Source organism: Styela clava, chromosome 15 (genome assembly GCF_964204865.1).
Source record: "Styela clava chromosome 15, kaStyClav1.hap1.2, whole genome shotgun sequence".
Classification (NCBI taxonomy): domain Eukaryota; kingdom Metazoa; phylum Chordata; class Ascidiacea; order Stolidobranchia; family Styelidae; genus Styela; species Styela clava.
Window position 1 is genome coordinate 3989895 of NC_135264.1, and position 60600 is coordinate 4050494.

Sequence of the window (60600 nt, forward strand, 5' to 3'; positions counted from 1 at the left end):
ACACACTCGCGATAGGCACAATCTTTAACCACTGAAAAAACAACTGGTCCAGTGGGTAAAGAGAAAAGTACAACAACAAAATGATAACGAAACAATCCATAGGTCCATTTCGTGTCCAATAACTGTGTTATTTTCATAATAGATATTGCTAACGAAATTCCAAGTTTTAATAAATGAAGGTTAAGTATTTGGAAGTTTCAACGCTGCTTCTCAAATATATTTGCCAGTTGTTATTGTTTTCAAGCAATGCGGTTAAGCCTCCGAGATCGTGAACTGGTTCACAATATGAGGTATTAAATAACGCGGAAATTCAGGAAATACCAACTGATGACTAGAAAATTGTTTCTGTTCTACAAAACTGTAACTCAATGGAAAGGCTTGCTGATCTTGCAGTTCAGAGTTGCGACATGAACATGATGAACAAATGTCAGATAGTTTTTATATTTACATATATATGTGTTTTACGGTTGCCATCGGGTTATGTGTAAGATTACAAACTTCTAGAACAATACTATACTATGAGATTCCATGAGAAATAAGTGGAACCACTTTAAACAGCCACTGATCTATCAGCACGGTGATGGCAAATATTAATAATTATGCAAGTAATCTTAAGCCTTTAAACTCGCATAATTTATGCGAAGACTGGTTATAGCGCAATAGCAGAAAATCCTGATTAGGTATGCCTGATGTTTTGTGAAGAGACGCAATTCAGATTAGTTGTATCTAAACGTTAAATAAACTGTTATGAGATGAAATGGGTTGTGAGAATTTCCCCCAAACTCTATATTGTCTGTTCCTCTTATAGAATTGAGCAATTCATGACACTGACGAAAAGCAGGACTTTACCTAAACGTTTGTTTCGGTTTGGTATATGCAGACTTGAAATCTTCCCTGTTGTTAGCTGTTTGCTGGTCTCTTGTAAAAACCTACAACCAGATGTTCATACGGACGCCGAAATATTCGGAATCGTATATATATACTGGTAATATAATATAAGTCCACTGCATGCACAGGACTGGGATTTCAGTCAGTAATATATAAATATGTGTTAATTCCTATCTCTATCAGTTTGGCAGACCAGTACCACATCGACTCGAGATGGAAAAAACAAACAAATTCAAATTTAAGGCTACAAATAGTATAAACAAAAGTTTTTTCAACTCTAGCGCTGAACAAAACGTCAAATACTAATACTACTAATAGGGGAAGGTGGGGTACGTTGGGACATGGGGCACAGGGAAAAACAGCTCTCACACTGATACTATATACGCAATCCTGTCCGCTGTTTGATACAATAAGTGCTTAGAGACCTAGAGATGCGTTATATTTTGTGCAATATTATGGTTTCTTTCGACCCATGGCCCAATATGGAATATATTCGAAAATCAATAATATTTCCAGATTTAGATTCGAGGAAGGAAATACTCAAATTTGTTTGTGAAATTTTCTGTCAAAATATATGACCTATTTCAGTTGAACATTGGTTTTGAAAATATTAAATCTTCAAATTTGAAGTCTTCCTGTTCTTTAGACGAGTATGCTGATTGATTGCTCATGTTTAGGGGCATACTTCGTTGAATTTTTGACACACTGACCCATTGTGCTCCAGGGTCTGTCCGAATGTGCCCCACAAGTGGGGTACAGTGGGACACTTGACAGAGGTTTTTCAAAGCATTTTGGTAGTAAGATGTGAGTCGCACGGGAATTTCTTAGTCGCTGAATAAAAACTACATTCACCCCTCTATGCATTAGTCCCGCAAACTTGAGTGAATATGCAGAATTAACGGCTCAAAATATGCAAAAGAAAAAAAGTGTCCCAACCTTCCCCTACTACTACTAGAATTATCTAAGACGGGCAGTAAGTAGCTAAAAATAGCTATGGTCTTAATGTGCTATTTGGTCTTTAATGCGATTTGCGGAACATCGGTTGAAGATTAATGCATTAAACATTCGCTGTGTACTTTTTTGCATTATTCAACTCTTTTCCCAACTAAAAACAACCAAATCAACAAATGACAGACGAATACAAATAACATTATGTGAAGTAGAAAACCCCATTAATTATAAGTTAATTAGGGTAATCAAAGTGCTATTAAAGACAGAATGCAATAGACATGATTGGATTTAGTTGGACAAACCAAAACATACTGCATGAGGTCTCGAGTCCCTACATTTGAAGACTGATGGATCTCTCTTCCGTGGCTTAGTCTACTATACTAGGAATCGACGTCTCATTCGTAGACAGAAATTTACATAGCACCGATATTTTTGTGAACCTATACCAATTCCCAAGCATCACCGGATAACTTTCAATCTTACAACATTAACTTGACCGCACTCCCAGAATGTCTGGTTTACTCGTTCACATTGAAAATAGCCTTTTGTGTGGTACCGTGTATTGCAGTGGTATCCAACCGTTCTTCTTTAGTGAATCATTTTGCTGCACAAAAATTATGTGGCGTATCAACTTTCTCGTGCACGGAAAAAAAAAATTACAAGAAAAACAAAAATCCTTTTTGCAAAAATAGACACTTTTACTTCAATAATTACGATGTAAATTACCATTCAATAGCAAAAAACAACATCACCATTCATTGCTACTACAATCAATATAAATAAATATTTCAAATAGTTTTGTAGCCCACCTGACAATGTTCTTGTTACCCAGAACTATGTATATATGCGCTGCGGCAATACAAAGGTGCATTTTTTTGAAAATTGAGTTTTGCATGTTCTTGTATGGAATTCTGCCGTGTTCATATATAGCAATTGAAATGGATGTTGTTACCTTGCTGGCCTCTCAAGGTCAATGCTAACTTTTCTACGTAGGTGAATTGCTTTGACCAGTTATCTAAAAGAATTGAGGTTTGAGCTCGACACAAATTTGAAAGTAATTTCGAATATGTTTTATACCATTTACAGAATATGGCCATTTTTACTCTAAATACGAATAAATTTATTGATCAAAATCACTGTTCAATGTTATTACATTCACATACTGGTGAAAATATATCTGGTAGTATGTAAACATTGCCGAACATAAGTTGTTTTGCATGAGAAAAACAGTCCAACCATGCTCTTCAACTGGATCTTGGAACGTAATGCCTCAGCTATTGCACAAAATGAAGGACTACATTCCACACAAAAACGCACGTCATATTCGATACAACCCTACCAAGTTAAAACAAGTAATTGTGACCGGAAGTCATTCACAGTAGGCTAGTATATAATGAGATACGGATCCGAATTTTAGATGAAGTATATGATAGCGACGCTTAACTTTGACTTGGTGTCCGGTGATTGGCCGCGTCGTCACGCTGGCTGGTTTCGCTTTGGTTTCAAAATTTTGATTACACACTTTTAGCTGCAGCAAGACACACATCTCAAACGCGAGATCGCGCCTCAAAAAAGAATTTTTCCTAATCTTTTCCTAGTTTGAGGTCAAGTTAATTTACCGTATTATTTCGATTCGTATATTTGTGTATACTGTATATTTAACTTAATGGTATAGTATATGAACAGAGCAATAATTTTACTAGTTATTAACAGAGACTGCGCGGTAGACTTCTGAAGAAACTCAGTGTCGACACAACTCGGACTCCTTGAGAAGCAACTTCACACTGTATAGCTTAATGTGCTATCAACGTCTATTTGAGTCATGTTCAGCGTCACGATCCTCTTCATTGTCGCAGACGACGGCTGTGGTATATATATGAAGGTGAGCACAACTGCGGACTGCCGGTCATTTTAAGTTTTTTAATGAAAGAGTCCAATCGTCGTTTGATAAATTAAAACACCATTCGTGATTAGTGGATAATAGTAAAGTAAATCATGTTCGTGAATAGTGTAGTAGTTGTCCAGCATACGGCGTTTATGACGCTTATCGTGCCTTAATACTGTCATTTACCATGAAACAACTTTGTGTTTCACGCGATTGTACTCACTCATGGAATGACATGATCTCTAGCTGTCGCTATTGAGATTATAATGTGTCCGTCATACCTTAGCCTTCCTGCGGATATTTGTATATTGGCTGGGCACGAATAATTCTGTGGTTTAATGTATGAAAATTACATGAATGATACTTGGAGACATGTGTGTGCAGGGAGTAAAAAATCAAATAGTTTGAAAGTCTATGTGCATGGAAGATGAAATGACTGGACGAATAGGGATGTGTCCTTGTGTATGAGAAGATAGCTCATATAAATCTAATGCTCAATACAACATGGTTAAATAATGACACATTACAATTCCATGCTATACGGGGAAGATCATTCTCACTGTTCAAGTATCAGAACTGTGTATGCTTTTAAAGTAACACTACATATATCTTCCAATCGATTGCCGGCCACTTTAAATTATTGAAGTGCTTTGAGGATAAGATTTTACTCGCTCAATGCCACTTATAAAAGTCAAAATCTCAAATTTTCATGCGAAATTACTGAACAATCTCCTCCATTGGGGGATTAAGTCAATTATCGGTTACAGCTGAATGACAACGAAACATTAACAGACTAGTTGTTTGGTTGTAATTGTAAATTTACGTGCACATTTTGTTCAGTAAATTTGTTTTCGTAAACCCTGTAACATGAAACGAGGAGAGAGTTACACACGTGATAAAATTTCACAAAATACAGTCAAGCTATCCAATGATTTGCCAATGAAAATTGACAAAGATTTGTTTAGGGTATTGCAGTTGGAGCAATTTCTAATCAATAACAAACAAAATAATTATGTTGTCACCATCCTAGTCAGGTTTTAAATAAATTTGCCCTCATAATGTAATTGTGAGATATAATGCCAAGTTTTAGGACACATTAAAAAAGGTTCTAAATTTTGAAACTTTTGTATTTTTAAAGGGTAGTTTGCTATCTATGTTTGCATATTATGATTCATAAATTATTACAAGATAACATACGTTTGACTAATGGCGCGATATTGTAGATTGATCCATCTTACTCAAGCACCTCACAAGAGAAGAATAGTTATATCATTAGTGCCTGAAATATATATTTTTTTGTTTCTAAATTAACTATATCTCTACACATAGTGACTACTTCTTCAGAGCTTTGTACATAGTGAAAATGAATATTGCCAGTTGATAATCGTTAAAAGAATTTCTCAGATTTATGATTTTTCCACTGTTGCGCGTCCTAATGTATCTATCTGCTGGCAGTGCGGCGCTTAGCTGCATCCCAATGAAAGTATATTTGAAAGTGAGCCAATTAAACCGGTGTTATCGACTTTTAGGATGAAGCCCATTAACACATGAATGACCTGAAATTACGTAACTTGCTTGAATTCCCACGTGAAGCATTCATTTTACAACTAATCTATCCGTCTTCTAACATGGCCAGCAAGCTATCCGCGGTGAAAAAAATAGTACGGGAATCCCTCAAAATAAAAAAATAATTTTTCCAAATTTATCTGATCGGATATGGCCTAAAGCAACAACACATTATGAGGACGCAGATTATATTTGACTCATTTTTGGATTGATATTCTAATATCGTATTTTTCAATTGAGCGTGATTGAACGGGGCAAAAATGTATATATATATATATATATACTGATGTGCCAGGAACAAGATGTGTATCAGTTGACAAAACAATATAAGTGATAGATATGGCGGTGTTACGATTCCCGTGGGAGACAATTCCTGCGAAATGAATTATCCCACCCCATTAAAATTGTCTTTATCATAAGCCAGAACAAATTGAATATAAACCATTGTGCAACGACGCAAGAGATATTTTATTATTTTACCTAAATTTAAAATTAGTTGCTTATTATCGCTTGGCGAGTAGTATAGAGTGAAATCCATTATGACCATCCATTATAAGATGAATTGACCTAATAAAATATTAAAGCAAAACTTATTACTTGAGATTTCTGACTGAATCAATTCTCAATTGTTACTTACGTTTACAGAAACGAATGTTTTGTGCTGTGATGTCACAAATAACCATCAAAGTTTCGTGAATTATATTAAAAAGATACTCATTATTCTACAAATTAGAGACATCTATCGCTAGGGAAGTGATTGTGATGAATTTTGACTGAAAACTAAGATGACTAATAGCTACAAAAAGTTCTATATATTAAAAGTAAAAAGCACTTTTCTAGTAATCGTCAAAGCAATACCGTTGTAATCAATAGTCATTTACTTTGTGATAAATATTTATATAAACAGATTACCACCATAAAAAAAGGAAACTACATTCATGGCGCTACGTTCATTAATTCGTAATGAGGCCTGCGCCAGCATGTTAATGCTTGAACATGTTGTTCTTGAACTTGTCGAAACATACGTTAAAATACACAAGAGGATGAAACGGTATTCACATTTGGGTTTGCATTTGTTCCTAGAGTTATTCGCATATCAGAAAAACCCTAAGAATTAAATTTAATCTCTTGGTCATTATTTTTGTTTAATAAACGCAAATTTCGGGCAATTTTGTGACTAATATCCGGATGTGACCCACAAATTCAATTTGAAAAGATAGATCATTTTCTTGCAAATGTACAATCTTCCGAAAATGTAATAACATATGTATGCATTCAAATTCATTTCACATCAACGTATTTTTTTTGACGATTATTAAATTTTTAGTTGCGACATTATTTAATCAGATGCGTCCCATATTATGCTTCCTTATTTTTATGAGAAATCCTGAAATTTCTGAAATTTTTCTGAAAAATCTATATAAATTTATTTTTTATATATCATATACTCAATTGCTATACTACGTATTAGCTTACGAATAAGTAATATTACTTTATTTGCATGCTCGTTAAATAGTACTTTATTGAAAAAAAAATCAAATATGTTTGTAGATAATAAATATACCGAATCAGAATGCATAAATTACAATAGAAACATATATGATAGAACAGACCGAAAACAACGAAAATATTGAAGGCTAAGGACTTTGAATTTTGAGTCACCAAATGGAATGGCCGAACTACTGATACTTCATATATATATCAAAGAATATCAAGTCTTAAAAATCATATTCTCCGTCATATTTTAAATTTCTTGCTTACAAGCAGTGTTTTTAAATCATAACAACATTTCAATCATGCAGTAACGTTTATATGTATAGGTAAAAGCCAAATAGGATTTTCGAATTTTATATCATTATTGATACATTGTTACGTATTTAAGTCTATATGTTTATGGTGTGCGATACATTTGATTTACTAACCTCAAATGAATAATAAAAAGTTAATTTTTTTACAAACAATATAGGCAAGTAATGAAATACAATCAAGAGAGAAAATTTCAATATACGTTTTCTTTGCTAAAAACATCATTTTATTTTGTTGGAAAAATAATGCAAGTTCTCGGGTTATATGATATATAAGGGGGCATCGTATTGAATTCCACCGTCTCTTGTTTGACGATTTAAGCCGGAAATTAGTTCTTGTAGTCGAACTGAATTTTCCGTTGTGTCATCCTTGTATTGATCTAACTTAGTGTTAGGGTTTTCTGGCATTGACGGCATCACACGACGAACGAAGGCGTGTGGAGTACGTGGTCCTAAAATGAAAAAGTGCGTGTTAATAATAAATGGTAACTTGTGAACGAGTAGTAAAACAATCGTAGTGAATTACGGTGATTACAATATATAAATTATTTACTCGTGATTGCAAGCGCAATAGTGTTTAAATTATCATGCAAAAAGATGCCCTTAGTGGTGTATAAAACAGAATGTTCTCATAACGGGTCAAAGCATTTGAACACCCAACGCGTAATATCATAGTCCTGGTGCACAAAACTAAGCCAGTTATAAGCACCATCAAAATAAAGAAAAAACATCTGCCCATACTCACCACAAACATGTTTCCACATAGCATACGATAGTCTTGAATACAACTCAACACATCTTCTTTGTGACGCCATATTTCTTTCACGTATATGGTTTTCATATTCTGGAAAGTAGAGAATAATTCATGAAATTAATTATTATTATCACCTTATTTAACTTTCATAAATTAAGAAATATATATTGTAGCAGAACATTTTCTCATTTTAGATACGTACCTGAAGATGTTAGTCTCGAAGGTGCAGAATAAGCCTTTGCAAAAATGATATACAAAACACATAAAGTCATTATGCTGTGTACGGCTCGATACATTTTAATTACTGTTATCTTCAAATAAAATTTTAATTTATACTGTCGTATTTTACCTGTAAATAAAATAACAATTTATTTGATTTGATTGATTATTTTTGAAATTCCCTGTACTGTATATTTACAATTGAAACATAAAACTCTCTAATCATATATACAATCACATGGCGAACCACGCCTCTCGTCCTGTTACCAGTCCATAACGGATAAGGGATTAGTTAGCGAGTTAATTTTAATTTCAAATGCATGGACTTGATGGTGGAGGAAGTCGTAACCGACCAGCGATTCACCTGCGTGAATCATCCTACGACGGCGAGAAGTCCAGCAATCCTCTCACACATAATTATCTCCCACGGGATTCGAACCTGCGAACCCACGCGGGTAATTAGCGGTGCTGTGGCGAGCGTTTATGACTCATTTTGGTGTTTCTTTGGTTAGGTCATTTAAATCGGGGGGTGTTTAATCATACAGATCCACACATGACGAGGCTTAAATCCCCTACTGTAAGCTTACATTGCACAGATTGCAAATTCAATCAGGCAATGCTTGAAAACTCAAGCATGAAATTATAATACGATCGGGTCGTCTTTCCTATGTGAAAAAGTTTTTGAAATAGTATACATAATATTATACAAAAACATCTATTGGGTAATTTTTTTAATTTAGATATGCTTATTCCTTAATACACTCATATGAAATATGGCTTATATATATCGTCAAAAATGAATATGACTATGAACGAAATATTACTAAACGTATAATCTCGAAGCTGCAATTTGATTTCTTCTGTTTGTGATTTGATCAGAATCTAAAGCTATTACAATATCGTATGAGATGTGTCATAAATTAATAATGAAGAAGTATTCAAAATAAGCGAAATTGATACTTGAAACGAATAGTCATAGTTCATTAAAACAAAACCATAATTTTGACACATGAAACAAATGTATTATCGTTACGTTGGACCTGATTATTTACCTATCTCAGTTTTTGGAGGTATTTATTCTTAACGTTAACAGACTAATCTTTCTACTCTAATAACGATTTTATATTTAGAATCAGGTATTTGTATATATAATTCAAATTTATCCGGAACAGTTTACACAAACACTGTTAGAAACCCCTCAACTATTGCCTGTCCAACTTTCTAATTGTATCGCTGACCAACTCAACAGAAAATAAGCAATGCGCTTTTTTTCGCAAGGCACATTTGTCAGTAAGTCAGGATTTTTTTTATCTTGACTAAGAGTGAATGTATAATGTCCTAAACTTTAAACTAATTTTCGCGTTTCATCAAAAATGTTGTAAATGTTTTAAATAACTCTTTGGTGACATGAACAGATGGCTTGAGTAAACAATTTTTTTTGTAATTAAAAAGTGAAAAAACTTAGTTTAAAGTTTAAACCATAATACAAATAACTGTTAGTTACTTAAATATATCCAGAAACGTATGCCTGATAGTGCGTTAGTATCTGCGCCGTGAATAATTATCGTCGTATGGTCATGGTATTTTTATTACAGAATACGTCTGCTTTAAATATTTCAACTCGGATGAAGTCAAATCCAGCAGGATCGTTGCAGCAGATTTTTTTGTTCCATAATTCGACATGTTCTCGAGGGATTGCATTACAGCTATTTTAATGCTACGAATGTCTCAACCGAACATGATATGCTATGCTCGCGTGATCAAAAAGTTTTAAGTAACGGCCTTTTACTATATATATTAAATACGTATGCGTTCGTTTCAAATATCACAATATTTCTTCCAATATACGGTTGTGAGTATAAAGTTTTTACGATTGTTTAAGAAAATCTAGAGATTATTATCATTTTTTATTTAAGATCGATAAATTAATCGATCTAAAAAACATCAATCGAAATCGAATAATTCTTAAATGCGTTTCACATCACCTTCAGCATGATCAGAATATCATACAGTGAAGACATAAATAACAACAAGGACACATGCTGTAAAACTCGTGTTCCGAATATGTTGAAACAACCATGGCAACCCGACCAGGGCAACCCGATCCGGATTACAGAGAACCCGAGCGCTCTTGTTCAAAAAATGTCTGCATACTTTATCGCAAAAGTTTTTATGAATCACAAAAGCAATTCTTACACATTTCATCCTACTTATACCATAATTCAACTCACTATATCTTGCTATCTATGCAGAAAATACCTTGAAATGTTCGTTACCGGAAAGCATTGTTGGAGCTTGTAGAAGTTTCGGTATCATGGCTAGAAAAATACAATAACAGTCTGGATTTCAAACTACTTTTTTTAACATTTTCTTATTTATTCTAATCATTTGTTCGAAACATTTAACGACTTGCCATCTTTTAAATATAGTACTGAATAATACTATTGAAGACATAGGAGCTATTCTTGTAACCGCTAAATCTTAAGACGAACTGATACAAGATCTTCTGGTACGTGTGAAAATCCGAGTTTCCGTTTTTTATATCTTTTATTTTCCCTGTAAATCCATATCATGCTTAGCATCACATCCGTTTTCACGGCATATTCATTCACAATACCGCAATCTAGATCAGTCTATGATTTTGATAAGATAGAAGTCGACAAGGAAATTTATGAATTATTTAGTTGACTTTATTGCTGCGATAATAAAACTTTTGACACATTTGGAGATACATAAATCATGAAACAGATTTAATCTATCGAGTCGATCTACAATTTGAAGATCCAAGTTTCCAGAAATAAATGTGTAGTTAAAGTATGCATATTTTATCAGTAATATATAATATATAAGAATCATTTTTTTCTATAACAATATTCCGTAAATTTTATAATTTTATTCCAATTTGAATTGGACAGAAATTGGACGTACAAGAAAGAAAACAAATTTGTGGACCTATTATTCTAGTGCTGATGAGTTTTAATTTATACAATGTTGAATTATTTCCCACTTTGACAAAACTGAAATTTTTCTTCGGGATTTTTTCAATATTATTTTATAACAGTACAAACTTTGTTTCTTTGATCAAAAAGGTGCCGTGAACAAATTTAGTAATGTAACGTCTAGCGTAAATGAGGTACAGTATCCTGCTATGCTCGCCTGCCTTCAGTGCTTCAAGGCACAATTCATCCACCGAATTACCTGTCTGCTATATATATTTCCATTTTTGGGTTAAGAAAAAATTACCAAGGAAATAAAACAAAAATAAAATATAACTTACAATATCAACATAACTAAATATGAAACTACATTCTATATTGAACCTACAAGAACGCTAATAATTTTGATTTCACAACTCCAAAATGTGTTTGTTCTATTCTGATAATGTAATAGAGACTCATTTGAATCTCCTAGCTGTTGACAGTCTTTTATATCCAAACCTGACCTGCAAAAAATACAAACTTTTTCGCATTTTGTCCACTGAATACAGATTTTAGATGACGTCAACAGCGACTTCGCCTTTGAGACTTTATGACGCCCTCTGCGGTGCCATGCATCCATTTCTTCCGTTCGAACATATAGGCACCAAACGATTATCGAATACTTAAAAGCACCGGCGGAGGAAACATCAATAAATAAACAGAGCGTTGTTAGCGATAAACTATAAAAATAACTTTCGTAACAAGATAGCAAAATAAAAATATCCATCTAATGTTTATAAATCAAAGATGATAAAAGTTTACTAATTATGCAACAATAAAACTTGGAATATTTATGATCAATTTTTGTTGCAACTTTACGTCAGTATGTGGTTTTTCTTGTGAAAAGCATTTATTGATTGCATGGGAATGAATATCGTTTACTGTATTCATATACGCTTTGGCATAAATGAGTTATCAACATAATAAAAACTTCGATATATAGATTTTTTAAATGGACTTTTGGAAAGGTTATATTGTACTCATTGTTTATGAAAGCACCTTCATTTCCCACTATGTTTAGGTCATGCAATTAGATGGTGTTATCCATATTACATTAAAAAGGAGTGTCATCTCATTTCAGAAAATATATTTATATTATTAAACCATTAGAATTGGTTTTGACTTGATGAAAATATTTTATTCATTTTTGGATAGTATAAGATCATATTATTATATTAACTATGTGGTGCGCTCTGATTTGAGATGTAATAAATTAATTTAGGTGCATTAAAATCGAAACATTGTTAAATTTACGTGCAACGCAGAGATCGTAAAATGAATTATTACCAAAGCATTTAATTTTTGGTCAAAATGGCAGAAGTCCATAGGGACAGTTGTCGATAGCACTTGGCAAAAATTAGTCGCCGACCATTCGAAATGATTTCCGTTTCTCCTAAATCCACTCTAAAATCATTAATCGCATCTATTCTTGGTTTCGGAGAATCAACCTTTCAAAATTTGTGAATCACGAATATTCGATTCTACGATCAATATTACTGTCGCGTTAACAAGTTTTTCCATGGTAAATTACAATGGGCGAACGATTACAATATAAGCATTTCAAAGTCTTTGTTGTCCCTGGTCTTCTAATTAAAGATTGTTGGAAATTTTTTATATTTTATAAATAGGAATATTTACATTTCATTCTATCTTATCACACGTCAGACTTTCATTTCATGTACATCTCTGTATTCATGAGATGAAAAGCGTTTTTTCGTGTCTTAGTTATTTTACTTATGGAAACACATATGACACTATAAAGTAAAACTATGACAATAAATTTTGGCTGTGGAACTATATGGCCAAATTGAATAATTATATCCAGTCCTGGAAAATCATTAATAAAAAAAATGTGAAAAAGATATACGTTTTTGTATGGAAGAAAACTATCGATACGCGAAACTGTTTATATATATAGGATGGCACATAAACCACTTATTGCATTTAATTAGATAAGATGTTATTTGGCGTTATAGGAGGAAGTTGGTAATTGATGCAAATTTACAAATCTACTTTTATGCAAATCTACAGATCGTATGGTAATTTTGAATTAATTTGTGTTTGTGACTCTGATCAGAGAATACCGTCATGGAAGTGTATTTTATTAATGAACAATTGCGTGTTTATAATATGTGTGGTCCCCGAGAATTGTCCCCTACCTGTTAGTTAGCTTCTGCAACATTTTAATACAATTTTGCCAGAACAGGAAGGTATTATTGAATATAATAAGATTTATTCACAGCGTCCTGCGTCCAAGGGCTGGTTATATAAAACATAAAACACAAATTTTCCTCAGGAATTCGAATTGTGGACCTTATTGTTGTGGTTTCTCGTGGAAACAAGATCGTGTAATTCAATTCATATTGCGTACATAATCACATTCGCGCGTCTTTTTTCAATATCAATGTGCAGTCTCCATTCGTAACAGAAATACATGAAAACTGCTTTGCATTTAGAAATAACTGCCATTAAAATAATGGACATTTATGTGGCTGTGGATCTTATGAGTAATAATGAAAAATCCCTTATGACTGATTTTCAAAGCAATGAAATCTAACTTTACAAACCTTTCATTGTCTGGCTGCTGTCCAGTGACGTTCGCCCTGCTAAAGGTTTCCAATGCCACAAAACAGAAGTCAATATCTCATTTGGGCCTCTGTGTAAGTTTTACTTTATGCAAATTATCATGATGAGAATAATAATTTTTTTTAGTGCTTGATCTTTTGTGTGGCCTACGTAAAAATGCTGTAGGACAAGATAAATTTACAGATAAACTATATATACTATAAACTATATCTTGAAGAAAGATTTTACAACTTTTAGAAGTAGATTCTTTAAGGTACGTTACAAATAACACACCGCGCCACCATAGATGTACTGTGTTTATTTTGAACCAGAACTGCTTTTACGGTAAATGTCAAGTTTACTGTAAATTTGTCTTAACATGTAAAATGTTCTTAATGTGACCAAAAAATTTTGAACCTTTCACAGTTATTAGGCAACAACTAGAATCGACCTTTCTGATGACGCAAATTGCATACTTACAAAGCGAAAATTGATCTATTTTCTGTTTCTCATTAAGAGCGGAATTCAGACTAAATTGTAACTCTCTGACTCATTAATTTGATTCATTAAATAGACTAATTGAGCGTGACAATTTTATTAGATTTGAAATTTGTAGTGTTTTTTCATACGGAACAACGTACTATGGAAGGCAATTCGTCAACATCCTTTGGTATTTGTTACTCAGTTATGTTAGGAGAATGACAGTATTTAAATCATAAATTGTAATGAATTTCTTATATACGTGTGATTCACAGCAAGTAAAATAAATATTTTCCCGTAACTTAACGTCAAATGAAACCTTTTTTGTTATTATGCATCGTTATTATTGAACTGTTACAGTGTTTTAGAATATACCATATGTTTTATATATACAATAATCAAACGACTGAAAATGTGAAAGGAAATAGTATAGCTTTGTAAGTCATTCATATCAAATATTAAAGAGTTTCTGTTGATGAACAAGTAGTACCGCCGTTGATTGATAAAGCAATCCCGTTGAAGTAAGTCTAATCGGTCATTCTGAATAAATTTGTTCCGGTACCTCCAGTCGATAATACAAAATGATGATTAGCGATCTCAAAACTAGAATATTCCTGTTAATGTCGGAAGTACTTAACGAATAATAAAATATTCGACCATGTCGGCCGAAAACTGGAAAATTTACTCCACTCAAGCTCAGAAAATATATTTCAAATTTATTCTGAAGTTGTAAGTTGGGGTTTCAACTTATTGATTAATGATTACAAAATTTTGAAGTATCAATCCATTTTGCATTGGTTAAAAAGAGGCGAAGAAATAAGAACCAAACAAAAATAATATTTTTGATGGCCTGTTTCTTCTCTCGTTCCAATATTAATACACATTTTCAGTTAGAGACTTCGTCATGTCAATCTGGATTCTGGATTTTTATTTAACCCTCTATTGTCAGATGTTAAAGTTTGGCAACAAGTGGACTTGTTCTTATGCTTGAAATCCCACACATCTGCGATTCACAATCAATTATTTTTTGTAGCATAATATATATTTCAAAATTTATCGTTATCTATCGTTTGCTTGTCACTTGGAGCTTTTAAACTTTCAAAAACTTTGGATATCGATTATATTTTGCCAGATATAAAAATTTTATGTACCTTTAAGGCGTCGGAAGTTTTGAAATACTGTGTGTTATCTATCCTCCTTATCTTTTGCTGATTTTGTATAGTGATTGAAATTATGTTAAAATATACAATCAAATTCATTTATTCCGTTCTGTACTTTTTCCTAAATATCTTTTTGTTATGCATGCCGTTGTTGCTCGACTGGTTGTTGTGAATATTACAAAAAATGTTATGTAGCCCGTGGATAGGTTAACTATTGTTTACGGATCCCCACAATGAATTTATAACAATAAAAACAAAAAAACACAAGCTTTACTTAAAATATTCAGAATCAAAATACTAAACTATTCTTGATAAGGTTAATTACAAGCTAAAAATACATCTAAATTTCACAGATAATGTTTAACGATGTAATTTTGGCACTTGACAAACATTTAATAAAGTAGTGACAAAATGTGCCAACAAGAGGGTAATTGAAATATGAAATCATCTATTGGATAACTTATAGATAATGTAGTATTTGAATTAACGCCTAGTTGGCCGATTTCGACGCTACCGTTGTGAAATTTCATTACTTCCGTTATTGCTTCTTTGGACAGTGACAAAATTAGCAAGTCTGTATTTTAAATAAATAAACGAATAGCTTGGGGAGCCTCTAGGTTTGGGGCTCCATATGGAGGACTTTGAGAACCTATGGTGTATATGGTGTTTCTAATTGATGCATTTTCTTTTTTGAAAATTTACTTCACAAATCAATGCAGCCTACAGATTCAACGTTTATCATGTCTTGGCTACATGGCATAACTAATCACGATCAAGATAGAAATTTGAGTTTTATACGCCCAATGCCAAAAGTCCCAGCAGCTTGATAGCTCCCCCAGACTCGGGACGAGGTCAATGGTTTTCTATTGAAAAATTCGTAATTGAAATAAGAACTGGGATTATATATTATGAGTACACAAATGGTATTTAGACGTATTTTTGGATTTATTTTTTCATCTGTCATTTGTAAGCATACAAAATTTGACATCCGCAAATAAGGCTTATTATAGTCTGGCAGGTAGGTAAATAGCAAAAGTACAAAACAAGACTCTATTGGAAGTTGTTTCCAAATTAGACGTGAGAATTTTAATTGATACAAGCCGATTTTGTTTGCATGTTCATAAATGATCAACCCACTATTTTACAATTTGTTCCAATCTCAGGAAACACTCATACAAAACCCGACTACAAAAAGATAATAACAGACCATATGGAGAGTTTGTAATCGTGGGAAACCGTCACACATATTCATTATGTTATTTTACGCTGAAACAGATTATGCTTTTATTTAAAAAACAATGAATTCACAGGCAGGTAGAATTGTTTTATCTACATTTGTTATGCACGTTAATCTTTAGTCATCGCAAAATATGCTTATCAATATTAATGCCAATGGGAAGACCTTTTCTTTACCAAAAACTTTTTATTCGCTTCTTAGGTGATTTATGGTATATTGTCGAATGTTAGCTAAGTGAATAACGCATCCATAAACATAACAATATTGCTCAACAATATGTATGTGTCGAGGCAAAGTTTTATTATGATAATTTAAGATATAATATTCCCACTAACATTTGACATTCATGAGTGATATAATAATACTGAGATTACCAAGGAATTGCATATCAAAACACTACTTTGGCCGAAACGTGAATAATCAGATATCATGCCAGATGGGATGACATGGAATTCGTATTACGAGACTTTTGCGAACATGAAAAATCATGTTTTTCTCAAAATACAATTATACCACGGCGTCATCGAAGAGAATACTATTTATGCTACGTCATTCATTATCTTGTTTATGCCACTTTTTGTCAATATATAGAAAGATTCTAGTTTGATAAAATAAGGTGTAAGACTTTCAGAACGCTGACATCGTAAACTTCAAGGATATTAGAGTCCTATATTAACACATAAATGGTGAGATCCTGTTTGATTTGTTTTCGTTTTTTATTGAGAAAAATTTTACTTTCAAAATTTCCAATACTGTAGTTTATCGAACCCATCCAACTTCAAACCTCTGCCATCCACGTTGTTCCCACGAGACAGAAACCGGAATTTATGAGGAATACGTGACTGTTTTTATCTACAGATTGAATTCCGTGTTGTGTTCATATTCGAGTTTAATTTTTTGACCAACAAATTATATAAAGGCTCAATATATATGAAAAAATGGTGCTCCCGAAGTATTCGTACCAAGATGGCGCACAACCTGAACATAGTATGTGTACCAGGTTAGGGTTGTTCAGGTTGTGCGTCATCTGGGTAAGAATACTTCCGGAGCGATAAAAAAATTAACTGCGGGACTATTTTGAGAGTTCAGTCATATGTTATGGCAGATTGTTGCTGTCATTCAAGCAAACGAAATCCGTCTTTATCCTGTATAACATCCGTCTTTATACCACTATAATATTATGTTTACGCAGTCCTATTTTGTATTGTAGGAGTACTTTTTTACAGTTTTTATTCATTCAACCTGCTGAAAATAAAATAGTAAGTATCTGAAACATAAGACTTTTACTGAATTGCATTCCGGTGCAAAAATGATAATTGGGTATTCTGGCAATTCTGACAAAAAAAAAACATACACTAATGTTTTATCACAAACATTAACTTGTTATTTCGTACTCATGCAAAACAAAAGCAACCATTTCGGATTGAAATTTTTGTTCTGTTTATTTAAAACAGAGCAATTTAATACAGTTCATTTCATCAATATGGCTTTAAATTCACTCAATAATCAAATTTGAATTTTGCAGTATCAATTTACATAATCGTATGACGTCAATGGGTATATGTGGAGAACTCATTTAAGTCATCGCTGTCATACGTTGACCGTCTTCTTCATCTAGTTTCTTGTCACTAACCATATAAATAATGATATCATGTTATAGCGGGTTTATGCAACCGAATTCATATGAAATTTCGTCATATGTTAATATGATATATACAACTTTTTTGAAGTTAGGCAAAAAATATCACTAACAAACATACCAACAGTAATCCTATAAAACATGTACATCAATATTGTTAGCTTCGTCGATATAACTAGGTGAGGCGGAAGAATTTTAGGGCACATGTTGGAAGATGCCTCTCTAGCACCAATTGAAGGTTATTTCAAAATTGGCCATAGTCTTTAGGGGCAAGATATCGATCATGCTATACATGAAATATGTTTGTTCAAAATGTTACGAATACAAATCTCAAATATATAGACAAATAGTATTCCCGAACACATTTTCTAACAGCGCTAAGATATATAGCATTTTGCATGTAACATGTCAATAAATATATATATATATATCCAATTGAGAGAACGATACCATTTTACAGCTAATTTGCATATACACATTACTAAAAGTAATTAACTTCAGAAAAAATTGGTATATAGTGATATAACAATGAATTCTATGATGTTCAAATTGTAACATCTATGTAGTTACCACCCATAAATAAATGTAATGATAACAATAACTTTACAATGAATATGTTGTACATAAGCTATTCTTGAAAAATCTCCTCAGGTGCGGTACAAAAAGTAAATTGCACCCAATATTGTCTGCCAGTAACAATATGAAATTCAATACTCCTTTCTGGTAAGAAATGAGCACCCTGCATAAATTAAAGTACCAAAATACGTGCTTAAAACGTCTCCCCAAATCGCTATTTTGTCTGGTATTAATTTTTAGGGTACATGTATATATTGTGATATTTCCCTCGTCATTTTCGTAGTGCGAGGTCGTCATACAGTAAGCTGCTGTTCATTTCTTAGTTTTTCTGAACCATGAACTCGATCGTTTGGAACTGGTACTTTTTGTGAGAGCTAATTCATCATCGATAGTTGCATAGATTGGTTCTTTTTTAATCCTTTGTTCTTCTAATTTTCCCCAAGTTTCGGTGCCGGTAGTACACATTTTTACATAACTTCCAGTATGATTCATACTGATATTGGAACTTGTAGTTTTTGAAATTGGATTCATGAAGTGTTCAATCATTAGATTATTACATTCAGTCGATTTTGTGATAATATCTTCCTTTCTGATTTCAGTTTTTATATAGTCGGTTGACAATCTATTTAAATCGATTGTTCTGAATAACAGAGGTAGTGCTTCCGATCTTGTAGCCTTGAAGTCATTGTAATTTACCCAGATTCGAATCGCCTCCCATTTTATTTCTTCTGATGGAAATACAGAATCATGTGTTTTAATGTAAATTAGTATGTCTTTTTCAGAAAAAATTTTGAAACCTTCAGTGTTGAAAAATCGAACGAAGTCTGCCATAGGATTAGTTATATCTTTATCTGTTCAATAATATTAAATGACTAAATAAAAATAAATCAAGTTATTGAATTTTTTTAATTGAAATTCAAAATTCAAGGTCAAGGGAACTTTCTTCGCAAATACATAGAACTTATTGTCCGTTCATGCAAACTTTCGCATAATTAATCAATTGTTGATTCTAACGATTTTACAATTTGTAATAAATATAAATCAGAATTTTAACAAATTCAAATTTGACAAATAAAATATTTTAAATTAATCATCGAGAACTGCTGAACAGATTCATATGCATTATTTAGCACGATTGTAAATTTTGTCGAATATTGGCAAATACTCCAGCGTAATTGTTAAATGCTTGATTATATACTATATATTGGAACATACACTGAGATGTTGCCCTAAAAAAATGGCGTAATCGATGTTGCAAAACCAAGTAAAATAACTCCGTTTATAATATATTCATTCAGATCAATCTTTATTATATACAATGAACGTTTTGGAGGAGACATTTTGTAACTGGAAAGAAATCTTTTTTCCATCAGAATTTGATATATTATTGAATAACAAGACAAATTATTAGGCAATTGTTTCATAAATCATTCTCTAACATTCGAATTATTACTTGATTAAATAAATTTATGTTTTTTTTATCGAGGTGTCCCAGCAATAAATATGTCATTAAAACATTTTTTGAAATTCGATCATTCAAACAAATGCAACCAATAGAGTTAAATTTTATAAAAATGTTTAATTCTTGTCCTTGTTGCGTAGGCTTGTACGCGCTTCAATTTTAGGGTGACCATTCACGCCGTCGATATCCTCATAAATCCGATCATTACTTTTGCCGTCTTTTGATTTCGCCATTGTATTAGATGGAGACATTGGCACATACTGTGAATCCATAACGTGATCAAGTAGCAAATTTGAACATTCAACTGATGTTTTAACCATTATGTCAGATCTGATAGTAATTAGGGATTCTCTTGATAATTGACTCAAGTCAATCATTTTGAATAGCGTTGGCAATGTTTCTGACTTATTACTTTTTTGACTTTCGTGGTTGATCCATATTTGAATGGCCTTCCATCTGATTTCTTCTGATGGAAATACAGCATCGTGTGTTTGAAAATATACCTGGATGTCTTTCTCTGATAAGTTTTTATAACCTTCAGTATCGAAAAAGTCATTCAAATTCGCCATGATCAAAAAGTTATGAAGCTTTATTTCTGAAGGGAGAAAACTAAACGCAAATTGAAAGACAAATTTTTTTTTTATAGCAGTTTAGTAGAAGTAGCAATCATGCATGACATTATCAATAAATAGTGTGTGTGGTCATGGGTTGAAATTAAACATGAATTAGCATCACAAATACTGAATTTATAAAGTGTTTACATTCAATCATGATTAGTTTACGTTATTTAAATTAGACGCAGTTTAAATCCATGATAGTTCAATTACATACAAAGCTTCCTTATTTGAAGAATTATGCTTCGTAATAAGCCCTGGCAAATCTTTGAGAGCACTTTTAAGAGCAATCTTAGAAACAATACGAACGAATTTTCAAACATAAATTGATTGACTTGGCAATATTTGTACATCACCTTAATGGCTGTACTTGTATATTGATTTGGATATATATACATATGACTTGGCAGTATATGTATATTTGGTTGACTGTATATGTACCGGTATATGAGTTGGCGGTATATGCATATTCTTGGCAGTATAAGTATGGCTAGGGTTACCATATTTATGCTCCATATATTACCACTTCAGAGTGCGACGTCTGTAAAGACAACGACCCTTTAGCTGTGATTTTGTAACTTTACATTTTCTGATTTTAATATATAGGCCTATATTCAAAGCTACCCCGGCTGTCTTCATTGACCATATTGTCATCGAGAATTCATGCGCATATACGCTGTCCAAATCTCGGGTTCAGTTCGAAAAATAGAAATGAATTGACGTTAACGATACAGGTACAAATAATTCGTATTTAGACTAGTTAGTATTGGTTTTACATGCAATACGTTTTCCAACAATGTTAGCGGGAAACAAGGAAACCAACGCCTTCACCTTCAGTAAGTAGGCTAGCGCTGCGCTACAAAGAAACAACAGTAACAAAAACATGTTCGTGTTCTGTATTATGCTGGATAGCTGAACGCCAAAGCGGGACGGCGGGACAAGACGCTGAAAAGCGGGACGGCGGGACAAGACGCTGAAAAGCGGGACTGTCCCGCCTAAAGCGGGACGTATGATAAACTTATGTATGGCACGTTACCAATCCTATCGCCTGTGCTTAGTTTGTGAAAACAAATGACGAAACATCAACCAATTTGCTAATTGACCAATAGGAAAGAATTCGCCTTTGCAATAATTTTATTGCGCATTCATTTTATGCACAATCTTCATTATTTATATTCTAGTATTACATGTTTCGGATAAATTTATACTTTCCACCGTTTCGTCTAAATGTACTTTTAACTACGACATCATATGCCATTCTTGGTATACTGTTGTTTACGTTTGGACATCTTTCTTCTAACTTGATGACAATACGCATTTAAATATTACAATACAAATATAGTTATCTAGAATTTGGAAACATTTTATTTCTTGCAAAATCTCACTTTGTTAACTTTGACTTTGTTATTCTTGAACATTATAAGACCTTTTCATCAAGCACAAGTTTCCGCAATGTTACTGGCTGCTCTTCAACTAAAATTGATTACAACTCTTCAGTAATTATACAGCTGATTGCTCAACTGGTTTATTTGTTAAGTCGCGAATATTTTCTTATCAATTGTTGACTTTTATCCGGATTTACTTTTGGGCAAATATCTATCGTATATGTATCGCGCTATCGATGAAGATGTTTGACAATATCAAACTGTTTCTTTTTTGTAATGAATATCATCCCCATGCGTTAATAATTACACTTAATGTCTAATTACACTACGCGTTGCAATATGCTATATGCCAGTGAAGGATTACAAAGTGTCTCCATTAATGTTGAGCTCTGAAACTCGACTACCAGCTGACTGTGTAAAAACACGATTTGCTTGTTATGTGCCTGAAAGATACATGCGTATCGAGACCCTCTATTAGAGAGCGGTATTAATGTTATAGATATATACTGGCAGTTATAAACAATACAAAATATGCAACTCGATGACTATCAAAACTTCAGCATCTAAAACAGCGCGGCATCATGTACGAGCACTGCGTAAAAAGGTCATATGTGATGTCATACAACATAGGTTGTAAGCACAATTAAACAATATGCTTCATATGGAAGTTTCCCTGAGCATCGACTTTCTTCTTTGCCTCAGTAACAATTGCTAATCAGCAAGATGCAAAAAGTGAGGGAACAATAAACGTTTCAGCAGCCAGAAACTTCTGTTACTTAGGCAGAATTTTAAATGTGGTTTTAAATATTACCTCGTTTTCGTGTTTTTGCGTTAGTTTTTTTAATCTTATGAATAGGGATGTAAGTTTCGAATATTTTTTTTTTCGAATCGAATACCGAATATTTTTTTTTCGAATCGAATATTTCCGAATCGATTCTGATTAATACAACATCACTTTTTCTTTGACTTTATTCAACACACACAAGGTTATTTTTCAGTAAACACGCATATTAATACATGCACGCATAATAATGTTCAATTGAGGTGAACAATAAACTAGCAATCATTCACTGCTGCATCAAACTTCGGTTGCAGTGCAAGAAGTTTAACTCATTTACGTGTGTACCACTGAGTCTGGTTCTTAATCTGGAAACTGTCAAACCAGCAGAAGAGAAGGCTCTCTCCGCTGGTGCTGACGTACACGGTATAGCCAAGTACCGATTGGCCATTTTGTGTAGGGATGGAGAATCAGTTTTTCGGGCATGCCACCACAATAATGGGTTTAACCGCTCTGTATTTCTGTCCAATTTCTCTTTCAAGTACTGTGAAATTTCCTCCGACACTTTAGATGCATATCCTTCCGATTCAGACGAGCTTGACTGTTCAATCCCTATCGAAAAGAGTCCTTGGAGAGAATTTTGTTCCACCTCTGGAGCAGTAACCGCAGAAGGTTCAACGTGTATTTCATCTTGTATTTCTGGCATTGAAGCTTCAGTGGCTTCCATTTCTAGAGAAACTCTGACCTTGAAACACAAAAAATATTATATGGGTTTGTACAAGTCTATAAATGATATGAAAGGGATAATGTTAGTTGAACCACTTGTATAACTCACACAATGAACAACAGAATCCAGAATACTACCAACACATGTAAAAGAAAAAATCACAGTTGCAAATTAGGAACATCACAGCCTATGCGTTTGAAAGAGTAATTTTGACCTGACTTCACAAATTTAAGAAATACAATGGTATACCAGATTTTAAGTGAATATTACCTGGACTCTGAAAGAACGATCAAAAAATTTCCCTTTATGACAAGGATGGAGCCATGTTGCTTTTTGGAACAAGTTGACCTCTTCTTGACTGGGTGTTTCCAGTATAGAACGAAATCGAAGTTTGAGAGAATTTATGAGAGTGTTGCAAAATTCATTCGTAATAGCTGATAGTGTCCCACCCTCATTTCTCTTTTCCTCACAATGGCCCAACAGCCCTTTTGTGAGAGGAATCAAAGAGGAAACTGTTACATAGTCACCTTCAAGATGGTCAGAGGCAGCCTGTCAAAATATGAAACAAATAATTTTATTGCATACATATATGTGCTAACAAATATCAAGAGATATGCAAAGTAATTTACACTACCTTGAAGGGTTCTAAAATCTCTGCTAGCACTGTAAGCATATTCCATGTTGTTTCACCTAATTCCAGGTGACTTGCTGCTGTTCTAGGAGTAATTGTTGGGTCACATAATACAGATCGAATAGTCCATTGATGAGAGATCAAATTTTTTATCATAACATAAGTGGAATTCCATCTTGTAGATACGTCGATTGGCATTTCTATTGAAGGAGATGTGCCATCCTGAGCATGTCGATGTCTTAAAGTTGTCATAGCTTTCGTTGATCGGCGAAAGTACTGCACCAAATGACGAGCTCCAGCTGCAAAAACGAAGAAATTATTGCACTTAACAATACAAATGCTTACAATGAAATAATAACCTATGCAGATTAAAAAATATGCATTTTTTCTCTCATAAATTAGGTTTTTACAAAGACAAGTAATTTTAGTTAATAAACCTTTTCAACATAAATTAAAATCACCTAATGCATGAGATATTTCTTCAATTTTTAAGCCATCTTTGATGCAGAGCTGAATCGTATGTGCAGCGCATCTAATATGGTACCAACCATATTCTTCGTAAAGTGAACGACAAGCTGACACCACATTTGCTCCATTATCTGTTGTCACTGAGAGCACCTTTGTCGGGCTGATATCAAACTCACTCAATGATTTTAAAATTTCTGATTTTATATTTTCTGCCGTTTGAGCCTCATCCATCTGTTCTGTTGTCAATACATACTTGAGTAATTGACCATCGCTCGGATCTACGAAATGGGCAGTGACAGTTATATATGCTTGCATTCTTGCACTGGTCCACATGTCTGTTGTAAGTGAGACAGATTTTTCTTTTATGGCCCCTAGTATGTTAATAAGCTTTTCTTTACATTCTTTATACCTCCTTTCAATATGTTTAGTTACAGTGTTACGCCCGGGTAATACATAGCCTGGCTGTAAGTGATGTATCAGTGAACGAAAATGCTGTCCCTCAACAAGGTTTATTGGCCGGAGGTCTCCAACAATAACTTCAGTTATCAATCTATCTATTGTCTCACACTGACCCTTAGTTATTGGCTTTAAATAGGCAGTCAAGCTGCTTTGCTGAACTGAAGAAGTTCTGGAATTAAAAGAACAACAGGTTAACCTCATCTCAAGACTGCAAGAGGACTTGTTGAATAAAGTCCACTATCCAGACTATCTGACTACAGGACTATGTTTCACCAAAAACTACAGACAGGCAGAACTACTGACAGACTGAACTAACAGAAATTCATAGCATGTAGCGGCTTAAGCGGACGAAAATTAGAAAACAAAAAGATAAATATACGGGTGTACAGGATAAATATGTTAATCCTATCCTAAGCTATTGACTTACCCAGCATGAACAATGTTTCGGGGAGCAAAGGTGTCCTCACATGTAGGCCTATCCTTCACGTCCTTAGGCCGGATATGGCTTGAAATGCCAGTTGAGGCGGTCACAAACGTATGCTTCCTCCGTAAATGGTTTAGCAAGTTTCCGGTAGTGTTTTGATACACAAATTTTTCCTTGCAAACAGAGCACAAGGTGTAAAATGTGCCATTTTCCTCCAGCGGCGTACAGAAATAATTCCACACAACAGACGTCGGCCGCCTACCCTGTTTTCTGATACCGGGTTTCGACTTCTTATTGATGTTTTGCATCTATCAGTTTATGAAATACACGTTTGAAACATACGATGGCATTACAAATGCACGAAGCGACTAAAATAAACGTGCGGAGCTCGCTCGCAGCCACAATAAACATGTCTAAACCAGTCACTTTGGTCTAAACTTGTCCCGGCGACATAGATAAATAGTCGATAAGGCGCAATTTTAACAATTAATCGATTTTATTCGCTGGCCAACGTGACGTTAGTCTTACGACGCGGAGAATGCATTGTTTCAATTGATTTTTTTTTAATCAGAATCACGGCTCTTTTTTGAAAATTGCTTCGAATCGATTCGAATCAGATTTGATTCGAATCGATTCGATTCGAAATTCTGAAACTTACATCCCTACTTATGAATCATAATGATGGTTTAAAACATAAAAATAGTTGATAGGCTCTAACTCGCGAAACCGCTCTTAATATAAACACCAAAAATTTTGAAATGATATATTATGGGAAGAATTTTCCTGGGGTCAAAGGTCGGAGAAACATCCATTGACGGATACGTTACGGCTACGCGGTTGTCCTAGCTCCATAGGTCTGTGACGATGGCGATTCTTTCATATACACCCAGTCTAAAGGTGAATCAAAATACCAGTACTGTTAAAGCTATTTGAATGTTGGAATCTTACAAATTATCCCCAATTTGATTAAAATCATGGATACAAGTTTATTTTCCAATTTTCTAAGAATGAGTTTCATAAGTAACACATTACACAATTCAAGTGTGCGGAAATATGTTATTGTTTCAGCGATTATCAACTCATTTGAGATATTCTACGTCGTTAAAAAACTCCCGAATTCGCAAAGCATAAAATCGCGAGTGCGATCGTAGAACAGCCACACGATGCACAGTTTTTAATTTTGATGACGTCAGCACACAAATCTTTAAAGTAAAAAACGAACCCACAGAAGTAATGGACTTATAGTGACAATAACACCCTTCAACTACCAAACAATTGAAAGCAATTGGCGATTTATTCGAGGTTCATTAATAAAGACTATCTGCGAGGCAGACTTCAATTTGTTGAAGTTGACACTAATCGTTCCCAATTTTTTCGAATCGAAACTGGAGTAATTCAAGGATCCTGCCCTGGTCCATTATTATTCATATTTCATTTATAAACGACATCTACATTCCTCTGATTTTATGAAAAAATTATTTGCTGATGGTGACACTGGTCTTCTCAGCAGTTCCAAATCTTCAACGGACCTCCAAAACATGTTAGTCTAGAAATAAAAATCGCAACTACAACAAAACACCCCTGAAAATCAAAATCAATGGAATGAAGATTGAGGTGTATCTTCATATAAATATCTAGGATTAAACATAGATTGTCGTTTAAAGTGGGGAGTACACATCAATGAAACGCTCAGTAGGCATTTCGAGCAAACTTTAACATTACTCAGAAAGAAACACTCTGAGATAGTCTATTATTTTTACTTTAAAGCCTATGTCCAATATGTAGTTGTTGCTTGGGGATCGGCCTCCAAGTAGAAACATAATCCCTTATAGGCCTACTGCTCATGTTAACATGAATATCATGTACTGCATAACTGGTCTCCTCAAATATACCGATATTTATCAGCTGGGAATTTGTAAATTGATGCAACAATTCCCTAATAACTATTTCGCCAAGCAAATCAGTGTTCACGATTATAACACCAGATCAGCATCACTATCATCATTCCACGTACCCCGTCAGACTTAATCTAATACTCAAAATTCATTTAAATATAATAGTGTTACCATGTGGAAACTTGTCGGCTTACTTCGAATGTTTGTAACAACTTGACTGGGAATGATTTCTGTTGGCACCGCATGGCGAAAACGAATGAAAAAACCATCTTAATGAGTACTGACCTAGTAAATATTTTATAATTGCGATAATCGATTATTACATTACAAATTTGGGCCACTAACTTTCTCATTTTCATATTACTTGTCTCCTTATATATACTCGTATATACAAGCCAACCCAACGATGTGATGTTAATGCAATTATGGACGTACCCAATAGATAACGAACAGGCGTAAACAGGGTTCGTCTGATTCAGTATATTTTTTATTCTTAATTTCACTCGAATCTCAAACATGTGCAATATAGTCCTTTTCTCAGTGCTACCGTTACCTTCTATTTTACTTTTTGAACTCCTTCCGCCTCATATGTTCATTTTCCAGACTCATTTCACCCAATTTTCTTATTTCCTGCCCTCATTCATTGCATTTAAATTTATTTCACAGACTCATTCTACCATCTGCATTCAAATTCCAGGTTTCTTCCAACTCGTATGTATATTTACTTTACAGACTCCGTTCATCGTATGTATTTTTTACTAGACTGCTCCCGCCTCATTAGTTTATTTTTGACTCTTCCCACCTCTGATATTTACTTTGCAAACTAATTCAACCACAGATATTTATAAATTGGTATATAGTGATATAACAATGAATTCTATGATGTTCAAATTGTAACATCTATGTAGTTACCACCCATAAATAAATGTAATGATAACAATAACTTTACAATGATTATGTTGTACATAAGCTATTCTTGAAAAATCTCCTCAGGTGCGGTACAAAAAGTAAATTGCACCCAATATTGTCTGCCAGTAACAATATGAAATTCAATACTCCTTTCTGGTAAGAAATGAGCACCCTGCATAAATTAAAGTACCAAAATACGTGCTTAAAACGTCTCCCCAAATCGCTATTTTGTCTGGTATTAATTTTTAGGGTACATGTATATATTGTGATATTTCCCTCGTCATTTTCGTAGTGCGAGGTCGTCATACAGTAAGCTGCTGTTCATTTCTTAGTTTTTCTGAACCATGAACTCGATCGTTTGGAACTGGTACTTTTTGTGAAAGCTAATTCATCATCGATAGTTGCATAGATTGGTTCTTTTTTAATCCTTTGTTCTTCTAATTTTCCCCAAGTTTCGGTGCCGGTAGTACACATTTTTACATAACTTCCAGTATGATTCATACTGATATTGGAACTTGTAGTTTTTGAAATTGGATTCATGAAGTGTTCAATCATTAGATTATTACATTCAGTCGATTTTGTGATAATATCTTCCTTTCTGATTTCAGTTTTTATATAGTCGGTTGACAATCTATTTAAATCGATTGTTCTGAATAACAGAGGTAGTGCTTCCGATCTTGTAGCCTTGAAGTCATTGTAATTTACCCAGATTCGAATCGCCTCCCATTTTATTTCTTCTGATGGAAATACAGAATCATGTGTTTTAATGTAAATTAGTATGTCTTTTTCAGAAAAAATTTTGAAACCTTCAGTGTTGAAAAATCGAACGAAGTCTGCCATAGGATTAGTTATATCTTTATCTGTTCAATAATATTAAATGACTAAATAAAAATAAATCAAGTTATTGAATTTTTTTAATTGAAATTCAAAATTCAAGGTCAAGGGAACTTTCTTCGCAAATACATAGAACTTATTGTCCGTTCATGCAAACTTTCGCATAATTAATCAATTGTTGATTCTAACGATTTTACAATTTGTAATAAATATAAATCAGAATTTTAACAAATTCAAATTTGACAAATAAAATATTTTAAATTAATCATCGAGAACTGCTGAACAGATTCATATGCATTATTTAGCACGATTGTAAATTTTGTCGAATATTGGCAAATACTCCAGCGTAATTGTTAAATGCTTGATTATATACTATATATTGGAACATACACTGAGATGTTGCCCTAAAAAAATGGCGTAATCGATGTTGCAAAACCAAGTAAAATAACTCCGTTTATAATATATTCATTCAGATCAATCTTTATTATATACAATGAACGTTTTGGAGGAGACATTTTGTAACTGGAAAGAAATCTTTTTTCCATCAGAATTTGATATATTATTGAATAACAAGACAAATTATTAGGCAATTGTTTCATAAATCATTCTCTAACATTCGAATTATTACTTGATTAAATAAATTTATGTTTTTTTTATCGAGGTGTCCCAGCAATAAATATGTCATTAAAACATTTTTTGAAATTCGATCATTCAAACAAATGCAACCAATAGAGTTAAATTTTATAAAAATGTTTAATTCTTGTCCTTGTTGCGTAGGCTTGTACGCGCTTCAATTTTAGGGTGACCATTCACGCCGTCGATATCCTCATAAATCCGATCATTACTTTTGCCGTCTTTTGATTTCGCCATTGTATTAGATGGAGACATTGGCACATACTGTGAATCCATAACGTGATCAAGTAGCAAATTTGAACATTCAACTGATGTTTTAACCATTATGTCAGATCTGATAGTAATTAGGGATTCTCTTGATAATTGACTCAAGTCAATCATTTTGAATAGCGTTGGCAATGTTTCTGACTTATTACTTTTTTGACTTTCGTGGTTGATCCATATTTGAATGGCCTTCCATCTGATTTCTTCTGATGGAAATACAGCATCGTGTGTTTGAAAATATACCTGGATGTCTTTCTCTGATAAGTTTTTATAACCTTCAGTATCGAAAAAGTCATTCAAATTCGCCATGATCAAAAAGTTATGAAGCTTTATTTCTGAAGGGAGAAAACTAAACGCAAATTGAAAGACAAATTTTTTTTTTATAGCAGTTTAGTAGAAGTAGCAATCATGCATGACATTATCAATAAATAGTGTGTGTGGTCATGGGTTGAAATTAAACATGAATTAGCATCACAAATACTGAATTTATAAAGTGTTTACATTCAATCATGATTAGTTTACGTTATTTAAATTAGACGCAGTTTAAATCCATGATAGTTCAATTACATACAAAGCTTCCTTATTTGAAGAATTATGCTTCGTAATAAGCCCTGGCAAATCTTTGAGAGCACTTTTAAGAGCAATCTTAGAAACAATACGAACGAATTTTCAAACATAAATTGATTGACTTGGCAATATTTGTACATCACCTTAATGGCTGTACTTGTATATTGATTTGGATATATATACATATGACTTGGCAGTATATGTATATTTGGTTGGCTGTATATGTACCGGTATATGAGTTGGCGGTATATGCATATTCTTGGCAGTATAAGTATGGCTAGGGTTACCATATTTATGCTCCATATATTACCACTTCAGAGTGCGACGTCTGTAAAGACAACGACCCTTTAGCTGTGATTTTGTAACTTTACATTTTCTGATTTTAATATATAGGCCTATATTCAAAGCTACCCCGGCTGTCTTCATTGACCATATTGTCATCGAGAATTCATGCGCATATACGCTGTCCAAATCTCGGGTTCAGTTCGAAAAATAGAAATGAATTGACGTTAACGATACAGGTACAAATAATTCGTATTTAGACTAGTTAGTATTGGTTTTACATGCAATACGTTTTCCAACAATGTTAGCGGGAAACAAGGAAACCAACGCCTTCACCTTCAGTAAGTAGGCTAGCGCTGCGCTACAAAGAATCAACAGTAACAAAAACATGTTCGTGTTCTGTATTATGCTGGATAGCTGAACGCCAAAGCGAGACGGCGGGACAAGACGCTGAAAAGCGGGACTGTCCCGCCTAAAGCGGGACGTATGATAAACTTATGTATGGCACGTTACCAATCCTATCGCCTGTGCTTAGTTTGTGAAAACAAATGACGAAACATCAACCAATTTGCTAATTGACCAATAGGAAAGAATTCGCCTTTGCAATAATTTTATTGCGCATTCATTTTATGCACAATCTTCATTATTTATATTCCAGTATTACATGTTTCGGATAAATTTATACTTTCCACCGTTTCGTCTAAATGTACTTTTAACTACGACATCATATGCCATTCTTGGTATACTGTTGTTTACGTTTGGACATCTTTCTTCTAACTTGATGACAATACGCATTTAAATATTACAATACAAATATAGTTATCTAGAATTTGGAAACATTTTATTTCTTGCAAAATCTCACTTTGTTAACTTTGACTTTGTTATTCTTGAACATTATAAGACCTTTTCATCAAGCACAAGTTTCCGCAATGTTACTGGCTGCTCTTCAACTAAAATTGATTACAACTCTTCAGTAATTATACAGCTGATTGCTCAACTGGTTTATTTGTTAAGTCGCGAATATTTTCTTATCAATTGTTGACTTTTATCCGGATTTACTTTTGGGCAAATATCTATCGTATATGTATCGCGCTATCGATGAAGATGTTTGACAATATCAAACTGTTTCTTTTTTGTAATGAATATCATCCCCATGCGTTAATAATTACACTTAATGTCTAATTACACTACGCGTTGCAATATGCTATATGCCAGTGAAGGATTACAAAGTGTCTCCATTAATGTTGAGCTCTGAAACTCGACTACCAGCTGACTGTGTAAAAACACGATTTGCTTGTTATGTGCCTGAAAGATACATGCGTATCGAGACCCTCTATTAGAGAGCGGTATTAATGTTATAGATATATACTGGCAGTTATAAACAATACAAAATATGCAACTCGATGACTATCAAAACTTCAGCATCTAAAACAGCGCGGCATCATGTACGAGCACTGCGTAAAAAGGTCATATGTGATGTCATACAACATAGGTTGTAAGCACAATTAAACAATATGCTTCATATGGAAGTTTCCCTGAGCATCGACTTTCTTCTTTGCCTCAGTAACAATTGCTAATCAGCTAGATGCAAAAAGTGAGGGAACAATAAACGTTTCAGCAGCCAGAAACTTCTGTTACTTAGGCAGAATTTTAAATGTGGTTTTAAATATTACCTCGTTTTCGTGTTTTTGCGTTAGTTTTTTTAATCTTATGAATCATAATGATGGTTTAAAACATAAAAATAGTTGATAGGCTCTAACTCGCGAAACCGCTCTTAATATAAACACCAAAAATTTTGAAATGATATATTATGGGAAGAATTTTCCTGGGGTCAAAGGTCGGAGAAACATCCATTGACGGATACGTTACGGCTACGCGGTTGTCCTAGCTCCATAGGTCTGTGACGATGGCGATTCTTTCATATACACCCAGTCTAAAGGTGAATCAAAATACCAGTACTGTTAAAGCTATTTGAATGTTGGAATCTTACAAATTATCCCCAATTTGATTAAAATCATGGATACAAGTTTATTTTCCAATTTTCTAAGAATGAGTTTCATAAGTAACACATTACACAATTCAAGTGTGCGGAAATATGTTATTGTTTCAGCGATTATCAACTCATTTGAGATATTCTACGTCGTTAAAAAACTCCCGAATTCGCAAAGCATAAAATCGCGAGTGCGATCGTAGAACAGCCACACGATGCACAGTTTTTAATTTTGATGACGTCAGCACACAAATCTTTAAAGTAAAAAACGAACCCACAGAAGTAATGGACTTATAGTGACAATAACACCCTTCAACTACCAAACAATTGAAAGCAATTGGCGATTTATTCGAGGTTCATTAATAAAGACTATCTGCGAGGCAGACTTCAATTTGTTGAAGTTGACACTAATCGTTCCCAATTTTTTCGAATCGAAACTGGAGTAATTCAAGGATCCTGCCCTGGTCCATTATTATTCATATTTCATTTATAAACGACATCTACATTCCTCTGATTTTATGAAAAAATTATTTGCTGATGGTGACACTGGTCTTCTCAGCAGTTCCAAATCTTCAACGGACCTCCAAAACATGTTAGTCTAGAAATAAAAATCGCAACTACAACAAAACACCCCTGAAAATCAAAATCAATGGAATGAAGATTGAGGTGTATCTTCATATAAATATCTAGGATTAAACATAGATTGTCGTTTAAAGTGGGGAGTACACATCAATGAAACGCTCAGTAGGCATTTCGAGCAAACTTTAACATTACTCAGAAAGAAACACTCTGAGATAGTCTATTATTTTTACTTTAAAGCCTATGTCCAATATGTAGTTGTTGCTTGGGGATCGGCCTCCAAGTAGAAACATAATCCCTTATAGGCCTACTGCTCATGTTAACATGAATATCATGTACTGCATAACTGGTCTCCTCAAATATACCGATATTTATCAGCTGGGAATTTGTAAATTGATGCAACAATTCCCTAATAACTATTTCGCCAAGCAAATCAGTGTTCACGATTATAACACCAGATCAGCATCACTATCATCATTCCACGTACCCCGTCAGACTTAATATAAGACTCAAAATTCATTTAAATATAATAGTGTTACCATGTGGAAATTTGTCGGCTTACTTCGAATGTTTGTAACAACTTGACTGGGAATGATTTCTGTTGGCACCGCATGGCGAAAACGAATGAAAAAACCATCTTAATGAGTACTGACCTAGTAAATATTTTATAATTGCGATAATCGATTATTACATTACAAATTTGGGCCACTAACTTTCTCATTTTCATATTACTTGTCTCCTTATATATACTCGTATATACAAGCCAACCCAACGATGTGATGTTAATGCAATTATGGACGTACCCAATAGATAACGAACAGGCGTAAACAGGGTTCGTCTGATTCAGTATATTTTTTATTCTTAATTTCACTCGAATCTCAAACATGTGCAATATAGTCCTTTTCTCAGTGCTACCGTTACCTTCTATTTTACTTTTTGAACTCCTTCCGCCTCATATGTTCATTTTCCAGACTCATTTCACCCAATTTTCTTATTTCCTGCCCTCATTCATTGCATTTGAATTTATTTCACAGACTCATTCTACCATCTGCATTCAAATTCCAGGTTTCTTCCAACTCGTATGTATATTTACTTTACAGACTCCGTTCATCGTATGTATTTTTTACTAGACTGCTCCCGCCTCATTAGTTTATTTTTGACTCTTCCCACCTCTGATATTTACTTTGCAAACTAATTCAACCACAGATATTTACTTTTCAGACTCTTTCCACTACACGTTCTTAGTTTTTCGACTCCTTCCACCTAGTGGGTTTACTTTCCCGACTTCTTCATCCTAATGTATTGATTTTCCAGATGACATTAAACTCATAGTTTTCCAGACTCAATTTTACAGACTCGTTATCTCATACATTTACTCTGCAGACTCCTTCTATCTGATTTTTTTCAAAAATATTCACTTCACTGACTTTGTACCTCGTATTATATCTTTACAGAAACCTTACATCTCATATATTTACTTATCAGTGTTAAACGATATATAACATGTTAATTAATACAATTATAAGAATTTCGAACATATAAACTACAGACAATTATTAGACGCCGTATATATGTAAACACAGGACGACTTTCTACTTCTGCTTATCTGTTTAATTAGGACAAACGTTCCACTGTTGTTCCATCAATGCTCGAAAACTTGCGGTAAAGCCATTTTCTCAATACACCTGACCAATGAATTATATAAATATATTTTTAACTTTTAGGAAATAGATCGAGTACACAAGTTTAAAAGATACATATTACAAAATTTCCGTAGGCCTATATGAAGATCCGCATAGTGTAAATAAACTTGCAGCCTAAATAGAAAAGCGTGGAATATATCTAACGCAGATTTCCGAACGAAAGCAATAAAAATTATGGTGACTCTAGAAGCCCCCAAAATCCAGCAACATTGATTAACAAGCATCTAAAAATTAATCTCTGAAAATTAGCTCTAATGATTTTGTTATTCTAAAGCTGTTATCAAATTCTCCTCGTAAATTGAAAGTACCAGAAGAATAGCCCAGCCAAGTAATAAGCCCAGATTTTGTAATCCGAATTGTAGAAAAGGTTTTGAAGTTTTTGACTCCACCATCTCATGAAGCTGTGAAATAGAAGAATTAAATAAATATAATATCCATGTGCAGACAATAAAACAATATGAAGTACATGATAAGTAAAAAGTTCTCTAGATTTGACACTAAATATTTTCTGAACCAAAATATATCTTACAACATCAACAAGGGAAATGTATAGGAACATTCCGGCGATCACCGCCATAATCCAGTTCCTGACTTCCGAATTTTCAGCGATTGCAAGTCCAATGTACAAACCAACGAAAGCCATACACGCGGCCGCAAAATTTGCCAGGAGTGCTTTCCATTTTGATAATCCGTTGTTCATATAAATTGCAAAATCGCCTTGGAAAAATAACATGGTAAATAATATTGAAATCCGATGACATATTGTTAGAGATATTGTATATTAGAGATATTGTCATCAAAATTATGTTGAGTGAAAATGTTTCCAGGTCAATATTTTAAAGCTTACGACCAGACAAAATTTAAACTTTTTTAAACTCAAATATTACTTGAAGCTGAAAATTGTTACAAAGTTTAGGTTGAACCAATATTATAACATTTGACTATATTTAGAAAATTACGATAAATGAATCTTGAGTAAGAACTAACCAAACTCATGCGGTAACTCGTGACAGAATATTGCTATAGATGTCCCAACACCAGAAACCCATCCACTGCTAAACGCAACTCCGATTGCAAGTCCATCTCCGAAGTTGTGTAAAACATCTCCAATAAGAACCATCGCTGCCACGACTGTCAAATCTGAAACAAAGACGAGAAAAATTCAGAATATAAACAGAGACGAAACTAACACATAAAAACATGCTTCATATATATATATTGTTTTCTGATTGAAATTTAGGTAACTCATATCCTTCCCACAAATTGATAAAAAGTGCTATTCTATTTATTCATGCATTTGACGCATGATTGTTTTACGAACTGATGTATGCCAAAAAAAGTTAGGTCAACAGCAAGGAAAATAAAACGATCAGCACCTCCAATTACTTTCTGAGAAGCATGTTCTTCCATTTCTTCCTTCTGAATATTGATAATACAATGTATTAGTTCAAGAATGAAAAGCGCCGCAAAATTATCTATTTGTAATAATCAGTTTATGATATTTTTCTACTTGATGTTACATTGCCAACAACAGTTTGTCACTTCCAGAATTTTAAGACTGCCAAATTTCAAAATCAACAATTTTCGTATCACGCACTCACGTTATTTGACACAATGCGGACATGCGAAATGTTTTGCTATATTGTTGCTGTTTATGTTGCTATTGTGATAAAAAAAAATACTTTTTAACCATTACTCATATAATTTCAGTGGGATTATCGCAAGTCTTTCTGTTAGTCAGGGGTTGGCAACCTACGGCCCGTGGGCCAGATCCGGTCCGCGGAGTACAATAATCCGCCCGCGACGCTTCACTGAATTATAGAGACAAAACGGCGGTTTCACGAGGAAATAATTTTATAATCCAACCTCGAGGAGTCAAATATTGGACACGTAGTGAACATAGCGATCGTTTCAATATTTTGTTGTTGTTGTTCTTGTTGTTCTTTGACACTTTTTGGACAACTACTGGAAAATCTTAAAAGTCGAAATTTTCCGTGCTTGAAGATAAAAAATTTCTTTAGAAGGCTATTACTTTCATTTACTTCAAACGTGTCTATTTATTTGAGTATAGCTCTCTTGTAATATCAAGTAACAGAATTTATTGTGACTTGTGTAGATTAAATTGTAATTTTAAGTAACAGAATTTATTGTGACTTGTGTAGATTAAATTATACTAGGACCTATCAAGCTATTCAACAGCTACTCGTTTAACGAGCCTACGATTTAATTATAATTAGGCAAATGGCAACACGCAGAAAAGTTGAAGTTGAGTACAGAGAGTTCAATGGCGCAAAAATATTCGAATAGAGCTTTTTGAGATGCAATGCAATGAGAAAATAAAATCCATATTTTACTCGAGAGATGTATCAATGCTTGCTTTTTATAAAAAGTATCTTCTTGAAGTTGTTATAATGTTGGCTTCATTCAGTGTGTCGCCTGATTTCGAAAAGCTGTCAAGCGGGATGCAACAACAAGTGTCACATTAAATATCATTTGTGAAACTTTTTCTTTTAGTAGGACGAGTTGAATTCACGAGCTGTCGCAGTCTTTGCCCGCTGTTACTTCTGATATGTGTAAAAAAATTGTGTTTCGTCGTCCATCTATTCGGTTTTAACTTTCTAAAAATATGTGCGGCCCGCCAAGACTTGCAACTCTTAATTTTGGCCCGCGAGGGATAAAATGTAGCCGACCCCTGCTCTAGGTGATGATTTTGATATTTTCATATCTTTCGAGGCTTCCGGCAAACTATTGTTTCCCTCCAAATTTTGCGTTGCGAAAATTTCTGGTGGAAAAAAATTTGTTGGTACCAGTAACATACTGTACAACTATTTGCGCTTGGTTTGTTGTTAAGAAGTAATTTGTCAAATAATCTCCCACAAAAACTTGATATAGATAGCTGAACTATACCTTTTCATCTTGGGGAAGACTGTCAACATCTTGTGGAGATACGCTCTCTGTTGCAAAACTAGTGACTGATTGAGTTACCGGTATTCCATTTTCATTTTCTGTTGTGTTATCGTGATCATTTGATGTAAAATCATTTATATGTACAGTGATCTTATTCTGAAATTGAATAAAAGTCGATTGAAAGATTTTCCATAAATAGGAATTGAATACAGGTAGTTAGAAGATCACTAAAGATTATTCATTACTTTATGGTTTCATCAGTTTAGATATAGCTAGATGTATTTACGCATGAGTGAAACCATTCTTTTTGTTCCATCAAAAATTCGGTCTATTTTATTTACTTATCAATTTTAGTCTAAATACAAAATCCACAAAAATTTTCTGTAACAATAGTGATTAGGGAGCAAGTTTACATACAAAGTATGTTAAAAAAAGAGCCGAATATGGGCCTTCATTCAAACAACTCACGTTTCTCGTTGCGTTCCATATTCTGACTATATTTTCAAACAAATAAAACAAATATATTCCCCCAATAACCGTGAGTAACCTCCATATATATGTTTTGTCTTCAGCTTCTGAATGCGTTTCATCCGAGGCGTGGACGTGTTCATCCTCGTGACCATGCTCATGGAGCCCTACAACCTAAAAGTATGTTTTATGGACTTAAATAACGAAGGCAGTAAATTTCTCCCCGAACTGTCATGTTTACAATTAATGTCAAATTCAAATATTATATTCTACGCTTCAAATATTGAAAAACACATAAAAGGCGTTCAGATTGGCATTGAAATAAACATATCATTTTCAAATTCCGTTTTTTTGTATCATCCGATAGTTTGCTGAAATAGTTTGAGCTCACAACACTATTTGTCAGTAATTACGCAATGGCGTAGTTTTCATAGTGGTACCGGTAAGAAAAATAAAATTCAAATTTGGTATTTGTAAATGCAAATCACTGTGCCTCAGTATTCAATTTTGTTCAACCGCTCTATTAGTAAATTCAGTTACACCTCTGGTATTATATGCAAAAGAGCATCTCCAGACATAGTTCCTACTCCAAGAGCGATGAAAAATTGCATTGTCATCTTGTATACGCCAGTTCCAATAGCAGGAAACATTACAAGACCCAGAAACGACAATAAACTGATTATGAAGACCGAAGCTGTTCCATAGCCATATCCTAAGAATAAAAATTACAAAACAAAATTTTGATATTGTATTTTCAATATAAAAAATGAAAGGCCATATAATAACACCGAAACGGAAAATTGATCTCGTGGTTTCTTTTACAACCAGCTTGAAAATTTGACAAAAAATGATATCTTACATTTCATTGAAAGTATACTGTTTACAAATGCCATTCTGTCTAGTTTTTAAAATTGCTTTTTACCAGAAATGTTTTTTCAATTAACTTACGCATTGCATCAGTATATTCTGGAGCTTCGTCATTCGGCACATCTTCCGTCTTGGCTGCACAATTATTTGAAGCAGATTGTTGTAGAAGTGCAGGTGAGAGATCAGCTAGTTGACTGCTGTTAATGCCATGTGATTCCTCTACGTTGTATATAGCTAACAACTCTTCCGTCGTAAAGCACTGGAAACATAGACATTTCAGTACAACATCTAAAACGTCACACCTGAAAACGGACTTAACACATGATTCACGGATGGAAAATTAATACTTGGCAGCTTATGGACTTTGTTGTGGCTCAATTTCAACATTAAAATGCAAATACGCTTTACTGGTTAATTTCCAAGGCGTTCACTTTTAAGATATTTTTGTCTTATGAAAACATCTGACTGATATTATAATCGTCATGACATGTGATAGGCCAGTGTCAAATTTCTTCCAGTAGCACAGGTATTGCAAACCGACAGAATGATATTACAATGTTGAATTCTACTACATTGGGAATGAAATTATCCGCCTTAGCAGGAAGCGTTTATTTTTTGTTGTTGTGAATACTTGCATTTGAGTTCGAAAATTTATTCGAAATACTCAGTCAAATTGTTGTTACCGCGCTATGTGCTTGATTTCCTGTATGGTCATGTTTAGTTTCTCGCTTTCGTCTTTGGTGGTCATGTCCTACATGATTGTCAACAACAACTTCAACGCTTCCACCAATATTGAGCGTGTCAAGAAGTACTTGAAAATCTGTGAAAATAAACCAAACCACTTTTACCTTCAGAAAATATTTTACTTTTATATTTTATAGCATTAATATGAGCTCTTTATTACAAAGTTTAAACTGGAAGAAAATAATATTTTGGTAATTGTTTTTCAAAAAGAAACTAAAAACTAATCAATTGAATCAAAAATTTGGTTTGGAATATTTCCAATATGGTATACCATCAATTGTCATGATTCCATTTTTTGAACCTGCCATCTCCATCAACTCTCCAATAAAAAAACTTTGGTTTGGAAGATGACAACGGCATTTCATAATTGACAACAAAACCCCTGTGATGGCTTCTGATTCATCAAGATGATCGGTGCTCACACAATCTTCCGAAAATGGATTAACCACGCACTAGAGAAACATTTAATCATTTCATATTTTATCATTTGGATAGGACAAAAACTATTTTATTATTGAATAGAGAATAGAATCATCGTCGTATTTTAGCAACTTCGCACAATTATGTAAACTGCTCAACTTGAATAAAAAGAATTCGCAATGGATAATATATAATAGGCAAAATTCTGATAAAAACCGGTAGATAATATAATTGAACATAGACATATAATATGACTTAATAATGTAAATAAAAACACGGCAATAAATTTAACATTTATTATCATTTAGATGTGAGATATGAGATTGTTTTATTAAAATTAGTTTTACCCGAGTTGCTCCTGGACACGTTTGTTCTCTAATTCCGTCAATAACGTTCGATGAGAAGTTTTCGCTGCAGATTTCGTTGGTGGGAAATATTTTTGACTTTGCTTCGGAAGCGCTGATGAGGTCTTAATATATTAAAATTTGGATTTTTCTAATAGCATCGATGCATCAGAAATTATGTATCAGTACATAACATACTGTTGCAATAATTTACAAAATATTTCGGCTGCGAATATTTCAAAACGTATCTCGTTTCACATCGCTTTCAAGTGTGTCTTCATTGACCATAAATTATCTCAAAAATACAAAAAAAACGAATCCAAGGCCTGTATTCACCTTCTCCTCTGTCACTGCAACTTGAATCCGTTTCCGTTTTGAGATAATATAGAATTATCCAAGAAACTCTTTCAAACTGCTGTGCGGACAAAACTGAATCACTGACGTCAGCTGCTCGTAAAAGGTTTTCAGGAGTAATGCACTAAAAACAAACAAAAACAAAAACTGTAATAAAAAAGACATATGTTCTATATGTTTTTTTTCGATCCTTTTTTTATTCAACTTTTAAACATAAAATTAACTCAAAAATTAACTCATAACTGTAACTCAAATCTTTTTACTTGCAATTTTTAGTATTGCCCAAAATAATTCCTTATTTATTTACGCCATAAAAAATTGTCTGCGATCATCATGGAATATAAATAAATAATCATTGCGCACAGTGAAGAGAAATGCTATAAAAAAAACACAAATAAGAAACATACTGAACAAATTTTTGTTTCGTCCACAGCAGATTAAGTGGAACAACGTAATAATTTAGGATATACTATTATAGGTATTAAATTGAGGAATCCTGGATTCTTACATCGTTCAATATGTTTTCTATTTCTCCTTGATATTGGATGCTTTGCTTCAGTTTTTCCAACACGTTTGCTATACTTTCAGTATTCATTTGAGTTCTATCAATCTCGCTCAAGAGTTTGAAAAAATTTTCCATATCATGCTCATGACCAACACCGACTTTATCATCGTGTTCACCAGCGTAACCATCTTCAAGAATATCCCTGATTTCGCTGTCCCTGTGTGCTTGCGAGTCTTCATTTGTTCGAACAACCACAGTATGGTGTGTATGTATTTTCGTGGGATCTAATAGCTTATTCCCAATGATGAATGTAGGAACTATAGAACTGTATCCGACTTGAAATAGAACACTCACAAACAGAAAAATCATCAATTTCCACATTTTGCAGATTACTCAATACTTTTAGCTGATGAAGTAATTCTTTAACACATATAGAAATAGGATGTTAATTATAACCTAATGTCATTCAGTATAACATTTAATTTCTAAGTAACTCAAGTCAGAAATAAAGCATATGAGGCCAAAATCCTCGGCATTCAAAGAAACACCGACCTTTCAATAAGTTTTGGCTGCCTCAGTAAATTCGGTCAAAATGAAGCTCATTGACCCGATAATGAACGAGCATTAAATGTAATTTGTAATTGAGTTTTTTAACTATTTCTGAATACGCATAACACAAATTTTTTCATTGGCTAAAAGAACAAATAATAATGAATTTCCACGTAATATGCCACAGCGAACAAAATTGAGTAATTGAATTGAACGCTTGTTTATTGAAGGAGTATTTATATCACGGAGGCTATTGCTCGTGGTATTGCAATTTCTGACTTGGTTGGCAAGAAAATGGCGACAAATTGTGAGTAGTTTGGGAATTTGAGAAAGTTCGGTGTGTTTTTGTTTGCTGCTGCCATGCAAACAAAACTTTATTCTGGACTTTCCGAGTGAAACGCACATTGCCAGGTTATTAACCCACAAGAAACATTTCACAAAAACAGACAGAACAACTGAGATAAGCGTCTTCTATAACCAAGATGCAAAAAAAAACGCTAAAACCCACGCAAGTGTAGCGTTCAAAATGAACTGTCAATTTCTGTAACTCGGTCTCTGCTCTGATTATACCTTCTTGTCGTTCGTGATCGCCCTTCATCACGAGATGCTGATGCTGTTGCTAAATGGACTTACTGGCTGTCCCAAACGTTTTTACGTAATCGGCAGGTTTGTCAAAGTAGATACTTTATATCCTATCAAACATGAGAAACACATAAAGCGCATTATTGTAGAAACTTTCGCTGCCGAAGTCACGCGTAAAGATCGTAGCGACAAAACCGCAAAGAGCGTGACCGTATAATGCAAAGAGCGTGATCGCACAACACTCCAAATAAATCGTTTTTGTAATAAATTGTTTTATGTACATTTTAGATCGAATTCACTATTCTGAAATGTAATCTTGAAAGCTATACATAGATTGGTAAAAAGTTATATAAATTGTTAAATAGGTTCTTTTCTATCACTAAAAAAATCTGTAGCAGCCGATAAGATAAGTAAATTTATAGAGGTTAAAGGAACAGGAAAAATCGCCGATTCATTCCTAGTATTAAATTATGTGGCCAGGCTGTAAAACTGCGTATCTGTTTATTTTGTATGTTGACTTGCGCATGTTACGTAATTCTATTTCACGAATGTTTGGTCAAACGGCTGGTAATGTTTGTATAAACTTAGGGAAGTAATACTAGAATGTAGGCCCAAGTGCGTACAAATAAACTGAAGATTGCGAAAGTAGAAATTGTCTTCCATATTAATTGCATATGGTTTCAACATCGTTGGATGATAGTTGTGCCATAAATATACGAGGGAGGACTCAATTACAACTATAGGGGAATGTAAAGTGTCTAATCCGACCAAGTAATAAACTTTAATTACGTCGATAAATTAATAAATCGTCACTTAGCTAAAATCTTTCAACCGAACAGGCACGTCATTTGAACAACATGAATTAAAGTATATCATTGAACCAACCAAATATCACAATTCTTTATAATAAATGAGATTTATATATGTTTTTAGTTTATCGGTGTAATCAAAGGTGTAGCGAAATATATATATATTTTTTTTATTACTAATTTTAGTTTTCAAAGGAGATGAGCCACGTGCGCATGTACTACTACTGACAACGAACGATTTTTCTAGACACAGATTTACGAATATATGGACGAAAAAGGCGACCAGGACTTCCGCTGATACTCGAGGTCCTCGTCAATTCGGTGTTGTTATTGAGTAGGTAATACGGGGTAGCTTCAGTAACGGTATCGTACCAAAACTGCCAGTTCATTTTGAACGTTGCGCGTCTCGCCGGCATACTTGTGAGATATACTGATATACTGTTGCTTATATTAAGAGCATGTTCACTAAAATCCTTAGCCCAGTTTATGGATTATAGATATGATAGTCAGCCTCGTTTGAAAAAACATTTTATTTAGAGTGCTAGAGTAGGACTTTCGACTTAGTTGACGAAACAATGGCAACAAATTGTTAGAAAATTAGAAATCTCCCCACAATCGGCGAGTTTGTTCGCTACTGCCATGGAAACGATACATCAATCGGGACTTTTAGTGAAACGCACTTTGCTAGGGTGACAGGATTGCCTACGTGAGGAATATCATCGGTCTAGTCGCTACAGCTAGAAACACAGACATATACATGTCATAGACAAACAGTCAAAGACACAGACAGAATGGCGGAGAATAACGATCTACTAGAGAGGATATTCAATATATTTGCAGGTCTTAGTTTACATTTTATATCATAGTGAGCACTTTTTTTCTAAGAGATGGTATTTTTCTATTCTACGACGGAAGAATGTAAAATTCAAAGCAACAAATTCCTTCCAAATCGAAAAGTCTCAAATTGATGTCCCTAACATCATGATATGTTACGAAGGCTACCTACCAGTCAGCAATTCTAAATGTAAACTCACTTTCCCTTTCCCACTCTTTTCATTGCGATATAACGTCCTAAAACCGCAATACCATACATAAGTATTCTAATAATTACTTTTTCTCACTAAATAATTGGCATATACCCTTTAGCAAAAAGAAAATATTTTTTTTGTATACGGAGCATGGTGAAATATATATATTCTTAATTCACTAAAATATATTGATAAAATGTTGAAATCACAAACAAAAACCAGGTCTAAATCTATTTCGAAGTTTAGCTTTACTGACAACACTGAACAAATTCAGCCTGTCTTCACTTGTCATTAGCAAATAGATATATATATTTGCTCTGAGTATACAAACAATAATATAAAAAATCCATATGTTACTCTAATAAGTCACTGTACTTTGTACTGCACATTAAAAAGATCAACATTAACGAAGCCCATTAAACAACAGAAATAAATAGTAATTTTGCGAGTTTAATTTAAAAGTGCAGAACCCAGTTTCCCCGAATAAATCCAAGTAAAATTGGGGTCATGAATATGCATTTTAACAAATAAAACAAATAATTCACGAATTCAACTATTTTCTGTTTATACATATTTGAATGGTCAATATAGATGTTGTGCACAAAAGTAACTGTAGCAAAAATATTATAATTGGAGGATATTCTGGATAATACATACAGTCGAATATTACCTATTAAAAACCATTTTCATGCTAATAATTCGATAATGTAATCGATAGCATAAAACTTTGAGCAGTCTAAGACCATTTGTATAGAAAAAAGTTTGACAAAGAAATTGTTTATAATATAAAATAAAGAAATAATAATTCAAGGTTTTGCAATCCGAATTGTTAAACATGTTTCAAAGTATTTGGCTCCAATATCTCATGAAGTTATATGTGGTGCACATGGCACATCACGAATAATTTCTTTAAATCAGTCACATTCAACTTTATTATAAAAGTAAGATGTTTGTTGAAATGAGATGATATACCACGAATTTTGTTTTTTAATTAAGCTGCAACAAAACATGGTCAGGATAACCTAGACGAGGAGGAGCAGAAAACAAAGAGCCGAAGCGGGAATCAGGTACGAGGGACAGATCGAGAAATGAAAGCGGATGTAGCGAGTTATCCGGGTCGAGTTGGGAAAGTGACAATTTGAGAATGGGCGTTGGAAGACGGAGAAGATATATGTCAGAGTCCCGACATAGCCTGCTATAACTAAATTTATTCTCTTGGAATGAATTATTATATTGTAAAACCCCAATATTGAAATTTGGCAGATCGATTAAAATAAGGATTTGAGCCATCTGGTGAGAAATATAGTTCATAACTGAACCTTTTTGGGATGAAGGCAACTTGGATACAAAAATAGAAATGGTGTAGAGTAACACCTAGGGCTGGGCATTTTCGAATACCTTGTGATTTCAGAATCGAATCGAATAATTTTTTCGAATCGAATCGAATCTCAAATACTTGGAAATTTATAATTGTGAGCGACTTTTTTATAGTAATTGGTCCTCTTAACAAATGAATTACTGCAGACATAGAATACATCATTCAGATAGATTACTGAGCGTTCATACACAATACCAAACACGTTTTATCAATAACTCACTACAGAGAATAGTCATAATATATGTTAGAATTGCGTTGAAAAATTATGACTTCAGGGAACAAAAAATGAGGAATTCACCTAGAATCCTAGATCATTGGCGAAAAGAAAAAAAAACAAGATGGCGGCAATTCGAAATTTAGCTTTGAATCGATTCGAATAATTTACTATTCGATTCGAAATGCCCAGCCCTAGTAACATCACATAGAGACACAAATTTAAAAAGACTAGACGCAAAACTAGATGGCGATTTACATGACTTGTTCATTAAAAATATACGAGGAAATGGGAGTCAGCATCTACACGGTAAGCACAGAACATTCTTAACGGACTGAACAGCAATTGCAGGATGGAATCTACCCTGTGCAAGAGTTAGGACTCTTTAACACTTCTCTATTATAGTGTGGTTACCAAGATCTTCTAAAACCACCGAAATGGGGAAAAAAATTTAATCAATATAATATGCATACAAAAAAAATAAATCGACAACAAGTGATAGATAAATATATATATATTATAAATTCTCACAATCGCTTCTATAATCCATTTCTCGGATTCGGATTTTTAGTGATGGCAAGTCCAATGCAAAAACCAGCACATCCGGCGACAAAAAATTTGCCAAAAGCGCTTTCCATTTTGATTATCCCAAAACCTTGCAAACTGTAAATACATGATGATATGCGATGATTATCGAATTATGATTGGACACGTTTTGTTATTATGTTGCTGCTGTATTTGTTCTTCTTAAATTACTACTTATATTTTTCTTCCTATTGTTATGAAAAATCTTTTTCCACTACTGGACCAATTGCCTTGAAATTTTCAGTGTTATTGCATGGCTACTAGATTGCATGGCTACTATTTTTATTGCTTTGAAAATTCTCTGTGCCTCTATACAGTCTATACAGGATTCCTTTTTTTGTGTACGATGACGTTATCAAAATAAAAATTTGCGCACCTTGTGGCGGTTCCTCTTTCGAATAAAAGAAAAAATTAAAATGACTTTTAAAGCCTTTTACCTCAAACGTTTGGATTATTTTAATACATTGCATTTTTCAGATATAAAACTATATGATTTTTTTTTTATAAGTTACGTCAATTACAGAGACACTCGTAACTGTATAAGTTAAAATTCTCACATTTTGGTTTTCTTTAGCTAGATCATGACATTTAGATGCAAAATCATGGCGATGTACAGTAATCTTTCAAAAAAATGTCGCTTGAAACTCTCAAATATTTGTCTTCGTGAGCCATATTATTTGTTTTACAATCCAGACTAACCAGTTTTCGGAAGTTTTGTGTATCAATAGTGAGTGATTCAGTGACTGATTTGCATAAAAAGCATTTTGGAAAGCCATAAGATGAAATTCCAGATATATGCTTCAATTTATATATAAATATTATGTACATGAGACTTCTAAATTATAATCACAGACCAATCACAGAACAAATTTTTTTTAAGTATTGCATGCCTTGCAAATACCAGACTAATACTACAATTCTAAATTTGATTCTAAAGTTTATTCCCATATAAAAACTTTTGACTTTCGCGGAACCGCTACAATTAATTTTTAATTTTATCAATCTCACCACTCAAAACTTCAGGTAGGAAAATCAATCCCACAGAGCATACAGGAAGTTTTGAAATAAAAAAAAATTGATAGCTTTCTAGCGACAACAACAATCTTTAATTAACCACTGAATTTTCTTGAACACTGATTTTTCTAAACCACTGGTTCTCAACCAGTAGGCCATGGCCCATTGTTGGGCCACAGCAACACTTCCAGGTGGGGCACAAACAAGTCACAGTACCACCGGACCAAATCTTATTCTCGCGCACCTGCAACAATATGTTTTCAAAGCGTGGCTCGACATACTTTTTAATGCCTCGCTAGAATGCCGGTTTCATGTTTCACGAGTATTTTTGTGACCACTGTTCATTTTGATGTCACACACGTGCCCGTTACGTCCAAGTACCTAGATTTCTCCAGAATCATCTGGAAAGATCTATTTTAAGCCTAGCTTATAATGCCAGCGAGTGCCGGTGCCCGCGGGCTAGCAATAAACTTGAACAAAGAGTATAATTATTAAAAAATCACGAAAACAAAAAAAAGGCTTTTTGAGTTGAATGTGTACATACTATGTTCGCATTCTGATAACATATTGTTGTTGTGATATTTAACAAGGTTTGTAAATCATTCAGGACTCTGCTCAGCCTTAAAATATTCATGCCCACTAGAACAAACAATTGTACATTGTAATATTTTCTTAGAGGAAAAACTTGCCACAAACCTATTTAAAATTGTTCATTTGTGTTACTATAGTTAAACTTTGATTGTAGCATCAATAAATGATATGATGCTGTATTTTGCTACTAAGGAGTAATTTTCATTCATTCTGGTTAGTAAAGTGAAAGTGTCTATCTTTGAGAGAAAATGTTTTGGGTTTTCTTGTATTTTATCTCTTGCGTAAAAAATTCAATGGACCACAAAATTTTTGTGCAATGTAAATGAGCAACGAATGAAAAAAGGCTGAGAACCACTGTTCGAAACAACAAGAAGAAAAACAACAGGAACATCAACATATATAATAATATTGACAAAACGATTCATAGTTCCAATTTGTGTCCATAATTAAAGTCAAAATTTTTTAATTACATTACCGTCAGTTGTTATGATTTCTATCTTGAAACCTGTTGTTTTTATAAACACTTCAATAAATAAAAAACTTTTCTCTGTCATTTGACAACGGCATTTCACAATCGGCAAAAAGCCCCTGTGACAACCTTTGATTCAATACTCATCGATCTTGATCGGTAAGTATGTTGATAGGTATTTATTTGTTTGTTTTTCTGTCTGTCTGTCTGTCTGTCTGTTTGTTTGTTTGTTTGTTTGTTTGTTTGTCTGCCTGTCTGTTAGACACTTTCGTATCTTACGCAATATCTCACGAAACGAGGTTGAATATGCTCCAAATTTTGTGCATGTGCATTCATCATTTCTCGGACCAGAAGCCTATTGATTTTGGATGAATTATGTCGTATAATTAGCGAGTTAATAATTAATTAGCAATGGGACACGCGGTGTCACTATAGAGTCAGAGCGAATGAATCGGAACCGCAGTTTCTGTTTTGGGGAACCCCTAACTTCCGATCGATAAGTCTTTGGTCTCCGACCGATATTCTCGTTAAGATCATGGTGCTAGAACAATCCTCTGAGTATGGATTAACCACGCACAAGAAAAATATTGGCTTCAGGGTATATCATCAAGTGATAGAAAGTATAATTCAAGAAAAAGTAATAGTTTAATTCAATGAAAAAGCAAATCCCTGCAAATTCTCTCATACAGCAATGAGATGACATGTTGTTATTATTGGACACGTAGTGGACATAATGATCGTTTCAAAATTTTGTTGTTATTGTTATTTTCATTATTTGTCTCCATCATTTTTAAAAAAATCGCTTTTCTCCTCGAATATATACTGGACCAATTGCTTTGAAATTTTCAGAGAGTAAAGATTGATTTTTTTGCCAGAAGGCTATTACTTTTATTTATTTCTAAATTTCGCATGAAATCTGATATTTCGTCTAAAATTTCGCTGTAATATTTTATCCATGGGAACACTGGCTGTCCGGTTTGATTCTGTAAATTATTTTTACGCAAAACCCGGAATTTTTTGTGGGTACCGGTGGCGTCAAAGGTAAATACTGCTTCGCTCTGGTTAACGTGTCCATATATTTGAGCACAGCCTTCTTGTTATCGTAATAAAAGCACAAATAAACCCGACACTGTAATACAATGCTAGAGCTATTTGGCAAAATCTGATTAAAGACCGTCATATATATTTTGGATTTCAAATTCAAGAAAAACAATAGAGCGATGCTCAAATATATGGACACGAACGCGAAAACGAATATTATACCCACGATTTACCCAAAAATGACATCGCACAATAAGCTGGAACTGTGGAACAGATATATACGCATCATAACTGACCAGTACCGGTACCCGGAATGTCTTGGCTAATCCGGATCCTGTGACAATTATAATTCATGCGTCTAGTCTCAACGTGAATCGAAATACCAAATGCTTAAATTCACAACTTTAGTATCGAATCCGTTACAGTACCCTACCTTTTACATCAGCTTGTCGGTACCTTACCTAGTCTACCGTATGTTACGGCAAAACGAACTTCCGATCTTTGGATAGCACAAAATCCGCTAGCATGTCGCGGGACCGCTATAAATAATTTTTATTTCGAAAAGGTCATCACACAAAACTTGGAAGTGAAAAACGAATCACATAGAGCGCTAGAAAGGTTGAAATAAATAAAAGTAATAGCATTCTAGCGATAATAACAATCTTTCCCCACCGAACATTTCAAAGCTATCGGTACAGTAGTTAGAGAGATTTTTCACGACAACAATATCAACAAGAAGAAACCTTAGAATTCCGACAACAACTACAACATAACAACATTAAGATCAATATGTCCACTTCGCGTCCAACAAAAATATCAACAACAACAACAACAACAACAACAACAAAATAACAACAAAACGAAACATAAGTCCACTACGTGTTCAGTAAACATCAGAGTTGCGACATCATGACTCGTGAGTACTACAGTATTGAACAAATTTTTCGTTAATTTGTTGAAAGACAAAAACATCTGAAGAAGTTTATGCATTGATGTATGACATCGTTAAATAGCATAGCCCAGAGAAGATTAGCATCACAAGAACTGAATTTCGGGATTAAAGTTTGCACTCTATTTGGATTAGTTTTTGCATTCAAATTGAATACTATAGAAATCTAGGGTTCTATTATTCCATTTACACACAGAGTTTTTTCAATAAGATATTTCATTCCACTCATGGAGTTCATGGAGTGCACTCCATTTGGATTCGTTTCTGCACTCAAATTGAATACTATAGAAATCGAGAGTCCTATTAATCCATTTACATACAGAGTTCTTTTAATAAAATATTTCATTCCATAATGAGCCCCGATAAATCTTTGAGAACAAAAAATTCAGAAGTTGTAGAAATAAAATAATAGACATCATATGCTTTCCTTGGTATAAAGTTGTTTACGTTTTGGTATTCACTTTCAAAGTTGGCAATACAAAAATAGTAATCTAGTTTGTCAATCTTTGTTGACATTTTGATCAAACCTAATCTTTTGCGATAATACTTACTGTCTTTCAACTAGAAATGAAATACCATAGCGCTTCAGGATTTAGACAGGTGATGTCTCAGCCGCTTTAGCTGTTATCTCGCAAATTTTTTTCTTCCATCGCGATTTACTGCTGACGAAAACCAAATGCCAACGTGTTTATGTGATTACTTTGATTATATGGCGAGATGGGGATTGTCAAATGGGGTTTTCATATCGGAAAATACCAAAAGCAATGTAAATCTAGATGCATGCTGTATATTACAATAGTGACGACTATGTTTACTCTACCTCTCAAAAGACGAGCATACAGCGTGATAGAAATATTTTATGGAGGTTGAAGCAATTTACATGTACTCCTAATTATACACCATTTGTGGGAATTCAATAACCATAGAATAGATCCTCACACATTCAAAAACTAACTATTTAGCACAATAGATTTCAAACGTAATTTTTTAAAATAGTCTGTTTATTTTATTCACATTTTTTTAATTATTTTTTTCAAAAGTGCTTTTAACTTATATGAACTATATATCAATTAGACAAGTACGAAAAATATTTAAAAATATACAGTACAGAAATGGCTCAGCCTTAGAAAAAGATCTCAAAACTTTGATATTAGCAACACCCCCTGTGTAAATAAAGCAGCAAGAGACCAATAGATTTGAGCATATGCGACCTCTCATATATTCGGCTGTAAATATTGGATATTACAATATTCAAGCAGCCCAAAACAACTTAAGACAAACAAAAATGTGACATAGAAGTTAATTTAAAACATCAAACAAATAAAATTAAAATAATTCATTAGGAGACGTTTTTTAGAAAAACACAAACGCTGTCAACTTAGTCGATAGGTGTTTGTCAATAAACTACGAAATAATTAAATTATATTCTTGACAGTGGAAGCCTGGCTGTTGAAACCTGACGTAAAATATATATCCAATGCTTTTAAAGCATATTTATTTTTCGACAATCGAATAAATTCATAGAATATATAATCATCTGTTAATTAATGCAGCGATTAAAAAAATATCAAATTGGAATGAGTAAAATCACCCAAAAATGCGCATGATAAGTTTACAAGCATTCAAGAAACTTGAAAAATCTGTTGTATGACTTTTGTTATTCCAAAACTGTCCTCAAAGTATCTTCATACATTGCAAGCAATAGAAGAATAGCCCAGCCAAGTAATAACCCGAGGTTTTGTAATCCGAATTGTAGAATAGGTTTTGAAGTTTTTGACTCCACCATCTCATGAAGCTGTGAAATAAAATAAATACTAAATTTATACAATAATGCACAAGAAATAAAATAAGACAATTTATATCACACCCCTTGTTTTTATACATAACGCTGAATATCCAACCAAATATCTAACTAAATAAATTACTAAAAAATATCTTACAACATCAACAAGGCATATGTATAGAAACATTCCTGCAATGACCGCCATAATCCAATTCCTGGCTTCCGGGTTTGCAGCGATTGCAAGTCCAATGTACAAACCAACAAAAGCCATACACGCGGCCGCAAAATTTGCCAGGAGTGCTTTCCATTTTGATAATCCGTTCTTCAGATAAATTGCAAAGTCACCTTGAAAAAAAATAAACTTTTTATCTCTTGATTATCAAGCTTGTTATTGCAGCAAATATTAACATGCTAATATCAGATCATTTGGGAGGAGCATCGTTTTAGCTATATTTACATCAGGTATGTTTTGAGTGAATGGTATTTTCCTAAATATAATCTGAAACTTTTGACAAAACAAATTTGTTCAAATTTTTATGTAATAATGTGTCGGACCAATATTCTACGAATTGACGTATATTTTAAGTATTGCGATGAATTAACGAGAAATATGAACATGAACTAACCAAACTCATGAGGTAATTCGTGACAGAATATTGCTATAGATGTCCCAACACCAGAAACCCATCCACTGCTAAACGCAACTCCTATTGCAAGTCCATCTCCGAAGTTGTGTAAAATATCTCCAATAAGAACCATGGCTGCCACAGTCGTTAAATCTAAAACAAAACAAAAAAAACATCTGAAACAAATCTATCTGAATAAAATTAAAGATAGAGACAGAAAGAAAACTAGCTCACAAAACATGTGAATTGAATTGCATAACTGGTGAGAATATAGAATCCACAATTTGTTGCGTCTTTAATTGCCATGTCGGATAACAAGTTCACCAGAGTGGAACAACCTTAAAAACTTGTTCGTGCGTTGTTGCGGAAAGTTGGAAAATTAATATTTCAATTTCGAGAAACAAAACATTTGTAAGTGACGAATACATCAAAACGAGTTAGATTAAAAACGGGAATAAGACAAATATGGATATCAGTACCTCCAACTACTTTCTTAGAAGCATGTTCCTCTTTTTCCTTGTTCTAAATATTGATAATAATATTTATTAGTTACAGAATAATGTGAGAGACGTAAGGCATGTGTTTATAACATTGTTCTTGCTGTTACATCGCGTTTATCTCGTTCAATGTATTAATAAGAGTGCAATGTTTCAAAACTAAAAATTTCCAGCTACGCTTTTATTTACGTTATTCCACACCTTTTTATAGCAAAATATTTTTTTGTTATTTAGGCTGTTGCCGTGAGAAAAAACTAATTGCCCGAAATTTCAGCAGAATTTTTTTTTTAGTGCTTCCGTAAGTAAAGACTTTGTGATTTTTTATATTTTTGGAGACTTCCGGTAAACCATTGTTATGTTTAAAATTTTTGCTTTTTGTTAAAATTCTGTCCAGAAATTTTGGTAGCATAAAATCGTCTATCTATTTGTGCATGGTAATGAGTAATTTGTCAATTACTTTAATTAAACCACTTCTGATAGAGAGTCAAATTACCTTTTGTTCATCTACATTATTGAAATCTCCTGAAGTTACGCCATTAGCTGCTGCGGCACCAGTGACCGTATGTGTGACCGTTCTTGCATTTTGGTTTTCTATTGTATGTTCGTGATCGTTTGCTGAAAAATCATGGAGATAGACAGGAGTCTTTTTCTGAAATTTGAAAAAGTATCATCGATTAAAACTTGGGAATATTTTCCATAAAAATGAAATAAATACACCTAGCAGGTAGAACTGTATAGATTCTTTACTAGCTTTATATAGCGAGATGTTTTTATTTTTGGATCTATAAATTCTTTTTATTTTATCAATGGCTTACTTTTCAATCCTGACCAAATTTTTTCACCCACTTCAGAAGTTTTTTGTATCAATAGTGATTAAGTGACACGTTCGCAAAAAAAGTATGTTGAAGAAAAAAATAATCCATTGCTTATTATAAACAACTCACGTTTCTTGTTGTGTTCCATAGTCTCACCACATTTTCAAACAAATAAAACAAATAAATTCCTCCAACAACAGTTAGCAACCTCCACAAATATGTTTTATCTTCATCCTCCGAATGTGTCTCACCTGGAGCGTGTGCATGGAGACCTACAACCTGAAATTATATTTTACATACTTTAAAAATGGAGGCCAACACATTTCGGAAAGTTCTAAGCTGTTTGGTCAGATTCCTCTCCCAATGCCATGTTTACAATTCATGTCAAGTGAAATTATAATTATAAACTCTTAAATGTATACCATTTTAATAAACAATTGACTTACAATTTGGATTTGTAATTTTTCGTTTACAATTTTTTAGGCTTACAGTAACTATAGTTGTCTATGTTGTTGCAAATTAGTACGTAAAGCCTATAGTCTCTTCTTTGCGATACAGGAACTCAAATTATTATCAGCACTTTTGAATGAGAACTCTGTACATCAGAATTGTAATTTCATGAAACGATATATCAACTAACTTCACACCTCTGGTATTATATGCAAAAGAGCATCTCCAGACATAGTTCCTACTCCAAGAGCGATGAAAAATTGCATAGTCATCTTGTACCCGTCCGTCCCAATAGCAGGAAACATTAGAAGTCCCAAAAACGCCAACAAACTGATTATCAAGACGGATGCTGTTCCATACCCATATCCTAAAAATTAAAAAAGCAATATATATAATACTACCGTAACAACAAATGTAACTTAGAGCTTGTTTTACAAACAATTTGACAATTTGCAAAAAATTATCTCTTCCATTCCTTTCATGTTATTATTACAAGGATCTACTTGGTTACATGTTGTATTTAGTGTCCTTTTTAGTCAACAGCAATAACATGACATTTTCAATATTACTGAAACTAAATTTTTTTTTTTTTTTTTTTCTCATATTGCAAACGAAAAAATGTTTACCGATGTCGATGTTCAAGATATATGTATGTATATATATATATAGAGAGAGAGAGAAAGAGACCTGCTGTTTCATATTATAAATACAATATGAGCGCCTAATAATTTATATATATATATATGAATAATTGAATATATCATTCACTTCAAATCATTAGATCAATTCGACCATTTAAAAGAAATTTTTTTTAAAAATTGAGGCATATCTTTGTTGCTCGTTACAAATCATACACAATTTTCAAAACACTTTCATCGTTTATCGTCACTATAATTTTCATCAATTATATCGCTTGTCAAAAACATATTTTGTAACATAATGCTTATAGGTGATATGACTCGGTAGTATACTATATATGTGCCTTGAATTTAACTTACTCATTGCGTCAGTATATCCTGAGTCTTCATTCGGCGTTTCTTCCTTTTTGGCGACGCAAATATTTGATACAATTTGTTGAAGAAGTGCTGGTGAGAGATCAGCTAGTTGACTGCTGTTAATGCCACGTGACTTATCTATGTCATAAATGGCTAACAGTTCTTCTGCCGTGAAACACTGGGAAGATGGATATTTTACTACATCATATATAACGATGTCGAACTCAGAAACAGACTCACGACCTGAACTACCAAATATTCGAAATACAAACGTATGCAGTCAACTTGACCTATTTTCAAGGTGTTCTAAAGTATGTTTATGTCGTAAATTTATCTGACAAACATTATATAATTGTTCTGTATAACGTCATGAAATGTGATAGGCTAGTATCAAATTTCTTCATGTATCATATACGTCTTGCAAACTATTAGAACGGTAATATAATTTTAAATTTTGTGACGTGTATGTGATTACCCGCCTTGAATTTTCTACTCAAAAAAAAAAAAGTATAAAGTTAATATTTTCCACGGTTTCATGAGCTTGTGTTGCAGTTCGATTTTCTATATTTTGGATGGATGATATCAAAAACATGGGTAAACATGACGTTTGCATCAAACAAGACAAAATAAAACGAAATCGTCAGCTTCGAAATGCTCTGAAAGGCGTGATTTGCTGGAAATGTGCGTGCAACTTTGTCGAAGTGCCTATAGCACAAATAAATAAAAAATTTCGAAAGAAAACGACAAAAAAGCTTCAAATGACTACTATAATTTTAGTTTCATTTTATGTATGTTACTGCAGAATTATTAATATGAAGAAATCTTCATAGGCTTTTGAGAACTATTTCAAATATAACTTACTCCGTTGTTTGCGTGATTTTCACTATGGTCATCTTCGGTTTCTCGTTTTCGCCTTCTGTGGTCATGCCCTGAATGATCATCATCAACCACTTCAACGCTTCCACCAATTTTGAGTTTTTCAAGCAGTACCTGAAATTCTGGGAAAATACATCAAAACACTCTTGTATATAAAAACATTTCACTTTTATTATTTGCACTTCTTTGGGGTAGAATGAATTTTGAGACATGGGGAAACCCAATATTCTAGTATTTGTTTATATGGAATACAATAACAGTAGGGCCAATGCTTAGCTTTTTTCAGTTAAGTGCGCCACTGCTGTATGCCTACTGTCATCGAAAAATGCGGAAACTCGAACTTGCTATTTTCCACACTAAGAATTCAAATAAGGTTATTAGGTAATAAATTCTAAGCTAAAAAAAATGTTGCCCTCAAAAAATATGAGCTCCCGACACATACAGTCGATTAACTTTTTGTCTGTCCATTTTTTTGTATTTTTTATAATTTATTCTTAAAACCACGCTGAAAATGATTCAATTAAATCGAAAATCTCGGTAGAAAAATTCAACATGTCACCTTCAATTGTTATGATTCCATTCTTGGAACCTGCCATCTCCATCAACTCTTCAATAAAGAAATCTTTGTCTGGAAGATGACAACGGCATTTCACAATCGACAATAAAACACCCGTCATACCCTCTGATTCAACAAAATGATCGGTGCTCATACAATCTTCCGAAAATGGATTAATCACGCACTAGAAAGATATTAAAAAATTTAAATTAATTATCGTCATTCGATAGAACAAATTAGCTATTAACAACTTGAAGAACAACAAAAAAAAATTTGGAATAGGAACTATAGTGTAAATCGGATACCTGATTATGCTACAGTACAGACATAAATGCAGGTTCGTTATAGGATTCGACGCAGACATCTGGCACTTATTATGAGTTTATTATGTAGAAAAAAACACCCCATTAGCAACAAAACGAGTAACATTTAGATGCATAGTGTAAGACTGTTATATCAAATTAGTTTTACCCGAGTTGCTCCTGGACACGTTTGTTCATTAATTCTCTCAATAACGTTCGATGAAAAATGTTCGCTACAAATGTCATTATCGGGAAATAAAATCGACTTCGCTTCGGAATCGCTGATGAGATCTATATAATTGAAATTTTTAGTTTTATTAGAAACGATGACTCTTATTTCAAAAGTTATAAAAAGCAACCTGTTTCAAGCTCTCTGCGTTCCGATTACGCTTCCCAGGCAAACATCTCATTATAGTTTGTAGCACAAGTACAATGTTAGCAAATTAAGTATTTTAAAGAAGAATTTAAACTAGAATGTTTTGATTTTATCAAAAACAGTATTCACCTTCTTCGTCGATGCAAGTCGAATTCATTCCCGTTTTGAGATAATATAGAATTATCCAAGAAACTCTTTCAAACTGTTGTGCAGTCAATACTGAGTCACTGACGCCAGCTGCTCGTAAAAGGTTTTCAGGAGTAATACACTGAAGAAAGCAAAAAATATATAAAAAAAAAATGTAAGAAGGAATCTGTGTCTGATATATCTTTTGGTAGAATATGTTTTTCCTTTAATATTTTTTCAAAACATATAAAAGTTGTGACGCAAGCGTTTTGTTTGCAATTTTGAGTATTGCAAAAATGAACTTATTTATTTATGTCATAAAAAGATTAGATTTGGGAATTTTCTCACAGAGCATTGAGAAGGGTATTTGTTGTTATTATCGTATCAATAAGTTAATATTCAATAAGAATAATGGGGTCAATAATAATGAAAGAATTCTAGTTTCATCGAGACTTAACATGTGAAACGACGTAATGGCATAGCATATATTATATATTCCATAAAAGACTGCAAAAATCTTACTTTGTTGCATATATCTTCTGTTTCTCCTTGGCATTGGGTGTTGTGCTTCAGTTTTTCCAACACTCTCGCTATACTTTTAGTATCCATTTGAGTGCTTTCAATCTCCGTTAGGAATTTGGAAAAATTTTCTATGCCATGTCCATGACCATGATGGTCATCTTCATCGTGTTCATCTCCGTGATCATGATCATCTCCATCGGTATGCTCATCTTCGTGATCATGATCATCTCCATCGGTGTGCTCATCTCCGTGATTATGTTCCTCTTCGTGATCATGATCATCTCCATCGGTGTGCTCATCTTCGCGATTGTGTCCCTCTTCGTGATCATGATCATCTCCGTCGGTGTGCTCATCTTCATGATCATGACCATCTCCATCGGTGTGCTCATCTTCGTGATCATGATTCTCTCCATTGGTGTGCTCATCTTCATGATCATCTCCATCGGTGTGCTCATCTTCGTGATCATGATTCTCTCCATCGGTGTGCTCATCTTCGTGATTATGTTCATCTTCATCAACATGCTCATTTTCGTGATCATGATCATCTCCATCGGTGTGATCATCTTCGTGATTATGTTCATCTTCATCAACATGCTCATTTTCGTGATCATGATCATCTCCATCGGTGTGCTCATTCTCGTGATTATGTTCATCTTCATCAACATTCTCATTTTCGTGATCCTGATCATCTTCATCGGTGTGCTCATCTTCGTGATTATGTTCATCTTCATCAACATGCTCATTTCCGTGATCATGATCATCTCCATCGGTGTGCTCATCTTCGTGATTATGTTCATCTTCATCAACATGCTCATTTTCGTGATCATGATCATCTCCATCGGTGTGCTCATTCTCGTGATTATGTTCATCTTCATCAACTTTCTCATTTTCGTGATCATGATCATCTTCATCGGCGTGCTTATCCTCGTGATTATGGCCATCTCCGTCGGTGTGATCATCTTCATCTGTATGACCACCTGTATCATGATGAGGGTGTAGTCCTGTATCACCCGCTATTTTATCTCCATCAATATTTTGGGGAATAGTAGAACTGTATCCAAAATGAAATAGAATACCCACAAACAGAAAAACCGAATATCTCCGCATTTTGCAGAATAACTCGTAACTAGTGATTAATATAATAGCGCTTGAATACATATAGATAAATGATGTTAATCATTTATAGCAATATTTAGGTTTTAAAGTGTAAAAACTTCCCTTATTAGAACAGGTATAGTAGTACCGACATATGGACAACGCGAAGACTTACTAATAAAATTAATTTTAGAACAAATACCGCTTCAGTTTTCTCCTTAATTTCTTTAATTTGACGTCAACAAAGTGGACGCACATAAACCATTGCTAACGTATCCTTGTTTAAAATAATAATTACTAAATGGGAGAATTTTATTTCAATCTTAGGTCATCAGCCTCTGAAATGTCCACGCTAAAAGTAAAACGTTGCTGCAGGGTATATTCGTTGTAACGCAGTGAATGCAGTTAATCACGTAACAAATTAATTACAAGGAGAAAAATAGTTTCAATTTCAAA

At 33.6% G+C, this 60600-nt stretch overlaps 3 protein-coding genes across 3 annotated transcripts; all 3 read right to left on the minus strand.

The window, feature by feature from the left end:
• Positions 1 to 6769: 6769 nt before the first annotated feature.
• Positions 6770 to 8192, minus strand: LOC120334023 (uncharacterized). Its single transcript, XM_039401465.2, has 3 exons — positions 8052 to 8192; positions 7841 to 7939; positions 6770 to 7547 (listed from the first exon to the last, which is right to left on the minus strand). The coding sequence occupies exons 1-3, from the start codon at positions 8143 to 8145 to the stop codon at positions 7357 to 7359; spliced, it is 384 nt and encodes a 127-aa protein (XP_039257399.2). The 5' UTR covers positions 8146 to 8192; the 3' UTR covers positions 6770 to 7356.
• Positions 8193 to 35343: 27151 nt separating this feature from the next.
• LOC120334327 (metal cation symporter ZIP14-like) lies at positions 35344 to 42333 on the minus strand. Its single transcript, XM_039401811.2, has 13 exons — positions 41920 to 42333; positions 41394 to 41535; positions 41061 to 41182; positions 40565 to 40745; positions 40233 to 40369; positions 39631 to 39808; positions 39225 to 39394; positions 38683 to 38856; positions 38215 to 38370; positions 36684 to 36726; positions 36295 to 36447; positions 35837 to 36024; positions 35344 to 35708 (listed from the first exon to the last, which is right to left on the minus strand). The coding sequence occupies exons 1-13, from the start codon at positions 42295 to 42297 to the stop codon at positions 35571 to 35573; spliced, it is 2160 nt and encodes a 719-aa protein (XP_039257745.2). The 5' UTR covers positions 42298 to 42333; the 3' UTR covers positions 35344 to 35570.
• An 8380-nt stretch (positions 42334 to 50713) lies between these two features.
• On the minus strand, positions 50714 to 60275 carry LOC120334340 (zinc transporter ZIP4-like). The gene is made up of 13 exons (XM_039401823.2): positions 59050 to 60275; positions 58531 to 58669; positions 58195 to 58316; positions 57727 to 57907; positions 57153 to 57289; positions 56295 to 56469; positions 55494 to 55663; positions 54976 to 55125; positions 54525 to 54680; positions 54014 to 54056; positions 53535 to 53687; positions 53066 to 53253; positions 50714 to 52920 (listed from the first exon to the last, which is right to left on the minus strand). Exons 1-13 carry the CDS (start codon positions 60205 to 60207, stop codon positions 52783 to 52785), a joined length of 2910 nt encoding a protein of 969 aa, XP_039257757.2. The 5' UTR covers positions 60208 to 60275; the 3' UTR covers positions 50714 to 52782.
• Positions 60276 to 60600: the final 325 nt, after the last annotated feature.

What these genes read in the sequence shown, in the direction of transcription:
- LOC120334340 (XM_039401823.2), bottom strand. Translation starts at nt 60,207, where the DNA reads ATGTATTCAAGCGCTATTATATTAATCACTAGTTACGAGTTATTCTGC. An exon ending in CGTGTCCAGGAGCAACTCGG is followed by an intron (nt 57,908 to 58,194) that starts GTAAAACTAATT and finishes ATATCTTTCTAG; the next exon opens with TGCGTGATTAATCCATTTTC. An exon ending in TTTTGCATATAATACCAGAG is followed by an intron (nt 55,126 to 55,493) that starts GTGTGAAGTTAG and finishes ATATAATTTCAG; the next exon opens with GTTGTAGGTCTCCATGCACA.
- LOC120334023 (XM_039401465.2), bottom strand. Translation starts at nt 8,145, where the DNA reads ATGTATCGAGCCGTACACAGCATAATGACTTTATGTGTTTTGTATATC. An exon ending in TTCGAGACTAACATCTTCAG is followed by an intron (nt 7,940 to 8,051) that starts GTACGTATCTAA and finishes TCTACTTTCCAG; the next exon opens with AATATGAAAACCATATACGT. An exon ending in TATGTGGAAACATGTTTGTG is followed by an intron (nt 7,548 to 7,840) that starts GTGAGTATGGGC and finishes TTTTCATTTTAG; the next exon opens with GACCACGTACTCCACACGCC.
- LOC120334327 (XM_039401811.2), bottom strand. Translation starts at nt 42,297, where the DNA reads ATGTGGAAATTGATGATTTTTCTGTTTGTGAGTGTTCTATTTCAAGTC. An exon ending in TTGCAGTGACAGAGGAGAAG is followed by an intron (nt 41,183 to 41,393) that starts GTGAATACAGGC and finishes TAATATATTAAG; the next exon opens with ACCTCATCAGCGCTTCCGAA. An exon ending in TTCTCAGAAAGTAATTGGAG is followed by an intron (nt 36,448 to 36,683) that starts GTGCTGATCGTT and finishes TCTTTGTTTCAG; the next exon opens with ATTTGACAGTCGTGGCAGCG.